Genomic DNA, 61,244 nt, shown 5'->3' on the forward strand with positions numbered 1-61,244 from the left:
TCAAAGTTGTCCAAAACAAAACCAATTTTAATACATGTTTTAAAAACCAGTTTATATCCATCAGCTTTTGTAGGGACTACGAGACATAGGAAATATGAAGGGGTTATGGGAAGTAGCATACAATTCGATAAAAAATAGGGTTCTGTAATAAAAAAATTAATGGGTTTTCCATGGAACTGGATACAGTCACCTTAAATCCTTTTTTGTTTGCTTCCAGTTTGGACCATAATTTTCTTGTACAATCTTCTTTTTTCCTGGAGTTTCTAACTGACTTAGTTTTTGTATCCCTTGCATTACGTGTCTATCATATTCTTACATTAAAAAAAAAGTCTCAACTGAAGTCCTCCATTTTTTCAGATGCCTCTGTTCTGAACTCCTCCATCTTTCTGCTGCGATTTAAATGATTTACTTCTTGGCAATACTGTGTCTTCCTTTCACCGCTCTCCTGAGTTAGAGCTACTGTTTTCCAAGACCCCATTTTCCCCTACTTACTGGTTTACACATCCTCACATAGCTTCCTATGACAGGGACTGTGGGAGTTAAATTTTCTGAGAACTTGCCTGTTTGGAAAAGTTTTTTATTTTGCTCTTACCTGCTAGATATTTGGTTGGGTATAGAATTCCAGGTTTAAAATAATATTTTCTCATAACTGTGAAAGTATTTCTCTATTATGCCCAGAGTTACTACTAAGAAGTCTGAAACCAGACTGATCTCTGTTTCTTTTTTAACTGATTGTTTTGTCTCTTTGGAAACTTTTGGAACTTTCTATTTCCTTGCTATTCTGACATTTCAATAGAATGTCTTTTTCATTCACTGTGGGCCTTTTCAATCTAAAAATCTGGATCCTGATTCAACTTGGAGGAATTCTCTTCTTCCTTCTTTATTATTTCTTCTTAATTTTTTGTCTTTCTTGTTTTCTCCTTTCTCTTGAATTCTTCTTTTCTTGCATAGTTTGACATTCTACCAAACTTTACTTTCCACCCTTTAATAATTTATTTTATTGACTTTGCTTTCCATCCTTTAATAATTTATTTTATTTTGGCAGTAATCTTTTAATCCTTAGAAGTGTCTTCTTCTTCTCCAGCTGGTCCTTCTTCATAGCATCCTCTTCTTGTTTTACTGATGTAATATTGTCTTGAATCTCTCTGAGTATATTCATTAGGTGGTTTTAAAAATAGAATTTCTTTCTAATCCTTGAATTGTCTCTTTTTTTTTTTTTTCTGTTTGGGTTTTTAATTTTTGGTTATTCCCTTACAAGTTGCTGCTTGCCTCAGAAACCTAGTAATCCATGCTCTTCCGTTCATACTTAAGAAAGACAGGGCGGGGCGGGGCGGGTGGGGCGCTGTTGCTTTCTGCTACTGTTGGAAAGGACTGACTGTTTCACTACATCTTCTCCAGAGAGGACCTCTTTGTGAAATGGTCCCTAGGGCTGCCATAACAAAATACCACAAATGGGTGGCTTACACAACAGAAATTTGTTTTCTCACAGTTCTGGAGGCTGGAAGTCTGAGATCAGGGTGTCAGGATTGGTTTCTCCAGAGGCCTCTCTCCTAGGCTTGCAGACAGCTGTCTTCTTGCTGTGTCCTCACACGGTCTTTCCTCTGTGTGTGTGTGTACTCCTGGTGTCTTGTCCTCTTCTTATAAGGACAGCAGTCCTATTGGGGTCCCCTATAAACTCATTTAACCTTAATTACCTCCTTACAGGCCCAATTTCCAAATACTGGCCGCAGACTGTCGGATTTTGCTTCAGGATGAACAGGAAGAAAACCGGCTCTAAGGCAGTTGGACCCCAAATGTTGAATGAGCAGGTCTTTCCTCTGTGACACTGTCAGTTAGGAATGTTTTCAGTCATGCTTTTAAAAACACTCAATTAGCAGAAGTTTGTTTTATTTTTCCACATGAGAAATCTGGAAGTAGATAGTCTACTACTATCTAACAGCTTAGCAAGGTCTTTGAGAAGCCAGACTCTTTCATCTTTTGCTCTTTGCTCTCTTAGCATTTTGACTTTTCATCATCATGATTGCAAGATGAGTCCACAGCTTCAGGCATTGCCCGCATATTCAGGGCAGGTAGAGTGGGGGAAGGGCTGGCACCAGCCAGATCTGTCCAGTTTACCAGGGAAGCAGAGCTTTGCAGAAGCTCCCTTTGCATTGTATCTCTCTGGCCAGATCTGGGTCACAGGGCACAGCTACAAGTGAAGGGGGCCTGGGAAATAGGTTGTCAGACAATAGAAACAGAAGCAATGCTGCATTGGGGCTTACGATGGGCTCACAGGCAACCCCAAATGAAATTGGGGTTCTACGAGGAAGCTAGAAGGTGAGAATAGTTTTAGGGTATGTAACTGTGTCTAGCACAGACACCAACATCTATACCTGAGGAGCATGCCCTCCTCCTCAAAAGTTCATACACCTTCCCTCATAGCCGCTCAAGTAGACTTGAGCAGCTGTCCTCTCTGCTCCCAGGGCCCCATGGACTCCGCAGTGTTGGCATTAATGACCTGGTTTGGAAACTTGGTCTCTGTCTTCCCTTCAGACTGTGAGTTCCACACGGGAGGAATTGGGTCGTGGTCATTTGGGGATCCCCAGAGGCTGGCAAAGGGCCTGACCCAGAAGAGGTCCTTTGCTGCCCATTGATGGAGGAAGGAAGGGAGGAGGAATGGGGAAAAGGGGTGGGGAGGCAAGGCAGCACTTGGTCTCCTTTGGATTATTCTTCTGGCTCCTGATGGCAACATCTGTAGATTTTGGATTCTGGAGTTTCTACGATAGTATGGTCTAAACTGTACTTCATAGAATACTCGTATATGTAAAGAAAACGTGGCTTCCTTAGCTTTCCAGCGTCTGACGCGGTCGTACCCTGCAGAGAGGTGCAAGTGAAAGAGGAGAGCTGTGTCTAGTCTAGTCTGGTCAATAGGAGTCCAGATGAATCACAGCTCTTCTGAGGCACACCCACTTCTCCCCAGGATGGTGCCTTGGTAGAGGGGGTCACTGAGTCCTGGAGATGACAGAAAGATCACCCTGACCCAGGCAGTGCCTCAGGGGTGCTCACTGGTCTCTGGAGTTGAGTACCTCCTCTGCCCTGCCCTCTGGGACTGGTGACTCCTGAAGTGTGACTGTCCCTCTGGTCTCGACTGCTAATGTCCATGGTTCTGACCATGGCGGCCTCTTCATCAGACACAGGCCTCTGATGGGCCACAGGCTCTCCCAGGCTCCCTGCCCCTCCTCCCTGAGACTTGGGTTCCTGGATGCCACATCTTGGAGAGCCAAGGCGTCCTGCCATAGGCTAGCTGTTGTAGCTGCCTTCGGTGCCACCTCCTCGCCATCTCTCCCATGCCATGGTAAAATGGTGCCAAACAAGAGGATAGAGTTCCCCTCAGGGCTAGCGCCTCCTGTACTCTGGCTAGGAGAGCTGATCATGGGCCCCCGAGTTCTGGGGATGCCCCACCCCCAGCTGGATGAGCCTGATGCCCCCACATCCTCACTTGAAGGATAGCCCCAAAGGGCAAGGTTAGGACCCCACCTTCTCACCCTGCCTCAAGGTCCCTTCTTTTCAGAATCCCTGGAGGACGAAAGAACAGGCTTTTCATGTCTTCCCCTCTCTGACTGGGGCTCCCACTAGGTCACACTCTTCTTCCCAACTCCAGTTTCATAGCTTAAATCCAATTGCACAAGGCGTCTTTGCAGGAAGAGAGACCAGCCCACCAGTATGGGGACATAAATATTACTGCAAAATATAATACTGGTACAACATATACCCAAATAAACTTGTAAAGAAGAAGTATCTATTGGAAAGATGCAGGATCTCACATGGACCCAAAGACAGGGAGTGAAGCAGAAATGGCAGGATATGGCTGCCTCATAATCCTTTAGAGTAACACAGCATTTCTCAGTCTCAACTACAGATTCTCAAAAGAGAAGCTGATTACCCAGCTTGGGTCCTGACCAGGGGGATGGAATCACAAGGTACAGACATGGCTTCTAGGAGCCACCTATGTAAGAGAGGACACTGTGGGGGCAGGTTTTAATAGAAGAAGCAATGGTTTATGGGCTAAACAGACACCTGTCCAATTGTCCACTCTAATGGAGACCCAAATAACTGATGAAAATGAACTTAGAGAGGTTCTCAGAGCAATGTAAACATATCTCATTAAATAACAGAATTGTCTAGGAAAAAATAAATACTGTTTTTAGCCAATATTCAGTGTAAATATGTGGTTTTCCAAATGTTTTCTTTATAGAAAAATAATCAGTTGACCTGCCACTTCTGCTATGTTAATTCTTTTGTGGGACATTTTTATGCCCTGCTTCTCTTACATAAGAGTCATGAGGTAGCAATGAATTCTTAGTTATGACACCAAAATCACAAGCAACAAAAGAAAAAATAAATTGGGCTTCATTAAAATTAAAAACCTGTTGTGCATCAATGGACATTACCAAGAAAGTAAAAAGACTACTACAGAATAGGAAAAATATTTGCATATCATGTATCTGATAAGGGTTTAATATCCAGAATATGTAATGAACTCTTAAAACTCACCAGCAAAGAGACAAACAGCACAATTTAAAAAATGAGCAAAGGACTTGAATAGACATTTATCCGAAGATGATATACACATGGCCAATAAGCACATGAAAAGATGCTCAATATCCTTAGCCATTAGGTAACTGCAAATCAAAACCACAATAAGATTGCCCTTCACATCTACTAGGATGGCTATAATTATTTTTAAAAACCTGAAAATAAGTGTTGGTGAGGATATGGAGAAATTGGAACTCTTGTGCATTGCTGGTGGGAATGTAAAATGGTGCAGCTGATATGGAAAACAATTTGGTGTTTCCTACAAAAGCTAAACATAGAGTTACTACATGACTGAGCAATTCTACTCCTAGGTATGTGTTCAAAAAAAAAAAAATGAAAAGGACTCAAACACATACTTATATGCCAATGTTCATGATAGCATTATTCACAATAACCAAAATGTAGAAACAGCCCATGTCCACCAACAGATGAATGGATACACAAAATATGATATATCCATACCATAGAATATTCATTAGCCATAAAAGGAATGTGTCCATAACTCTGATTCGTGCTACAACCTGGATGAACCTTGAAAACATTATGCTAAGTGAAATAAGCCAGACACAAAAGGACAAATGCTTTTTGATTCCACTCATAGGAAATACTTAGAATAGTCAAATCCTAGAGACAGAAAGCAGACCAGAGGTTACCAAGGGCTGAGGGGAGGAAGAGTGGGGGCTTCTCTTAAGGGGTATAGAGTTCCTGTTTGCAGTGATGGAAAAGGTTTTGGAAATAGGTCGTAGTAATGGTTGCACAACGTTGAGAATGTAATTAATGCCACCGAAGTTACTTTAACATGGTTTAAATGACATATTTTACGTTCTATTTTTTTAACTACAAACAAAGGGGTCATGAGGATGTCGGATTAGAGTTCTCAGCTCTGTTGGTGCAGAGGGGCACCGAACCCCCAAACCTGGGAGCCAGGTCTTTTGAAATTTCACTAATTTCACTAGCTCTGTTTGCTTCCTTTGTGAAAAAAACACACAACAGCAGCAACAAGCACGTGACGAGAAGCCAAAAGAGACATTCTGATCCGGACCTTCTCTAGTCTTGTGTGGAACCGCAATCACCATGAAACGTAACTAAAAGGTATGGAAGGTGGACTGAGTGGCAACGTTCTTCTTTAAGACATATTCATACTACTGAGTGTTTACCTCTGGTTAAAAACGCTTGCTGCACCCACGTAACGTGAGTTAAGCAGTCTTTTGCTGTGTGTATATCCATATCAAAGGGTGTGGTTATTAGGGTTGACTGAGCTCCTTGCCTGGAAGGAAGTTCACCATATGACAACTGGGGTCAGTAGACAATGAGGCCTTTTTCTGTTGAATGTCTAAATTAATATCATTACCATTATCTTATAAAATGACTAAGTTTGACCCAGCAATTCCAATCCTACTTATGTGCCCAAGAGAAGTGAAAATGTACATCTGTACAAAAACTTGTACACATTCACAGCAGGTTTATTCATAATAACCAAAAAGTGGAAACAACCAAATATCCATTAACGAATGAATGGATAAATAAAAAGTAGTGTAGCCATACAATGGAATATTATTTGTCAGTAAAAAGGAATAAAGTACTGATACATACTACAAGGTTTTATGAACCTTGAAATTATTATACTAAGTGAAAGAAGCCAGACACAAAAGACCGTATATTATAAGATTCCATGTGTGTGAAATGTCCAGAATAAGCAAATCTATACAGACAGAAAATAGGTTAATCGTTGGCTAGAGCTGGTGGATGGGGTAGGGAAGGGTGTTGGCTAAAGGGTACTAAGTTTCTTTTGGGGATGATGAAAAAGTTTAAGAAATAGATTACGATGATCATTGCACAATTCTGTGAATATGCTAAAAATCATTGACTTGTACAAGCAAAATGGGTGAATTGCACGGTAATGTGAATTATATCTCAATAAAACTGCTATCCAAAAAAAAAGTAAACGGAAGAGATCTTGGCTGACTGGCCGTGAGGACTAAAGGAAAGTATGAGGTCCAAGGGTACATATCTCTGAATCTACTACAATGTATAATTCTCTATGGGTTACAGTATTCTACTTTTTAAAAAGTGGTTATTAGGTTATCAGCCCTAAGATGAAAACGTGTGCAATGAATTAAATAAAACATAAAAACCTAAATTACAAAAACCTGTGTGTATTTTAAAACCAATGATGAGTGGTTTAAATTGCATTTGACAGATAACTTATTTAGAGTGATGCAGAGAGAAAATTACCCTTCTTGAGTTACAGTAGTGTAGTCATCTTTTTAAATAGCTTTATTGAGATATAATTCACATACTACACATTTCACCCTTTTAAAGTGTACATTCAATAGATTTTAGCATATTCACAGTTGTGCAACCATCACCACAGCCAATTTTAGAACACTTTATTCACCCCCAAAAAGAAACTCTGTACCCTTTAGCAATCACCCTTCAACCCCCCTGCCCATCATCCCCTCAGCCTTAGGCAATCACGAATCTCTGTCTGCACAGTTTTGCCTGTTCTGGACATTTCACATAAATGGAATCATATAATATGCGGTCTTTTGTGATTGGCTTCTTTCCTTAGCATGATGTTTTCAAAGTTCGTCATGTTGTGTATCAGTACTTCATTCCTTTTTCTTGATAAATAACATTCCATTGTACGGATATAGCACATCTTACTTATCCATGTATCAGTTGGTGGACATTTGGGTTGTTTCCACTATTGTGAATAATGCTTCTGTGAATGTTAGTGTATACGTTTTTGCGTGGACATATGTTTTAGATTTTCCTGTTACATACTTGAAGTGACATTGCTGGGTCATATGGTACTTCCCTTTTGAGGAACTGTCAGACAGTTTCCCAAAGTGGCTGCACCATTTTGCATCCCCACCAGCAGTGTGTGAGGGTTCCGGTTTCTCCATATCCTGCCAACACTTGTTATTATCTGTCTTTTTTAATAATAGCCATCCCACTGAGTGTGTGATGGTACCTCACTGTGCTTTTGATATACATTTCCCTGATGGCTGATGATATTGAGCATCTTTATATGCATCCAGTTTATCTTTGAATATCTTTTTCCTCTCTAACTCCCCTGCCCCTGCTTGTTTGGGCCCTAGCCATCTCTTCCCTGACTGGTTTGCATGCTGCCAAACTGGTCTTTCTGTCTTCTATTCCACTCCCTAAAATGCAGTCTTAGACCATGTCACTTTCTGCCTAAAACCTTGAGTGATTCCCAGTTGCCCACAGGACAGAGCCATAACTGCTGGGTGTGGTATTTAAGACCCTTCACGGTCTATCTCTGACCTGTCTCTGTGTCCCATCCCTCTGTTCCCTCCTGTGCAGCTGTGCTCTTCCCTCTGCTTGTAATCCCTCCCCTGAAGTGTCCAGCTAGTCAGCACTTACTGTCCTTCAAATAGGATATTCGGAGTGAAGTGGGATGGGACCCTCATGTTGCACAGCCCCAGGGGATGCCATTCGCGTTGCAATCTACATGGGGGGTCAGCAAAGTACAGCCCACAGGCCAAATCCAGCCCACCACCTGTTTTTTGTATAGTGCACAAATGAAGATTTTTTTACATTTTTAATGGTTGAAGATAATTAAAAATTAGAATACTTCACGGCACCATTCAGGGCCTATAAATAAAGTTTAACTGGAATTTAGGCAAGCTGATTTGTGTACATAATGTCTCTTGCTGCATTTGTGCTACAACAACAGAGCTGAGAAATTGCAATGGAGACAGTATGGCCCACAAGACATAAAATATTTACTATCTGGACCTCAATGAAAACATCCGTCAAACCCTGGTCTATGTGAATGGAATCTTAGAGTCGTGCCGTGTACAACCTACGTGGATGGGCCCCAGCAGCCCTGCCTCCAGGCTCCCCTGGAGCTCTCTTCAAACGTTTACTCTCATTTTTTCACACGCTTTGTGTTCTTCCCCAACGGAGACTAGCCGTGACTAGCTCTGTGAGTCTCATTCATCTGTGTATCCTCAGAGTGTAGCCCAGGGTCTGGCACAGAAAAAGACCCTAGTAAATGTCTGCATCACTGCATTGAATTAAATATTTCCTGGATACTGAAGATGAACTAATAAAACACTAAATATTTCAGGATTAATGTAACTCATAAAAATGATGGGAGCACTGCTGGTAAATTTCTAGGTCCATTGTTTAAAAACCTTCCACATTCCGGCATAACTTGTGCAATTTGTTATCTCTCTTCTCCCAGAGAAGTACTAATTGGCATATTTCACTGAATCAAATTAAAATCACTGTGGTTGGTGTGGAATGTTGGTGCTATCACAGCACCCCTCCGGCGGCTGGAGACAGCCCGGGCTGCGCAGAGTTGAGAACCCTTCCCCTAAAGCGTGGTTCCAACTGGGGTAAGTTAATGCAGAGAGGTTCATCGGGCAAAATCAGAGGGCTTGGTGCAGAGGAAGGCCTGGGTAGGTTTGCAGAAGGGGACAGAATAAGAGCACTGAAGATGTTACAGTCAAGAATTATTTGTGGAAGGCAGCGGAAAGGCACCAGTCAACCCTGAACCCACACTTTTGTGCTGGGTACTCAGATGGATGCATCTGGCCTCCCTCATCTTATTTAGTCCCTGAAAAAACCTTTCTCAGTTGAGGGCCCAGACCCAGAGAGGTGATACTGCTGGTTCATACCTGCCCTGTAGAGCTTGAGTTCAAGTCCAGATCTCAGGGTTCCCAGCCTGTCCTTCTTTGTCTATGGCAGGCACTGGATGGTCTTACCAAGACCTGGCTCTTTCAGCAAGTCACTTGCTTTTGTTTTGTTGCCCCGTGGCTTCTCTTTAGCTCCTGAAATTAATGTATTCCCCTGCGGGAGAAAAGACCTAACCTCTTAACCTGAATTCAAAGGACTTCCAAGAACTGTCCCATGTCTTCCTTAATCTCCTCTCCTTCCCCCCATACCCAGTCATCAGGCCGGCCAAACAAAACTTAAATAATAGCTAAGATTTACTCTGCGCTCACCATGTACTGTTCTAAGCCATTTCACCAACACCGTCTCATTTATTGAATGAGAATGAAACAAAACCTTTTTGTTTTTCTTTTTTTGTATTTCTTTTTTCCTTTTCTAAAAAATATACCATCTTATTTATGTCTTATGAAGTAGTGCAATTATCAGTCCTGTTCTATAGATGAGGAAACTAAGTACAGAGAGGTTAAATTACTTGCCTAGGGTCACACAGCCAGTAAAGTGGTAGAGTTGGAATTTGAATGCAGACAGTCTAATTTGAGAAAGCATAAGGGCTTACCCAGTGTATCCTGCATCTCTTGCAAATGCCATTTCTTTCAGTGTTTTCCAATGGGCCATCCTCTATCTGTCTTCTAATCGTTGCACTTACAGTTCTCCTTTCCTAATACACTCTCCACCCCTGACTAACTCTACTCATTCTTCAGATTGCAGCTAAGATATCACCTCCTCTGGGAAGCCTTCCCTGATTCCTTGGTCTGTTTGCTACTCAGCAATCACTCCCTTAGCACCCTCTGTTTCCTCTCCATGACACTAATCACCCTTTACTGACATAGCTGTTTGCAAGCCTGCCCTGCCCTAGACTGTAGGCTCTGTGAAGCCAGGAAGTATGCTTCTCAGACTTGTGTGAATGGGGTTCCCTCTCTGACACTCAGCCTGACACAGACTAGGCTCTTAACACATATTTGTGGAATGAATGAATTTGGCAGTGAACTTCCTGGCAAAACCTCTACTATGGATCAGCCTGAAGGTAAAAAATCAAATCAGGTTTTCGTGCTACTTGTTGTAAGATCTATAGGGAAGTGGGAGGAGAAGGAGGGAAGAGGGAGAGACAGAGACAGAGAGAGCAGGAGTCAGTGTGCTGGTGGCGGCGCTCATAAATCACCAAGAATTCGCTGTATTAAATTTGTGCATGTTTAGCACAGATCTAAACCACTGGCCCCCACGTTCAACAACACAACAGTTCCAAGAGCCATTCCGTCCAGGCTCTCAGTCGACACCACTCTGGGCAGAGGCAGTAAGCAGCCAGGTGCCCACTGACAGTCACGCACTGCGCAGTAGATGGAGCGAGGGCCTTTGACTCACCTGCAGGTGAGGAGGGAGGAGGCAAGGGCAGCGGAGCCATAGGGCTCCACTAGTGAGAAAAGGAGGGGCCAGGTCCCTCCACCCAGCTTGGTTCCTGGAAAGCAACAGGACATCTGGTAACAGGGGCTGCCCTGGGAGACTGCAGGACAGGACTGGGAGGGAGAATTCCTTTTTCTTGTAGACTCTTTGAAATGTTGGAATTTTATGTTATTTTTTACTGTGGACATGTCTATTTAAAAAATACTTGAAATGTTGATTTTTAAAAGTGAAAGTAATTAGTTAGGATATTTGCAGACTTCCTGACTCACTCACTCCCTGAACACATTTCGGGGGTTGGCTAATCAGACAGCACAGGCTTGTGGCCTTCCTCTCCTGACGCTGCAGTTCCTACACCTTCCTGGAATTTCAGGTCATCTCAGCTTTCCCACAAGTGACTTAGGGAGGGTGTTTCCCAGTGCTCAGCCGTCTGCTGGCAAGCCTGGGCACAGTTAGGGAAGGATGTACCACTTTCAGATCCCAATCTGGCCAGTTAGAACCCCCCCGCCACCGGTAAGAATAAATATGGGTATAGGGAGTACAAGAAGGGATGCTCGCTCTCTAAGAATTTTTCCTTTTTCTTTTAAACTTTCTGTAGTATTTGAATTTCTATAATCTGTATACATTACTTTGCAAACAGAAAAATGTGAAAGTATAAACAGTGCCTGATAAACTCCCAGATGCACCCAGCCTGTGGAGGGCCAATTCTGTGTCCTGGGGGAGCGGGGGAGGCCCCCAGCCCTTGAGATAAGTAGGAGGCCACCTGCATCCAGAGGGCTCACATGTGACTCAGAAGCGCAGCCAGGTGAAAACAGGCGCTTTAGGCAAGAGGGTGTGAAGCCGGGGAGTACGGTGTCTGGTCCACCATGAGTACTTGTGTTCTAGAACCGTTCTTTAGGCTTGCCCCAGGTGTAGCTTCTTGTAAACCTCCTATAAATGTTCCAAATTTTTGTTTTTTTCTCACTCCATTGTGAGCATACCACCTCCTACCTTCCCAGTCTTTACCATCTCAATAAATATATAACCCCACCTGATGCTCAACCAAGACAATTATCTTTGTTCTTCCTTTTCTCTCTCTCCCAATAGCTAGTCCTGTGGATTTCCTCTCCAGAATATATCTCCAGTTCACTTCTCTCTACACTCGAGCTATGACCAAACCCTGCACCACCCTTCACCTGAGTCACTGCTACAACCTCTCACTGGTCCCCTGATGTCAGTCTTGCCCCTCCGTCCACAGTCCCTCTTGGACGTGGCAGCCAGAATGCTCTTGCTCAGACACGAATCAGGTCTAGTTCTTCAGTTAAGTGCTCTGATGGCTCTCCAGCACACAGTAGATAAAATAGAAACTCTGTCATATGACCTGCAGGATTGTCCCCAGCATCATCCTTGAACTCACCTGCTAGACTTCCCCCACATGCATCCCACTCATGGATGTTTATTAGGAATTTCATGGTTTTTCAAGCAATTTCATGTCTTTGCCCATGCTTGTTCTCCTGGCATCTGGACTTCTTCACCAGAATCAGCTCCTTTTCTCTCCCCTGACTTCTCCCAAAAACGTATCCTCTTGGCTCTATCTACATTTAGTAGAAAAATCAAAATTTCAGCTCCTCATCAAACACTCCCCTACTCATTGACCAATTGATCAGGTCCATCTCAACCTGATGAGTCATCTGTCTGATTTTCTTATATCCAATCAACAAATTACAGAACTCACCAATTTGGGGAATATCATTTGACAACTCTTAAAGGGATCCAGGAAACAGTACCACTGGAGTGGGGTGCCAGGAGGAAGCGCTGAGGCACAAATCAGGAAGGCAGCTCCAGCCTGACCCACACCATCTGATGTCAGGGCCAAGCAGCCACTATTGCAAGAGCCGTGCTGAGCGGTACGAGAGGTATTTCCCCTGAGTCAGCCACTCACTTGGCCTAGAGCTCTCATGCTTAGAAGTGTGCAGGGCTGGAAAATAGTAATGCTAGTTAACTAACCCTCAGAGCATCACACCTACCACCCACCCCCTCTGACCAGCTAATATCCTTAGCCATACGTATACCTTTGAGCTGTTTATTCCCTAACCCAACTCTTGCATAAACTGTTTTCAACACATACATGCATGGTTCCATTCAAATGAACCCACGTTTGAAGACTGGTGGACAAGACTGGGGTCATAGATGGTTTTTGCGTGCTGTTTGGGGTGGGTGATTTTCTAGCTAGGACAAATTGCTCTGGTCACTAAGTAACACATTGTTCTTAGTGGAAGAATTGTACGAGGTGAGGGTTGTGCAATTGTGTCCTCGCCCTGACTCCCTACCTCTGTAGCAGAGGCGTTTCCATCAGCGGGGCTCCCATGCATCTTGCCGAGGCAGTCTTGTAGAGACACACGTCTGTAAGGAACATTTAGGAGGTGCAGAGGGATGTCACAAAATTCTCATGTGAGTGCCAAGAAGGGGCCAGACCAGACAGAGGAGACTTCTGGCCCACCCTGCGAGCTCAGGGCAGAGCCCACTTCCTGGACATTGCCCATCCTTGATCCCTGTAGGAGCCACCTTGTCAGCCTCCACGACACAGAGACACTGAGATGGGATAAGGCTGAGGGAGGAGAATGCACTCAGCTACTTGGCAGCCCCTTGGTAAGCATTACTCATGCGTGTGCACTGTGACCCCTGGCCTACTCCGGATTTGTTGCTGCATGTTAGGTAATTAGTATGTGGAGCGGCCTGGCTGACTCATGGATGTGACTGATAAGCCCTCTCCCTCTGCACTAAGGGGCAGATTTGAGTTCGCTATGGGAAGGATGGTGTGTGAGCTCCATTTAGAGTATTTTAGGCTACCTGGAATGTCTCTCCTGACAAGAGCTTCACACGTTCCACCTAACACACAGGTTTGTTTATTTGCTTTTGTTTAAAAGAAAGAAAAAAGAAACAAGCCCTTATTTTTACTTTCTAGGATGACAAGAAATGTTGCTCAATCCTTTAAGTTAGAGAACGTTAGATATTAAATAAGGGTTTGTGAACATTGCAGCCAATAACCATAGACGTTTCTCCAGCGCTAACGTTTTAAAATTCCATGACCCAGGCTTCCCTTGGTGGCGCAGTGGTTAAGAATCTGCCTGCCAATGCAGCGGACACGGGTTTGAGCCCTGGTCCAGGAAAATCCCACATGCCGCGGAGCAACTAAGCCCGTGCACCACAACTACTGAGTCTGCGCTCTAGAGTCCACGAGCCACAGCTACTGAAGCTCACGTGCCTCGAGCCTGTGCTCCACAGCAAGAGAAGCCACCACGATGAGAAGCCCGAGTGCCACAACAAAGAGTAGCCTCCGCTTGCTGCAACCAGAGAAAGCCCGCATGCAGCAATGAAGACCTAACGCAGCCAAAAAAATAAATAAATAAAATAATTTAAAAAATAAAATAAAATAAAATTCCATGACCCTCAGAGATTTGTGCCACTCAAAAACATTCAGCAAAGTAGAATGAAGCCTACACACCAAAAGAATGACTTAAGAATTCATTAAAATTAAAAGATTGAAATCTGTAATCGTTGAATTGGTGCTCTGAAAGAGGAACCAGGTAAAGACTTGTGTTAATCCCTCCATCCATAAATACACGCATCTCACAACCCCTCTCTGTGACTAGGAAAGAGTGTAACAGGGACTTCCCTGGCGGTCCAGTGGTTAAGACTCCGTGCTTCCAATGCAGGCGGCTCAGGTTCAATTCCTGGTCAGGGAACCAAGATCCCGCATACCGCGTGTCATGGCCAAAAAAAAAAAAAAAAAAAGTGTAACGGAGCAGGACCCTAGGGGCCTTCCTAGGACAGACCCCCCTGCCCCCATGTCCTCCACCTGCCTTTTACCTGTAGAGACACTTTAGCCAAAGAATAAAATTAATGAGAGAAATGAGAAAATCAGAACCAAAGGAAATTAGTCAAACAGGACAAAATAATAATTAAACAAAGCTAAGGACCTCTAGTTCCTCCTCAAGGGCTGTAGGTAATATTCTTAGCCATGTGCTTTGAGCTGTTTTGCAGATACTGAAACCCCCATCAGATGGAAGAATTTAACCACATGATGACCAGACTGTAGCCATGCCATAAGCTGCTCCATCTTACACAATTAAACAATCTCACGTATCTAAACAATCAAGATGATGTGATCAGACCACCACATGACCAATTTCAAGATGACTGTCAGAGCTGACTATGCTGCTCTGCACATAGCCCCCTCCCTCTGCCTGTACACCCCTGAAACTCCCCTTTAAAAGCTCTTGCCCCTGATGGTCAGTGAGGAGTTGGCCTTTAGACACAAATCTGCCTTCTCCCCCCGGTTGCCGATCTCCTGAATAAAGCAAGCTTTCCTTTCCTACCAACACTTGTCTCTCAAATATTGGCTTTCGGGCTTCCCTGGTGGCGCAGTGGTTGAGAGTCTGCCTGCCGCTGCAGGGGATATGGGTTCGGGCCCCAGTCTGGGAGGATCCCACATGCCGCGGAGCGGCTGGGCCCGTGGGCCATGGCCACTGGGCCTGCACGTCCGGAGCCTGTGCTCTGCAATGGGAGAGGCCACAACAGCGAGAGGCCCACGTTACCGCAAAAGAAAAAAAAAATATTGGCTTTCAAGCAGCCAGCAACCGAACCTGAGTATAGTAACAAGGGGAGCAGGTTTTCCAAGGTGGAGTCACTTCCTACACACTCTGGCCTCCGGTCGGTCCCATTCCTTTTCTTCTACATTTGCCTTTTTCTTCACCATGTGTTTCAGCCCTCCAACATTTCCCTATTCTTCTGTGTGTCACCTTTGTATTGCCTTCCTTCTCCATTCAGAAACTTGGTCCCACACACAAACACACAGTAATAATCAATATAGTCCAAGTTTCTTAAGCATTCAAACCCAATCTGACTCCACCTGTGCATCCAGAGGTAACTCCCCTCCTCCCAGCACAGACTCATTTGCCCAGCACCCATGCCTCTGTGCCCCTCCAACGTGCATGGTCCCTCCACGTCCAGCCTTGGGTCCCAGTTAAATGCTGCCTCCTACTTTGAGGTGTGCTCCCTGCATGAAATTCCTAACTCATGTAAGGCAGAACTCACCTCTGGGGTTATTCAAATGATTTGTGTCCCAGTCACTTCCCTCATGAGATGGTAAACCCCTTAAGGGTAGGGAATGAGAGCTCATACATTTTTCTAGTCCCCACTGAGCTGAGTACAGATAGGAAAACAATATGTTTTTTTGAATGAGTGAGTGAATTTTCAAAGAACTTCTCTGTTTTGTTTTGTTTTGTTTTCAGTCCGGTTACTGACATCCTCCCCCACTGATCCCTGAACACACACAAAACAAAGAAAATAATCTCTTTATAAAACAGGGAAAGGAGAGGGACCAACGTCCAGAGTGTTTACCAGACTCTAAAATTTTCTCTCTCTTTATTTGATGGTGGAACTTATTTTTGACATCATAATGAATTGTATTTTATTTTTTAGTATATAAAATCTTTTTTATTGTAAAGTCATTCAGCTAACAGTAAAAAGTTATAACAATATGCAAGTATGTGATGTGGGAACAGAAGTCTTCCCAGCCCAGGTTGCTCCATCAGGATTATGGGAGTGGAGCCCCATGGTGCTGCCCGGGAACCAGACCAGACAGGGCAGTGATACTGGCCAACACAGACGCACAGAAAGATAGCGCAATGTGCTTGATAAGCCTCACTCTTTTTCTTTTTTTCTGAGGATGATGCAAAATTGGCAACATCTTTGTGCTGCAAAGCTTATAATATACTGCAATGCTAATGGGATTTCCTTATAGCGTTAGTGTTATGACAGCATCTAAATAACTTCCCTGGCAATTTTATACCCCGGGAATAACAGAGACTTCCAGCCACTGTGACTCTGTGCTGGACGCTGGGAGCATGAGTGAATTGAAGCTGCATCACCTGAAGCAAACTTGGTTGTTGGTGTCAAGAACTGTGAAAGAATCAGACCTTTACATTTCTTGCAAGCTATTTATCCTGCCACAGTTCTACGGATGTTGGCAGAAGACATGAGACTCCTGGGACAGAGGCAAAAGATTTGATCACTCACAGCAATAGCAGCAGCTGAGTTTGAGCATTTTCTTATATCTGTTTCCCAAGCCCCGATTCCCACAGGGTGATGTGAAGAGGGCAAGGTGTCACGTGCACTCACAGTGGGTTGCATTCCAGGAGAGGAACCCTGCATGTATTTGGGAATCCAAATCCTTTATAAAGGCCAGTAAACTCATTTGCTCCAGAGCAATCCACTCTCTCTGTCTCGTCAGCAAACTTGCTCTGTGTTCCGGAGGGAGGTGCCATCTCTCGCTTCAAAAGCTGTTCACTTACGCAAACATCCCTAAAACAGCCTGTTTTATTTAAGAGACCCGTGGACAATTGTCTCCCAAAAGCAGGGTTCTACTTTTGCTGATGCCTTGAGTTAATCAACAAGGATCAAAACCAATAAATGGTAGTAAATTCAAATAAATATTTATTGTGTGCTCCTTGGTTGGGGAGAGCAGGGTGGTCAGCAACTAAATGAATAAACTAACTAAGGGGGCTCTTTGAAGAGGTGACCAACAAACTGAGGCCAGATTTGTAGTCATGTGAAGATCAAGGGTAAGAGAGGTAAGCAAGAGCTGGATCATGCAGGGCGGGAGACTGGATTGTATTCTGATGTGGTGAGAAGCCATCGGAAGGTTTAAAGCAGGGTCCTGGGTTACACGACAAACGCGGGAATCCAGCTGCTCAAAGGGCCACCTCCTTGTTCTCATGTCCCAGGCTTCAGATCATCTTTGTGAGTAACGGGAACATTCAGCCTAAGTCAGTTAAAAAACCAAGTTTCCAGTGAGTCCTCATGGAGCGGCAGAAAGCCTGCGAGCAGACGGCGTCCTCTTCCTGGCAGCCTGGGCATTCAGAAAGCAACTGTGGAACAGTGGATTTGACACCAGACCCTCAGCTCCTGGAGTGTGGCCTTCTTAATAGCTGACCCTGTCTGGGTAACGGAGCGCGCACATTGCTAGGAGAGCTGACCCATCCCAGGACAGCACTGCATCCTCACAGATGAAGTGGTCTGGGCTCCTACCCAAAGCCAGCTGTGCAGCCTCTGACGGCTACTTAACCTCTCTAGGCCTGTTCTGTCCTCTGGAAAGCGGGGATGACGATGGTGCCTATCTCACAGGGTTGTAATGAGGGTCACGGGAGCCTGTGAAGAGCTCAGCACGGTGCGGGGCCCAGCGTGGGTCAACCCGAGCTCACAGTCAAGTAAAGAGAGGGAGCTGTCCAGGGAACAAGGGAGCTGGGGACCAAGGACCGTGACACGTGAATACATGGCAGGACTCTGAGGGCCTCAGGGAGGCAGGACGGCTTCACGGGTCCTTCCAGCAGGTTCACCAGGCTCAGTCACCTGTAATGGAAGGTGGTAAAGAAATAGAAGGCGACGGGGAGGTAGAGGGGTGTGAAGAAAGGGACTTTGGACTCAGACCTCTGTGTGAAGGCCAGCTGCACGACTGTCTACTTGTAGGGACCTCAGCTGGGCTGGTTCCATTTCCTGAAACGGGTTTCCTCATTTATAAAGTGGGGAGACCCGCCTGGGGTTGTGAGGATCACGTGAGTTCATGGAAGTGGCTGCCACAGGGTGGGCGTCCAGTAACTATTACGTCTCCTAGAGCTTTTCTTTGGGTAAAGATTTGCCTCTACTTACAGAACTAGAGCTGGAAAAGTGTTTCCGGGCTGACCACCCCCCGCCCCCAACTTCACGAATGGAGAATCTCAGAGAGAAGGCACTGACTGGTGAGCCCTCAGTGGGCGGGGCGTTGGGGTCTTTTCTAGACCCCTGCCCATTGCTTTGCCCCTTCTCCGTGGGCCCCCTGTGACCCAGCTTCGCTGAGATAGAGGACATCTGAGATCCCTTCGGAATGAGCTGGAGAAACCTAACCCTAACTGGGAGTTTTGTCAGCTCCCCAGCAGGGCCTGCGTCAATTAGTTTAATGGACTCCTTTGTGCAGCCCTTGCCAGGGAGCAGGAGGGACTGTATTTATTTGCTTTTTCCTTCACCACCTGGGTCTCACAAACGCGCATCCTTATATTGACTTTGAGGCTCTGGGTGTCAGGAAATCTATGCTTGCCCATCCCTGTTGCCATAACAACAAGGTCCTGAAGGGTTCCAAGTGCATAATGTCCTGCCTTGTTCCTTAATACCCAGAGAGCAAAAAATGCAACCACTCAGATCTTACACTCTTTCCAAGAAATAAAGAAAACACACACTGTAGTTAGCACAGTTTATAGAATCACACAAAAATTATTTGGAAGCTGCTGAATGACTTACTTAACAAGATGCCCACCTGCCCTGAGGTTTTGCTTTATGTCTCAGCTCTGGATGCCCTCTCTCATGACCTTCAGGTCTTGTGATACTGATCAAGCTGGCGAAGGATGTCTAGAAATCTGATCACCCCTGTCCACTCAAGCACCAAGTGCCCAGGTTCAGTTGTAAAAACTCAGTTCTTCACTGCATGAATATCTCACTTTCCTGGGCCAAAATTTAATGACCTCCTGGGGACTGCACACCTCAAATCCATTTTCACATAAATACCCTGTGGTTTTCCACTAACGCATATTCTACCAGGTGGGGTTGGGCAGGAGAAGTTTGCATTATTAATTAGAGAAGGAAAGATTTAAACTGAGTAAAGAAAGCCAGTATTTTTTCTCTTTGTGTTTAGGAAATCATTTTGGTTGGCATGTTCAGCCAGGAAGAAAGAGGGGGATCAAGGAATTACCTACAAATTGGAGCCTTTTAAATTCTATTGATAGAATCGCCTAAGGAGAGCCCTAACAACAGCGATCACTGGTTTTCTAATTCCAGTCTCTTTTCATCCTAAAACTTCCCTTCAAGGAGTCTAGAAAGTGTATACTCAAAGGGAGCAAAAAATGGACACATATGCTAAGGGAGTTGCCCAAGACAAACCTAAGATGAAGGAGGTCTTCTTTAAAGATGGGTGTGAAGGTGCTGAAGAGTTAGTGGTCCCAGCTCAGCGCTGGTCACCTAGACCACCTCCTCTCAGCCACACTGCAGACTAAACAGAGACACCTTGCACATCACCTATCAGTCTGAAATTACCGTTAGGACTCTTCAGTTGGGTCCTATATCCTTCTATTCTCCATCTTACCTACCTTCCTTCTTTCCTTCCTTCACGGAAAACTTTTCAATCATCTTTGCTCTCTGCTGTTGGGAAAACAAACACAGAGAAGTCACAGTCCTTGTGCAATTTAGTTACGAGGACAAGATATATAGACATTTAACAGAGAACAAAAAGGACGGGATGCTGGCCAAATTGTGTCCCGGTGCCTCTTTGTTTCTTTACAACAAAGCTGGGAAGATTTTCTGAAAGGGCGCTCTTTGGATTGGCTCTTGAAAGAAAGGAGGAGGTGTACTGGCAGAGAGGTGGCCTTCCTGGTAGGGAAGGCAGTGAGGTGTCAGGGAAGGGACAATCAACTGAGAGTTAGGAGAACTTGGGGTGCATCCAAGCTATCTTGAAGTGGGACCTGTATTTGGTGGGGGAGGTGGCCCAGGGCCTTCAAAGACATTTTCCAGTGCTAATTGTCTATGATCAGTCTATGATTCTGTGGTGTCAGGAATACAGAGAAGTCAGGCTTCTGTTCCTAGCGTGTATTATATCTGTCTGTAGCCCAATGGGATTGTGTCCTTCCCAGGACCTTTGCATGTGCCTTTTCCTCTGCCTGGAACTCCTCTGGATCAGCTCTGGTCAATAGAACTTTCTGGGATGATGGCAATGTTCTATTACCCTACGTACTCCAATACAGTAGCCACTAGCCAAATATGAATATTGCATACTTGAAATGTGGCTAGTGTGACTGAGGAACACATTTTTTATTTTACTTAATTTTACTTAATTCCAATTTAAATAGCCACTGTGGCTGCCATATTGGACTGCATGGCCCTAGATTTTCTCATGGTTGGCTCCTCTGCGATGTTCAGATCTCACTTCTCAATCATCCTCTCAGAGAAACTATCCCTTAGGTTTGCCACCTGTGGAAGGCAGAAGAATGCCCCCCACACCAAAGATGTCCATGTCTTAATCCCCAGAATCTGTGACTATATTATGTCACATGGCAAAAGGGAATTAAGGTTGCGGAAAGAATTAAGCTGCTAATCAGCTGACCTTGAAATGAGAAGGTTATCCTGCGTTTTCTGGGTGGGCTCAATTTAATCATATGAGCCTTTAAAAGTAGAAGCAAGTACAGAAACAGTATGGGCTGGAGAATGAGATGGATGATAAAGGAGGAAGGATTTGAAGTGGTCAAACACTTGCTCAACAGCCTGAATGAGCAAGGAAATGGGTTCTTCCTTAGAGCCTCCAGAAAGGAGCATAGACTTCTGACACCTTGATGTCAGTCCTGTGAGGTCCCACCAGACTTACAACCTACAGAACTAGAAGATAATAAATTGGCATCATTTTAAACCACTAAGTTTGTGGTAATGTGAGCAGCAATAGGAAACATCTATAACAGACTAGCTTTGGCCCTCCTCTGCCCAGGTCCCTCAGGAGTGAAGAGTCTAAGGTTCCAGGGAGAGGGGCCCACCTGGAGCCCCCTTCTGGACCACACTTCAGCTCCCAGAACCGTGGAATCCCAGTTCAAGGGCCCTGGGACTGCTCCCAAGGCTGTGTGCCCCTCCGCTTTCAGAGGATGGAGAGAACCGCAAGAGAACATTGCTTATGCATATGTTTGGGAGGGGGTGAGGCCAGAGCTGAGACACTGTGCTGCAGTGCCACATGCACCCAGGTGATGTGCGGGACAGAGTGGGGTGAGGGAGCGTGGGAAGAGAAGAAGGTCAGGAGGAGAGCTAAAGGTCAAGCTGGCCTCTGAGCTGCCAGGTTCCAGTGGGAAACTCTAGGAAGCCTGCAGATTTTAAATTCAAACCCGGTTGTGGTTTTGTTTTGTTTTGTTTTGTTTTGTTTTGTTTTTTGGCCGAGCTGTGCAGCTTGTAGGATTTTAGTTCCCTGACCAGGGATCAAACCCAGACCCTGGCAGTGAGAGCCCTGAGTTCTAACCACCAGACCACCGGACCCCAAACCTGGAATTCTTTATGAGGGTGTATCTGTCCTCATAGGAGCATAGAACACATTTTCATTAATAAATAGCCCTTTATCTGGATCATACTTTTTCAGTACTTAGACATGTGTCTGGAGCCTCCATTTGTTCAGTCTGGCCCCTATCCATGATGGTCGGGGCAGGGCTATTGCTTTCTCTCTACCAATAGTCACATTCCCCATCCAGTCAGTCTCCCCATCACCTTGTTTTATTTTCTCCACAACACCTAATTCCATCTGAAATTATTATGTGCTTGCTCATATCATCACTGCCTTTCCCCATTAAAATGTAAACTCCAGAGAACAGGTCTGGCTTGCTCAATGCTGTTTTGCCAGCACCTAGATGGAATAGGTGCTCAATTGATATGTGTTGGATGAGTGGATGGGCAAATGCATTGAGGAGGAAGGGCCTTGCAGCTGGGCAGAGAGGTTTCACTTTGCATGTGGAATTTGGAAATACGGGTCTTTGTATAAGTTCTACCACCATCCCTTCCCCACTCTGGAGAATTGGAATAGGAGTCCTTGAGGTCGCTTTAGGTTTTAAATTTCTAAGTTATTCTAGGAAAGGGGGAAATTCTAGTGGTTTCTGGTCAGGAGACTCCTACTGCTGACTTTATTAGTTACCTACTGATGTATATCAAATCACCCCACATTTAGCAGCTTAAAACAACAAACATAGATTATTAAACAGTTTCTGGGGGTCAGGAATTTGGGAGTGGCTTAGTTGGGTGGTTCTAATTCAGCATCTCATAAGGTTGCAGTCAAGCTGATGGCTGGCTGGGGCTGCCATCATCGGAAGGCTTGACTGGGGTTGGAGGATCATTCCGAGACAGCCCACTCACAAGTCTGTTGGCTGGAGGCCTCGGTTCCTCGCTAGCTGTTGGTGACCAGCCTTGGTTGCTCACCATGTGGACTTCTCCAGAGGGTAACTTAAGTGTTCTCATGACGAAGTGGCTGGGTCTCCTAGAGCAAGTAATGCAAAAGAAAGAGAACAAGAAAGAAGATAAAGTGTCTTTTTTGGACCGCTCTTGAAAGTGACACACCATCACTTTTGTCCTATTTTATTTGTAAGAAATGAGTCACCAAGTCCAACCCACAATGAGGGATTAGTTCCCTGACCAAGGATTGAACCTGGGCCCTCAGCAGTGAAAGCGTGGAGTCCTAACCACTGGACCACCAGGGAATTCCTTAAGCTCTATTTTTAAAAGAAGGTATATTTGTGGATATATTTTTAAACCATCACAATGACCAAGCTAGGTCTTGCTTCCTTGCAAAGGCTAATCTCCCTCCTTGCTTTTTTTTTTTTTTTTTTTAACCATCACTTCTTGCTTCTCTTGGGTCTTTGAATCTTTCACCACTTTCTCTCTACCTTGCCTCTCCTATTTTCTCTGGTCATGGAAGTACACAGACACGCCCCCACCTGGCCCCCAGCATTCTTACAAGTCCCTTTTTCTCCTAGTCGTCATCCCTCTGGTTCTGTGCTCTGGCCCCTCACTAGCGCCCCCTCCTCCCATCTGCTCTCTTTATCTCACTCTTCTGCTGGCTTCTCCTCGCCCTTCCTCTCTCTAAACATGGACATTCTCTAATACCCTTTTGTTTCTCTGTATACTCTTGTCCTTGAAACTCTCATTAACTTCTATGATTTTTTTTTTTTTTTTTTTTTTTTTTTTGTGGTACACGGGCCTCTCACCGCTGTGGCCTCTCCCGTTGCGGAGCACAGGCTCCGGCCGCGCAGGCGCAGCGGCCATGGCTCATGGGCCCAGCTGCTCCGCAGCATGTGGGATCTTCCTGGACCGGGGCACGAACCCATGTCCCCTGCATCGGCAGGCGGACTCTCAACCACTGTGCCACCAGGGAAGCCCAACTTCTATGATTTTAACCAACCCTTCTAGGTAGATGATACCCCAAAGCACACTCTTTTCTCAAATTCCATCCCCAAATATCCTCCTGTCTGCTGTACTTCTCCAGCTGAATACTCCAGAAGCCACTCAGCCTGCCAAGTCTACATTTAGACCCCCTCGTCCAATCTGCTCATCAGCCCATAATCACCAAGATTCATAACCTCAGGGACTCTGACCCTTCCCTCTCCCCCATTTCACCACTAAGCCCTTTGGATTTTACTACCAAGACAGTGTCACTAATCTAGTATGAGAGCCTATGAATTGGTCTCTCTGTCTCCAGGGTACCCGGTCCACTCTTTCCTGCTCAGCATGCCTGAATTGATCCTTATACAGCATGGCTCTGAGTATGTTACTCCTCTGGCTCAAAACCTTTCAAGGGCTCCTCCTGGTTACAGACTTTCAGCTGGGCATCCCAGGTCTCACAGTCTGTGAGATTATGGTGCTTTGATGTTTAACCTCCAATAGGCTTGAACTCCCAAGGCCTGAGATGAAATCTTGGATGTGTCACTTACTACTAATATGACCCTGGGCAAGAAGCCTCACCTCCATGAGCCTGTGTTTTCCTATTTCCAAAAGGGGAATAGCATTACTTCCAATCAGGCGTCTTGAGGATTAAACAAGATAATGTACATAAAATTCTTATTCTTGTTCACATTAAACCAGGAGCTACACTGTACCTGCTATCATTACCATCCCATTTAAAGACACTTAGCAAAAAACACCTGCTGCAAGGTAGGTGCTCAACAAATCACTGCTTTCCCAAGTGTTACTTGAGTGTGTACCTCTGGCGTTACTTTTATTTTTAAATTCTTTGTTCCAGTTGCTTTTCATTATGACAAGTGACAGGATTTCCAAATGCACATGTTAATACATTTATTATAGATCAGAGGTTGGCAGTCTTTTTCTGTAAAGGGCCAGAGAGTGAATATTTTAGGCTAGGAGGGCCATGTACGGTCTATGTCGTAACAGTTCAATTCTGCTGTTATAGCACAAAAGCAACCATGGGCCACATGTAAATGAATGGCAGTAGGTGTGTCAAACAAAGCCTTTTAATGGACACTAAAATTTGGATGTCATATAATTTTTACACGTCATTAAATATTCTTCTTCTTTTCATGTTTTCCAATCATTTAAAAAAGTGAAACTATTCTTAGCCAGTGGGTCATACAAGAACAGATGGTGGGCTAGATTTGGTCTGCGGGGCCAATTGCTGACCCCTGGTACAGAGTGTTTATTACATTTAAACAATAAACAGAAATTGACTTAAGAATAATATGAAGCAAAGAAGAGTACAGATGATATGTGGATCTGGAGAATATTCTGACAATGGTGCAAGAATAATCTAGGTTGGGGCAACACATCAATAAAACTGCACTGGCCACAGAGCTCTACAGTCTGGTTCAACCTAGCTGTCCAGCTGCATCTCTTCCAGGGCCCAGCCAAGCCAGGCTTTTGTTTCCCACATACCCTGCATGTTCCCGAGTCCTTTGGTCTGGAACACCTTCTCTGAGTTATTTTTACTCCCAATACTTCTGACACCAAAGGTGTGGAATTCTTACACACCAGCAACCAGTTCAATTCTCCAGACAACCCTGTCCTGACACTGTCTACGTGGAGCCGGTGTCAGCCCTGCAGGTTGAGGGGCACAGTCCCACAAGAATGCCCTCACTTCAGATGACAGTCCCAAGCACTGGGTCCCCTAAGTGCCCACACTGTTATCAACTTGGCTACAAAGTTGGAGGTTCCTACAACCCCTTACTTTCAGGTTTGACAATTTGCTGAAACAGCTCACAGAACTTAGAAAAGTGCTTTACTTACTGTTACCAGTTTATTATAAAGGACATTATGAAGGATACAAAAGAACAGCTAGATGGAGACGTACACAGGACGAGACACGGAAGGGTCTGGAACACAGGAGCCTCTGTCAGGAGCAAAGACCAAATACATATTTCTTATTTTAACATGATATCACCCCTTCTCATTATGCTCTTAAAATCATGTCCTGTAAGGGCCACATTAAATACCATCTCTGTTAAAAGCCCTCCAGTGATTCCTCCCTCCCCCACAAATGATATTTTCCCTTCTCTGCCCCTTCTCTTCATGCTCTCTTCTCTCAGTAACAGCCTGCTGGCACCTTCATTATTGTACTTGTATTACAGTTATTTTGGCTATTTATCTGACTTAAAACCAAGGTTCTTAAGGGTCTGGGACCTTATCTAGCCAGAACTTGGCAGTACCTGGCACAAAGCAGGCACTCAGAAAGCATTTCTTGAACTTTGTTTCCTTGAATTGAAAATGGGATTTGACATTATTCTGGCCACTGTGTAAACTGACATAATGGAGTGGAAGAGATTAGCTGGTTAAATTGTAGTCAATGGAGCGGGTCTGCTGGGAGGCTGCGGAGGGGAGAAGCCACACCCGTGGGGCACAGCTGGCAGAGAGTAGGGTTCGGTCTGCAAGGCTGTGCTCCTGGCCTGTATCAGTGAAACCTTCAGGAAGCAGGTCTGAATAGAGAGAAAAGTAGGTTTCCTAGAGCTTCCCACGCACCCGAGAGGCTAAGCAAAGAGCACAGAGCAGTTCAACTGCTGATTGTCCCGGGCCCCTGGAGAGCCCAGGTCTGAGAAGGGCGTCCCGATACGCATCGTGCCCCAGTTCTGTGGAGTGAATCAGGCTCTGATGCAACTGGCAATGGGTCTTCATCACGAGCCCAATCTCTCAGGTTCCGTACAGACGAGCTTTGTCATTTCTCTGAGGGAATCACTGCCGTTCCTCTTCCAGGCTCAAAGCAGCCCCCCTGCCCCCTCTAGCCCTCGTGAGATGGCAAGCTAAACTGCTCTGATGACCAGGTTTCATTAGGTAAGGAAGACCGATTAAGCAACGGTGACCCAAATAACCTTAGTGGTACAGATGCTTTTTCGAAGCCAGCAGAAGTCTTGCCAAATTAAAGGATGTCAGGGTGAGATACTATGAATATCAGTTTCCTTCTCTCTGGCAGTGGAGAGGATTAATTAAATGCTTGTGAAGTGCTTTGAAAATTTAAGCTGTTAAGAATTATCGTTCTGTGTAATAGGGAAAAAATAGAATTCTTGGCTCATTAAAGCTGTAATGTTGTAAGCCTGAGTGCTTTTTCCAGGATATCTTTGAAGGCTACATTTTTATTAAAAGAAGGGAAGAACGAGAAAGAAAAGAAATGTGTCTATAATATGCATACACACGTGCTGGAAAGTCAGCTGGGTTAATCAGTGTTTCTGTTGATTAAGAAATGAACTGTGAGAAGCTGTTTCTTACTGTGTACCAAAGAGACAGTTACTAGGAATCAAGTGTTCAAACGTGTAGGGACAGTTTCACTAAAATATTAGCAGACACGCGCTTGCTTTCTCTCAGTAGGCTCAAGGGATTCAAAGGCTGTGAAGCTGAATGCAGGTAAACATGGAGTTCGATGTGCTCTGATAGCCTTTTCCATCTTAACATAACCACGTGAGGTAGACATCCTTCCACCTTCACTCTGTTGGCAGATTTGCCCAGGGATGCTTTTACTTTGTTCCAGATGTCCTGTGATATTCAAAAGCGTGCCATCCTCAGTGGGCCCTTGCGTCTCTTTCTTTTTTTCTTTTAAGACCCCAAATAACCAAAGCAATCTTTTCTTTTTTTAAATATTTATTTATTTATTTATTTCGGCTGTGCCGGGTCTCAGTCGCAACACGTGTGATCTTTTAGTTGCAGCACGTGGACTCTTAGTAGCAGCATGCATGCAGGATCTAGTTCCCTGACGAGGGATTGAACCCAGGCCCCCTGCACTGGGAACATGGAGTCTTACCCACAGGACCACCAGGGAAGTCCCCTCAGTTCTCTTTCAATCCACATTGACTAAGAACTTAGACTTCCTTTTGTGTCTGCACCCGTTTCCTATTGCTGCTGCAACAAATTACCACAAACGTAATGACTTAAAATGACATAAGTGGATTCTCTTATAGGTCTGGATGTCAGCAGTCTAAAATCAGCCTCACTGGGCTAAAGTCAAGGTGTTGGCAGGGCTAGTTCCTTCTGGAGGATCCAGAGGAGAATCCACTTCCTTGCCTTTCCAGTCTCTGGAGGCCGCCTGCATTTCCTGGCTCTTTAGAGTAGGCTCTTTCTACTCTTTCCTGCATCGCCCTGACCTCTGCTTCCCTCCTCACATCTCCTTCTGTCAACTCTCCTGCTTCCCTCTTTCCCTTACAAGACCCTGTGATTACACTGGATGCACCAGGATAGCCCAGGATAATCTCCTCATCTCAAGATCCTTAACTCAATCACACCTGCAAAGTCCCTCTCCCAACATATTCACAGGCTCTTGGGGAGAAGTTGTGGATGTTTGGGGGGGCTATTATTCTATCTACCAGACTCCATCTGCCAGTTCCCTTCTGTTGTTTTTTTGTTTTTTGTTTTCTGTCTACTCAAGCCAGGCCCTGTTCTAAATGTTTTACATGGATTAACTCATTTAATTTTCACAACCATCCTAGAAGAGAGGGTCTGTTACTATAGATGAGGAAACTGTGGCAAAAAGGCTAGATTACTTGCTTGGGGTCACTGATTTAGTACTCAAGCCTAGAACTCACAGACTTTGTGTCCTTAAAGACTTTTTATTACCTTTATTGTTCTTAATTATAAAAGTAATGTCATATATATGATTAAAATTATTCAAATGAAAATTCCTTTCCTTCTCCTCTACCCCATCTTCATCTGGATCACTCCTCCTAATAGCCCTTTGCAGCTTTAGCGCTTCCAGCAGTCACCCTTATACCTTAATATCACACAGACACCTTAACTTTTAAATTAATATAGACAGTTTTAGGTAGTTGTCCAGATAATATAGCATGTACTTTTTACTAATTCTTCTAAAATTATTAAAATGAAAATCCTGAATTTAAAATTCTCATCAAGGACTTGAGAGCTCTGGAGAAGAATTCATGTATAAACTCTTATAGATCCGTGTACCTTAGTTGAAATGCAGGCATAGAACAAAGAGCAAAGGCCTTGGAGCCAGGCAGGCCTGGCTGTTAGCTTTCACTTCACTTCCTATTATTAGGTACCCTTGGAAAAGTTACTTTTCCTCTCTGCGCTTCAGTTTCCTCATCCATAGGATGCTCCCTTCATATGTGTTGTTAATTTTAAAGTAAGTAACCTGTAAATTTAAGCACATGTTAGGAGTTCAATAAATGCTAGTTCTTCCAAGAAAGAAGGAACAAATGTCTTCTAACCAAGAATGAAAACATATAAAACAAAAAACATAAGCAGATTCCATAGACAGCCAGAGGTTTTTAGGACATGGTCCTTGTCTAATATTTCCTCATTTGCTCAACAAAAATTTTGAGGGCTCTCTATGGCATTGTGCTAGGCCTGGATGGGGACACAATGGTGAATGTGCCGTGCCCCTCACTGCTAAGGGCTTAGTGTACTTCTTAGCACAGAACAGGAGCTCAACAAAGAATTTTTTAAAAGGCTAGATTCTGATGACTATAAACAAAAGATCTGGATCTGTGGAAATGAGTATGTCCGTGTTTGGGGGTCGGGAGGAGACAGGGATTGTATCAAAAGCACTGGACAGATGGATACTAATTGCATTTCACTGATTTAAGGTTGACATTTGGAATGTAATTTTATTCTTAATACCACCAATCCCCACAGACCACCAGGTACATAAAAACCTAAATGATTTTCCAGCTTCTTGCAAAATTTAGTGCCTATTACATAACCTGTTTTGTGAAGAAATAGATTCAATTCAAGGAAAAAAACAGTTCTGGGTGAATGCATTTCCTGATCACTGAGGAACTTTTGGCAGTTAGTCCCTATCACGTTTTTGGGTGTTCATGCTGTATCTCCAATTTCTTCTCCACCTTGTTTGGCAGAATTTGTCTTGGACGCTATTTAATACAATCACCAACACCAGACAGTGACTGACTGTCAACAGGTGTGTCTGATAAAGAAAACATTGTTTCTGCTCTGCTTCAGGCATGTCTGACATATTGGGGACCTGCTTTCCTTTGCAAAGCTGATAGGAATCTAGTATTTGGGAGGGAGGAGTGCTTCCCTGTTTCAGGCCAAGAAAAGCTCTCAGTTTGGCTAGCAGCAGAGCTAAGCTTGGAAGGGAATGCTAATATGTCTTCAGAGCTCTCCACCTCAGCTGAATGATAAATGGGTATTAATGGTCTAACTTGAGAGAAGATAGCAGTAGTTTCCTGGGCAAGAGATATGTATGATTGCCTGGAAACAAACACAGCTCATCGATGATCCAGGAGAGGTGGCTTTGGCCTTGTAAACTGGTCTGTTATAAAACAATTGTATTGACATTAGACACTTGGAAATCATCTGTACTGTCTTAAGTGGCTTTGCCAGCTTTGACGGTGTTATCTGGGATTGCATGTAATCCATGCAAAGGACAACTTGCTTTGACTGTATAAAGGACAGCCAGTGTGCCTTGAATGGTACTAGCACATTCATCAAATGAGTCAGTGAACTAATAGAAGCTTGATGGAAGAGAAGTTTGAGAAATGGGCCTTCCAAAAACTCAGGGATTTCAGAGACCCATACAGAAAGCTATCAGAGCAGGAGCAGAAGGACTTAACAAAGGCAGGATTTATGCTTTGGAAAAAGGGCACCGGTGATTGGGAGAAGGGTGGGTGATGCTAAGTGGGGCTAAGGCTTTGAGCTTTGAGGAGCATTTGGAAAGTTAGTGTAGCATTGTATTGTTGTATTGGAGGGACAAAATGGAGTTTAGAATTTTGTATATCTGAGGAATTCCCTGGCGGTCCGGTGGTTAGGACTTTGTGCTTCCATTGCTGAGGCCCCGGGTTCGATCCCTGGTCAGAGAACTGAGATCCCACAAGCCATGCAGTGCAGCCAAAAAATAAAAATAAAAACCAGAACTTTGTATATCTGAGATTTATATATATATATATATATATATACATACGTATATATATATATATATATATATATATATACACACACACACATCTGTATCTATATATACACATTATATAAAATTTGAATTCATGTTTCTTAAATTAAGAACACTGGTGTGTACAAAGATCTACATAGGTGTGTCTGAATGCTCTTAATTTATAGAACAGTTTAAAATGGTCATACAAGAGAATGTGGGAGAGAGGAAGAATGTATGTATATGTGTGTATTTTTAGCAAATTTCCATGTGAAAGAAACGATATCCAATTTTGAACATGATTCAATTAGTAAAAATCATGGACTAATGCAGTACGTCAAAACACTTTCTACTTATTCCACTCACTCCTACTTCATCTCTTGGTACAATCTCTCCAGACATCATGGAAAGTCTAGTTGTTTTTGAGAAGATGTCAATGAGTTGGTCTCTAACCAATATTAAATGTCAAGTTACTATGAATTCGAATAAGATCCTAAAATATAGATACTATTATGAGTTCCTGCTTTACTCGTAAGTAGGAAAAAGGAAAGTCACGCCGCTTACTATCACTGGAGCCTTTATTATGGGTCACCTACAGGATTAGCACTTTACATTCCATTGGAGTAGATGAAATTGCCATTTGATGTGATTTCAGGTGACCAGGAAGGCTCCCTACCCTGAAATATTTTCCCCATATGGCCTGAAAATATTTGGCACTCATCCTGAAATCCCATCAAGTAGAGCACAATTTGGGTTGGCTTTAGAATTTACAAAATGCTTCTTTACAGATTAACTGTCATGGAAGAAGGGTTGCTTCCTTATTCAGAAAAGGATGTCTAATTACTTCACAGTAGGGCTATTTTCCTTCAAATGTTTAAAATTTATAACACTGTGTTTGTGTCCTACCTACACCTATCAGCCATTCATACCTTCAGTAGGAATGAACTAAATCAGATTAAGCCCCTCCCAAATCTAGGTAAGATTAGTGGGGATGAAATTATTCTAATGAGCTAGTTTTGCATAAAAGGGGAGCGGGAGAAGGAAGGAGACGTAGTTTCGACTTTTCTACAGGAGAGCAGGCACAAACCAAGCCAAGAAAAGCAAGTGTGAGAATTCCAGAAACAGAAGTTGCTTCTGAGTGGTGACGTGAAATCTCCAACACTTGGTAACTGACGTGTGGCATCTCCAAGGGACACTTTGTCCTGGGCACCCCTGCAGCTCCAAAGAATCCACCAGTTTATAAGGTACTCTAGCATCAAAGGAGACAGTGTCATTTTCAGATGGACAAAATGCTGTTGATAAACGGGTATTAATGGTCTAACAGGGAGAAGGAACGGGGATATGAGGGGCCCAAATTTGATTTTGGCAAAGCATAGTATTTGTAATTTTGATTGCCGCAAAATAATATGCACTGTAATTTATGGGCAATTCAAAGGATTTTCAAGGGTAATTTTTATTACACTTATTTTTTTTCTTTATGGGCAGAGTTTAGAACCTAACTCTGGTAAGCTGTGTCATCACTATATGTTATGTACTTTTGTATATACCATATGTTTGCTTCGTGTGTACCTTTTTTAAAAAAGGTAGACTGTTCCTTGGACTCTGATGAGACACAGCTCAAATCTCCAAAGGAGAGGGAAGTATAATTTGAAAACTGAGGGAATCTGGGACTTTCTCTGGTCTGGCTCCTAGGAAAAACCAGGTTTTCCTTGAGACCAATGTACTTGGTCCTCTCTTTATAAAGAGGTAGTTTTCTCAAAGGTAGAGAGATCGTGTCCCACTGGCTTACATTATCCCATCAAACTTCCCTAATTAAAAAAATATTTTATTGAAGTATAGGTGATTTATAATGTATTAATTTCTGCTGTACATCAAAGCGATTCAGTTATACATAAAGATATTTTTTTCATGTTCTTTTCCATTATGGCTTATCACAGGATATTGAATATAGTTCCCTGTGCTATACCGTAGGACCTTGTTGTTTAATCCATTCTATATATAATAGTTTGCATCTGCTAGTCCCAAACTCCCAATCCATCCTTCCGCCACCACACCTCCCCCTTGGCAACCACAAGTCTGTTCTCTATGTTTGCGAGTCTGTTTCTGTTTCATAGATAAGTTCATTTGTTTCATATTTTAGATTCCACATATAAGTGATATCATATGGTATTTGTCTTTCTCTTTCTGACTTCCTTCACTTAGTATGACAATCTCTATGTCCATCCATGTTGCTGCAAATGGCATTATTTCACTCTTTTATGGCTGAGTAGTATTCCATTCATGTCTACCTTTTTGATTTAGTTTATTGAGTTCTACCTTATATCTTAACAATATGTACCATATACCATCTTGTAATGTCCAGTTTTGCCTTAATTGAATTGAAATTGACAAACCTCAAAATAACTGCTGAAAAAGAACCTTTTTTGGTTTTCCTCATTAATTCTTGTTCTCTAGAGAATGACTCCAGAGAATCTGCCCCAAGCAGGGGTGGGGCGGCGGGGTGGGGCAGGGACTGTGGGGAGTGACCTACCACCTCCTTCCTAAATCCTGGGTTAAGTCCTGGTTTTTCACTTTCCCAATCTCAAGAAGCACTGTGCTAATGGTCCCAGAGGAAGAGAGCAGCCACAATAAGCAAAGCACTAGGTTGAGAACAGAAGTATCAAGAGACACAGTCTACAAGTTTTTTTGGGGAAAGCTGGAAATTAGCAGCTTGTGTTAGTACCTAAGAGAACTTTGTGTGCCTCTGGCTTTCAAGCAGAAACTTTTGAGTGTGTTTTCAGTGGAGTGCCTGCATAAAAATTTCCCTTTTTACAAAAAATTTATTTATTTATTTATTTATTTCTGTGCTGGGTTTTCGTTGCTGCGCACGGGCCTATTCTAGCTGCGGTAAGCAGGGGCTACTCTTCGTTGCGGTGCGCGGACTTCTCATTGCGGTGGCTTCTCATGTTGCAGAGCACGGGCTCTAGGCGCTCAGGCTTCAGCAGCTGTGGCTCGTGAGCTCTAAAGCGCAGGCTCAGTAGTTGTGGCACGCGGGTTTAGTTGCACCACAGCATGTGGGATCTTCCTGGACCAGGGCTCGAACCTGTGTCCCCTGGGCGGATTCTTAACCACTGCGCCACCAGGGAAGCCCTCCCATATATATATATATATTTTTTTTTAAATTTTATTTATTTATTTACTTTTGGCTGTGTTGGTTCTTCGTTGCTGTGCGCGGGCTTTCTCTAGTTGCGGCGAGCAGGAGCTACTCTTCGTTGCGGTGCGCGGGCTTCTCATTGCAGTGGCTTGTCTTGTTGCAGATTACGGGCTCTAGACACGCGGGCTTCAGTAGTTGTGGCTCCCGGGCTCTAGTGCGCAGGCTCAGTAGTTGTGGCGCATGGGCTTAGTTGTTCCGCAGCATGTGGGATCCCCCTGGACCAGGGCTCGAACCCATGTTCCCTGCATTGGCAGGCGGACTCTCAACCACTGCACTACAAGGGAAGCCCCCTCCCATCTTTTTTAGATGGAAAATCTTTTTGATTTTGTATTGGTAGGGAACTTGGACGTAATGGGAGACTATTCCCTGGCGGTTTCTAAAATCTCATATAAAAAGTACCTTTTTGTTTTCACACAGAATACTACCTTTATGGAGGCTCTTACAAGGAAATCCAGAGTTTGTAAAGGTCTGACACTGGCGTTTGCTCTGATATATACCTTGTACCCGTCAAGAACCGTGAATGACATTTTCCTTTTATTTTTTATGTAAAGACCCAGAATCTCATTTAGTTTCCAGAGGAGGACACGGTGAAGGGCGTGCCACTACCCACTCTTCAACTAAAATAAGCTTTTGTAACTCGTTCCGGTTTTGCTGAAGAGCAGCTCAAACCTAAGGAAGGGTCTTGGACCTCTTCCCCTTTAGGCGTGGGGTCCCACGTCGGTGGCCAAGGCAGCCGGTTTCTTCTTCCTTTGGGAGAGTGGAGTTGGGAAGGGCCACAGGAGGCATTGTGTGAAACCAGCAAACAAAACAGGAGGGGTGGTAGATAGCGGGGCCACGGCGCGGGACGACCCCTTGGGCCGCGGAACAAAGCCCCGCGGGGGTCGCTCAACGGGGGTCCCTGACGCGGCAGGCGAGCGCCCGCTCCTCCCCGGGAGAGGACGGTTGCAGGCAAGAGCGCGATATGCCAGCGTTTGTGGGTCGCGAGGCGTTCAGTCATAGCAACGGGAGCCGAGGAGCCCGGGTTCTAAACGCCACCCTCAGAACCCCGCACCGCAAGGCTTGCAAAAGTCTCAGCCGCCGCGCGAGAGCCTCTGCGCCTGCGCGCCCGCGGGAAGCCCCGCCCTCTCCGGGCCGCCGGCGCGCGGGGCCGCGCCTCCTCATGGCGGCCGCCGCAGTGTGTGGTATTTAGCGGGAGCGCGCGGCGGGCTCGAGGACGCGCGAAACGGCAGCGGCGGCCAGGGGGGAACCGGGGCGGCCGTTGCGGGGCGCGCTCTCGAGCGGCGGCGGCGGCCCAGGGTGTCCCGTCGGTGTCGGCACGGGGAAGAGGCGGTGGCGCTGCCCGCGGTGGCCGGGGTTGGCGGCGGCGACGGAGCGCGTTTGAGCCAGGACCGGGGTCCGAGGCGCGCTCTCCGCCCACAGGTAAGTGGGGCCCGGCCTGGAGGGAGGAGCTGGCCGCGAGGGGCTCTGCGGGACTAGAACTCCCAGGCCCGGTAATGGCGGCGGGCGGGAAGGGCGGCCGGGCCGGGTCGCACCGCCCGGGCGGGGGCGCGGGCAGCCCCCGGCGCCGGACGCCTTTGTCTCGGCCGGAGCCCGGCTGCCCGGCCGCCGGGCCGAGCGCCGCCCCCCGCCCCTCCCCTCCCCTGCCCGGCCCTTCCCCGAGCCGCGAGCCGGCTCGCCCCCGCCCCCGGCGCCCCGGGCCCCGCAGGCCCACGCCGGGGGTCTGCCCCGAGCGGCCGGGCGAGGGCGGGGAAGGGCCTCCTCGCCTCCCGGCCCGGCCCCCGAGCGCCCGGGAGGCGGGCCCGGCCGGGGGAGGCGCCCGGCGCGCCCTGCGCCCGGGTGCCGGTCTTTGTTGTGAAGGGTCCCGGGGTGTGCGGCCAACATGGCGGAGGTCAGCTGAGTGCGGGCAGTGGCCAGCCCTTCCCTCCGGCCCCTCCCCGCACTGGCCCGGGGGCAGGACCGGGCGACTCGGCCGTCCTTGGTCTCCCCTGCCTGCCCCCGACCCCGGGAGCGGCCGTCCCCGATTGTGCTGCGTTCTTCCTCCCGCTCCGGCCTGAGCCTTCATTGTGCGGTGGGAAGAATGCAGCCTCCTCCCTTGTTTAGGTCGTTAGAGAGGAGATCGCGTGAACGGCTTGCCAGGGAAGCTCCAGCTTTTTATTGTAAACCTTGCTTTTCCTAGGTTTCATTTGTCGGGTAGTTTGGGGCCCTTTCTCGACTCTCCCAGATTTATAATTTAGGAATGTGGATAATCTGGGCCACAGCGTTGCGTAGGTTTTTCTTTTCCTGTGCCTGGAAAGATTCAGAATTTGTTTGCTCTGACATCTAGAGACGTCCAGTTTGTGTGTTTGGAAAATCAGATGGTGTGGCTGATTTGTCAAAGTCGTAGAAGCCATGAGCACGGATATAGGACAGTGATCGGACAGACGGTTTCTAGCAGTTGAACATTTACCATTTCTTGATAAGGGGCTGTCAAGGGTAAATTTTTAACTCTTTGCATCAGTTGAACGTTGGGAGCACGACTCTGAAGTCAGACTGCCTGCTTTGGTTCCAGCCCTGCCCCACCGGTTTGTGACCTTGGGCAAGATGCTTAACCTCTGTGCCTCATTTTCCTTATCTGCAAAATAGGGGTAATGACAGTACCTACCTCATAGGACTGTTGGGAGAATTGATGAGATGATAGTAGGCGAAGGGCTTAGAGCAGTGGCAGGCCCATGGTTAAGTGCTCAATAAATGTTTACAGCTAAGGCTGTTGTTTAATCACTAAATTTGTGAGATTATCTTGGCGTGTTGGAACTGCATAGGACAGAATATGTGAAATTACATTATAAACCATTAGTGCTTGGGTTTTTCTTTTAGTGCATTTTGTTACTTCTTAAAAATGAAAACAAGAGGTTTAGGTGGTAAATGTCCAGGCATTTGGAGATGATGGCATTGGGAAATTTCTATAGTAAGACATTTGGGTAGGTCTTGTGTGGTCTGGAATTTAAAAAATGAAATTCATGGGTCAGTTTGCTTTTGAGGACTCAACTAACTTGGAAGAGTGAAACAGTGAGTCTCTTTGAGTGTTAGATGTCTGTGGTGTCACCATCTATTTTGGACATTACTGAAGAGCAGAGTTTAGTATGGTGATAAATGTAATGGTCTGGTAATTTTATCAGGCAGATATTGGCTCAAATTGGGGAGGAGAGGATGTTGGTTAGCTGTTAGGAGAACTTCGTGACAAGTAGATTTTGACCTAAAGAGGAGTATATAAATTATGTAATTTTTTGTTCTGGAAATTAAAGATACAGATTTTTGTGATGTGGAATAATTAGTTGCAACCCTAAAGTTGGCTTTGCCAAAATATTTTCTTTAGATATATTATAGAATTGCTTTACCTGACCCCTCTTGACACCGTTCCAGCGTAATTTAGTAACATTTAATAATATTTTAAGCTGAAGTATAATTGATAGATATGGAACTTTTCAGGATAAGTATTACACAAACTACAAATTCAGAAATTTAATTCAATTCAGTGTAATGTGTTCTCCCTCTAAGCTTTGGGAAATTCTTACAAAATTGTTGTAGAGCAATATTCTTTAATATCTTTAATTAAAAAGAATATTAGGCTACAATTAATTGGAGTTACAAAGGAAATATCTAGCTATGGCAACAATGACATAATATGAAGAACAGGATTTTATTTTCAGCTTATACAGTGTTTTGAAAACAGGTCTTACATAAGGACGGTAACAAAGTAAGTTTAGTAACTTTGCAAAGCAACCACTTAAAATTGTATTTTAAAGCAGTTGATTTACTTGATTTCTAGAGGTTGAAGGTTTTTCTTAAGAGATCTGTTACACAGTTTCAGTTATAATTACGGAATGTCCATACACACCTTATAAAAATGTTTAAATTTTGGTTATTTTTGGTCTAGACCTCATTACAAACAAAATCAATATGGGAAAACCGCAGACTTCCTACCCTTCCTTCCCCCCCACCCCAAAAAACCCTCAGCAACTGGGTATAAATTTTTCCTCTCTAAAGGTCATCCTTAATAGTTTATTTTATTTTATTTTAATTTTTTTTTTTTTGCGGTACGCGGGGCTCTCACTGTCGTGGCCTCTCCCGGCCTCTCCCGTTGCGGAGCACAGGCTCAACGGCCATGGCTCACGGGCCCAGCTGCTCCGCGGCACGTGGGATCTTCCCGGACCGGGGCACGAACCCGTGTCCCCTGCATCGGCAGGCGGCCTCTCAACCACTGAGCCACCAGGGAAGCCCCAGTTTCTTTTATTTTTTAATTTATTTTTTAAAGGTCAAGTCTTTTATTTATTTATGGCTGCTTTGGGTCTTCATTGCTGTGCGCGGGCTTTCTCTAGTTGCGGCGAGTGGGGGGGGGCTCTAGGTGCGTGGGCTTCATAGTTGTGGCTCGCGGGCTCTAGAGCACAGGCTCAGTAGTTGTGACCCACGGGCTTAGTTGATCCGCAGCATGTGGGATCCTCGTGGACCAGGGCTTGAACCTTTGTCCACTGCATTAGCATGCAGAGTCTTAACCACTGCGCCACCAGGGAAGTCCAGTGGTTTCTTTTAAATAGAGATTTTTCTAATGCATTTTGAATCATCTGGCTTTCCATGGCTGTAGTTACTAGAGGTTCTGCTGCAAAAGTGCAGGGATTGTGGTTTTTTATTCCTGTGTCCTCAGTGCCTAACACTCAGTACAGACTTGTTTCCTGACCTACTACTGTATTCTTATGACACTCAGATTTCTTTGCTGTGAAACTTAGACCCATGTATTCTCTTGCTCGCAGGTCATTTTTTTTTTAATGACTATTTTTTAGAGGAGTTTTAGATTCACAGCAAAATTGAACAGAAGGTTCAGAGATTTCCCATGTACTCTGCCCCACTCCTGCATAACCTCCTCCATTATCAACATCTTCCATCAGAGTGATACATTTGTTACAATTGATGTACCTACACTGACACATTCTCACCCATAGGTTATGGTTTACATTATGGTTCACTCTTGGTGTTGTGTATTATGAATTTTAACAAATGTATGATATGTACCCACCATTATAGTATCACACAGAAGAGTTTTCACTGCCCTAAAAATCCTCTGTGGTCTACCTGTTCATCCCTTCCTCTTTCCTAACTTCTGGCAAGCACTAATCTTTTCACTGTCTCCATAGTTTTGTCCTTTCCAGAGTGTTATGTAATTGGAATCATACAGTATGTACCCTTTTCACACTGGCTGCTTTCAGCTAGTCATATGCATTTAAGTTTCCTCCATGTCTTTTCATAGCTTGATAGCTCAGTTCTTTTTAGCGCTGAGTATTATTCCCTTGTTGGGCGTGTACCAGTTTGTTTATCTGCTCATCTACCAGAGGACATCTTAGTTGCTGCCACGTTTTGGCAGTTATGAATAAAGCTGCTATAAACATCTGTGTGCAGGTTTTTGTGTGGACATAAGTTTTCAGAAGTTTTCAGCTGCTTTGAGTAAATACCGAGGAGTATGATTGCTGGATCATATGGAAAGAATATATTTAATTTTGTAGCAAACTGCCAAACTGCCTTTCAAGTGGCTGTACCATTTTGCATTCCCACCAGCAATGAATGAGAGTTCCCGTTGCTCCACATGCCCACCAGCGTTTGGTGTTGTCAGTGTTCTGGATTTTGCCATTCTGAAAGGTGTGTGGTGATACCTTATTTTTGTTTAAATTTGTGTTTCCCTGATGACAAATGATGTGAAGCACCTTTTCATATGCTCTTTTGCCATCTGTGTATCTGATGAGGCGAGGTGTCTGTTAAGGTCTTTTGCTCGTTTTTTAATTGGCATGTTCGCTTTCTTGTTGAGTTTTAAGAGTTCTGTGCTGCATTTTGGATAATAGTCCTTTATCAGAATTGTCTTTTGCAGACATTTTCTCCCAGTCTGTGGTCTGTCTTCTCATTCTTTTGACTGTGTCTTTCCCTGCACATCATTTTCCACTTTCACGTACCAAGGTGCTTCAGATTTATGTGTCTAAAACTAAAGCCTTTGTTTCCAACCATCCAAGGCTGTCATCCTCTGTATCCTGTGAGTCATAGAGCCCCGATTTTTCTACTGTCTGGTTATCTCAAATCGTGTTGCTTCTGTCTCTCACTCATTTTCACATGTACATTCAGTCCTTCTCTTTTACTTTCTAAGTGTCTGTCTGCTTTTGGTGTCTGCCTCCTCCCTTCAGTTTTTCCCACTGCCGTTTAAGGGAGCTTTCTAACATAGGTGACTTAAGGCCTTCAGTTGAAAGTCCCAAGTTCCTTGACATAGAGATAGTAAGTACACAGACCCTTCTGGAGCTGGCTTTTGTTACTTTCCTGTCATTTTCAACTGTGTACTTGCAGGTGCTTGTGTGCACCATATTTTGTCTTCCAACTAAGCTCTGTAATCTCAGCCTAGACATCACTTAGCTGAGGCACTCTTCCTGGATCCCCCACCTTGAATTGGATGTCATATTTCTGTGTTCCCATAGCACTTTCTGCTTGGCCCTACTACAACGATAGCCCCCTGAACTATAATTTTTCTCTACTACTTGCTTCCCCAGATACAGACTGCAGTCTCTATGAGGACTTTGCCTTGATCACCCTTGTTGGTCTAGAGTTTAGCACTGTTGCTGGCGTGTAGTTGGTGCTCAGTAAATATTTATTGAATGACTGATACCTTCACAATGTTCAGTTATGCTCTTCTAGCCTTATCCTCCAGCATTTCTTCTTTGCCATATCTGGTTAAACTGGATTCTTTTTGTTTCTTGAACATTCACCACACTTAAACACCTCTGTGCCTTTGCTCATGATTGTACTTAATCTCTCAAATGTCTGTGCTACTTTGGGCACATGACTTAACCTCTCCAAGCCTTAGTTTCCACTAGCATGTGAACAGCTAGGAAGCATATTGCTGCTCCTTGCTCTGTGTCCTAAAGCTAGAGTAGCAGTGTAGCTGAGTGGTTAAGAGCCAGATCTGGATGTGTCTCTTGCCTCTGTCACTTACTAGTGTGTTTATGACTTTAAGCTCAATGAGAGCAGGGACACTGCCTAAAAGCAGGGACACTTGCATTTAAAAGCACATTACTTAACACAGAGAAAGTGCTTAAATAATTTAAAAATTAGTTATTTAATTTCTCTATTACCACTTACATTCTAGTAAGGGAGAAAAGAATTACAAATTGTGATATGTATTATAAAGGAGCAAAGAGTAATGGTGGGAGGGAGACTTGCTGTGAGAAGTGGTGATATTCAAGCTACCTTAAAAGGATAAGGAGCTAGTCCTCTGAAGGAGAGAAGGGAGAACATCTCAGGTTGAAGGAGCAGCAGCAGAGGTAAAGGCCCTGAGGCAGGAATGAACATGGACTGTTCCAGGAACTGAGAGAAGAGAGTGTTTCTGGAGCAGATGGATGAGGGGAAGAGATAGGCAAGGATCCGATCCTGCAGAGTCAGAGTACGGAATGTGAATTTAAGTGTACTGAGAAGCCATCAAAAGGTTTTAATTAAAGTAGTAACATAATCTACTTTTAACTTTTAAGATTGCTTTAGCTGTTTGGAGAATAATTGGTTAGAAGGCCATTTCTTTGATCAGGAAGTACCGTAGTTGATTATAACCTGGATTAAGGTTGTGGCTGTGAAGATGAAGAGAAGTGGATGGATTTGAGATGTATTTTGGGGACAGAATTAACAGGGCTTGCTGATGGATTAGATATGAGAGGTGAGGGAAGGAAGGAATTAGGTTGTTTCTGGCATGAGCAATTGTGTGGATCATGGTGCTATTTACCAAGAATGGAAAAACTAGAGGGGGCGGGGGTGGTGGTGGTGGTACAGATAGCAATAAAAACTCAGAAAATGGAAGGATAGCAAATAAACTCAAAGTTCTGATATGTTGGATTTAAGATATCTATGAGACATCCAGAATGATCCAGTTAGGTAGAAGGAATATCACAGAAGCCAGATGGGAGATAGTAGAGCATGTTCGGGTGTTAGAAGATGGTCCAGTAGAAAAAGAAGGAGAGATTGATGTGAGAAAGGGATAATAGAAGGAGTATGAAGTCTGAGAAGGTGACAGGACACTACCCAAGGGCCTGGGTCACTTCTTCCATTCTAAGGGGAGGAAAGGAAGTGGTAAGTCAGCATTTGATGGCTTCTGTTGTATTTTCTAAACGAAGTATGGGTGAAGCCATCGGTTGAGTATTTATAGTTAGTGATTACTGTACTATGGCGTGGTTAAACACATAGTAGAGAGAGAGAGATTGAGAAACTGAGCAGAGGGGAGGAGAGAAGAGATTCTGTGATGTGTTACCAGCTATGACTCCTGATACTTATTGTTCTCAGGAGATTCTAGAATACCTAGAGCAATAGTGTTACTTTCCCCCCCCCCCCAATGTAAGCCTTTTTGATGAAGTGTAGGATAACTACATACAGAAAAGTGCTCAAATATTAAGGATACAGCTTGATGCATTTTCACACACTATCATGACCAGCTCCCATGTGTCCTGTTACTTTTATTTTGATTTTTGGGTGTGTGTGTGTGTGTGTGTGTAAATCTTCAGGAACTCTAGGCTGAATGATACATCACTAGATAATACAGTCCATTTGGGGGTCAATTTATTCTCTAGGTTTGAGCCACAGTGTCCAAAATGATATTGGCAAAGACCTTTTATTAGGTTTGAGGTTGCCCAGTCATGTTGAACTTACTTGTGGCTTTTGTTTTTGTTTATTTTGAATAGTAGGGGGTTGGGAGCACATGGAACTAGAAAGAGAAGTGGAGGAAAAATCTTTGGAGAACTAATTTATATTTATAAAGCAGATATTGCCAGTGAGAAATAGTCTCTTAGAAAATTAGAAAAATTTAATGCCAGTCTTGAATTTTATAGGAAGTATTATCCTGCACTTGTTATAGTTATTATTGTCATGTTGACAGGCTTAGGTAGTAATGGTTGATACAGTGAAATTAAGTGTACTGTACACTACATTTTTTACTTCAATCTTTGGTTTAAATGAAGTAATCTAATTGTTAAAAACTTGCCTTTTTCCCCCTTTGTGTTTTACCTTTTAGCTCCTTTGAACTCAGCTAAAGTTGGGTTGTGGTTTTTTTGTTTGTTTTTGTTTTTGTTTTGTCAGGGTCCCTGATTTAGTTTTGTTAGGGACAGCTTCGGATATCTTGTTAATACAGATAGTTCTGAGTTAATTTCTGTAGACAGTGTTCTTTTGATTTTGCTTGGAGAGGTGAGCAGATAAATTTTGTCTTAGCATTAACTTTTAAAATGCTAAATTTAGGTATTTTTATAAGTATAAACTAAAATATATACATATTTGAAATACGTGGGTTTTAAAAAATGTGAATAAGCTGTTTTTTAAATAATTTTTTCCCTATAAGTAAGTATTCATCTATTTGAGGCATTTTAAGAGAAAAACTAAGAAAAAAAGTGCAGTAGGCAAAATCAACTCTTGATCTCTCAGTGTTTAAATGTGTGTATGAAGTCACTAGCAATTTGTTAGCAGGAAAGTGTGGGGACACAAAATATGCACTAAAATTTAATTATTAATCACCAAAGTAATTTAAATGTTTTATGGAACATTTGAGAAATGCATACAGAAATGCAGCCCCCACCTTCCTCATGATCGTTCATAATGTGATAATTGAAAAGTAACCATTGTAGACATTTTGGTGTAGTTTCTAGTCTATGTGTGTTCCACATTTTTTTGAGACAGCCATAGACATTTTAAAGTCCGTTCCTTTGATCTGACTTAAATCCTTGTAGATATTTTCCCGTTAATGATTACCACTTGTCAGTAACTATACATGTTTGAACTGCATAATTCCAAATAATGAAGTTTGTGCTTATGGTCTGTATCCTTCTGTTCTTGATATTTTGTGTACTTGTAGTTAAGTGGCCCCATCTCTGTTCTCTGTGATTTCTGGTTCTAAACTTGACCTCCTTTTCCCCTTCTCTAAACCCTTACCTTAAGTCCTTAAACCACATTCTGCAATTCTTAAGTCTTTAAACCACATTCTGCAATTCGGATGCCCTTCTGGTTTCTTTTCTGTCCCATTACATGGTATGTACACACATGAGTACATATATAAAAATAGACAGCTATGTCAATGTCCATATTTACTTAATTCTTTTTTTCTCTTTTAACATAAATGGGATTGTAATATATCCTGTGGGCTTGTTTTTTTCCTCCACCTGTTTAAACAGTTTGATTCTTATATGTTAGTAGATATGAGTCTACCTTTTTTAAAAGAAAAAAAGGCAGCATCGTGTTCTGTTGTATGGACCATAATTTAATCACTTTCTTAAGCTAGGGCTGTTTTCAGTTTATTTGCTCTTACAAACAGGACTGCTGTAGGCATCCATATGTATACAGCTTTGCCAATGTGTAAATCATTGGATAGACTCTTGGAAGAGAAACTACTGGGTCAAAGAGTATTCAAACTTTATATTTTGAAACAAACTGCCAAATCTTATTAGAAGCCTTCACAGTGGACATTTCCAACAGTGTAGGAAAGTCTGTTTCTGCACATCTTATGTAATACTTGGAATCAAATCTTTGAAAACAAATTTATAATTTTTTAAGTAATGCATGTGCAGTTTGTGACAGTTCTCATATCAAGGTTTTGAATTTCTTTTTCCTTTAGTCTAAAGAGTTTTACATGAACAATAATTAAAAATCAAATATTTCACTAGGCTTATTTTTTAAAGAAAAACTCCCTGCCCCTACTCCTCTCCAGGATCTAGGGGATGTAAGTAATGTTTTGAAACCTTGCGTCGTTATTCTGCCCTTGACACTTTTAGGATGATTTGGTTGGGCACAGAATTTCTAGAATGTTAATTAATCATTTTCTTTGTGGATTTTAAAAAGTATTGCTCTGTTGCATCTAGCTTTGGATATTACTGCTCAAAAGTCCAAAGTTCTTTTGCCTTCTAATTTATTTATTCATCTAACAAATATTTATTGAACCTGTACTGTGTGTCAGGCACCGTTTTAAATGTTTGGGACACATCATTGAACCAGACCGATTCCCATTTTCCAGGTGGTGAGGGGGGCTACAGCAACAAACATAATAAATAAGTAAATTGTATAGCCTGATAGAAGGTCATACATTTTATTGACAACAGATTAGAAATGGAGGAGGGGAAGGGAAGAGGAAGAGAGGTAGAATGGGCAAGGATTAGGAGGAGGGGTCAGTGGGCACAGTGCTGGGCACTGTTTTAAATAGAGGGAACAGGGTAGGCCTCATTGAGAAGGTAATATGCAAGCAAAGATTAGAAGAAGGTGAAAGGGTTAGTCATGTGGGTATCCAGGAGAAAAGTATTTTAAGGCAGAGGCCCAAAGGAGCAACCTAGCCTTATGGAACAAGGAGGCTAGTACAGTGAGTGAGGGAGAAAGAGGTAGGAGATAAAGTCAAAAGAGTAATGGGACACATCATCATATTGTGTAGGGCCTTATAGACTGTTGTAGGATTTATGTATTACCTGCACATGGGAGATTTCAATGGATTTTTTTGATTGCTGTGCTTGGAATCTGGCGGGTGGGGTGGGAAACAAGGATGGAAGCAGGGAGACTGGTTAGAAGGATATTGCAGTAATCCAGTTGAGAGATAATGAGGCTTAGACTATATAATAGTAGTAGAGGTAGTGAGGAGTGGTTGGATTCTGGATATATTTTTCAAGGAGGTACAGTAAGATTTCCTGGTGGTTTTAGATACAGGATGTGTAGAGAAGAATCAAGGATGACATGAAGGCTTGAAGGCTTTTGGACTGAGTATCTGGAAGCCTGGAGTTTCCATCAAGTGAGGGGAAGGCTATTGGTTGAGTAGTCTGGGAGAAGGTAAGGAGTTCAGTTTTGGCCACCCCCCTGTAGGAATGTCTAGGAGGGTGTACACATCTGGGGTTTAAGACACATCTGGAGGGTTTTTGTTTTTTAATCTGGGCTGGATATAAAAATGTTCAAGTCCGTGGCAGTATCAGTGGAATTTAAAAAATACAAGAGTGAATGAGATCACCAAAGTGAAGAAAAGTGGGCCATGGACAACTCCCAAATTCAAGACTTTGGGGAGAAGAGCAGGAATCAATACCAGGCAGGAGCCAGTGATCTGATCAACTCTGTCAGATGTTGGTGACAGCTCAAAACTTACAAATTAAGTACAAACAAAACTACAAAGCCAGTAAAATTCAAATTATACTAATTTATGGAAGTATTGAATACTGCCTGCTAAACTGAAGTCTTGAAACAACGTGAGTTATGGAATTGACTATTATGCTGTGAGTTCTTTCTGAGTTAAGCACACCAAACTTATCCCATATGCTGTGGTCACCACATGATGCATTTTCTTACCAATGTGTAAGTGCTTCAGTGAAAACCATGATGTCATTTGGGCTTCACTTCACACAAATGCATTAGGTCCCCCTCTGTACTTCTTTTTAGCCTCCCATAATTAGAGTACTGTAGTACCAACTTGGAGCTAGTGTGACCATAAATGTAAATAGGAACATTCATTTACATGGCTAACAGGTGGATTCAGATGATTCAGAATGTGCTAATGCTGTTTTTTAGATTATTAAACACAGGAAAATAAAACAAATTTTTTTTTTTTTTCCTGCGGTACACTGGCCCCTCACTGCCATGGCCTCTCCCGTTGTGGAGCATAGGCTCCGGACGCGCAGGCTCAGCGGCCATGGCTCAAGGGTCTAGCCGCTCCGTGGCATGTGGGATCTTCCCGGACCGGGGCACGAACCCATGTCCCCTGCATTGGCAGGCGAACTCTCAACCACTGCGCCACCAGGGAAGCCCAAACAAAAATTTTTGTAGAGAAATGTGGCACCCACCCTGAGAACAGAATCTTAGTTTGAGGAAAATTAGAGTCTAAGTTAATTCGTGTGTTATATCCTTATTTGAAATAACTAAAATGATTTGGTTAGAACTTCAGATGTGATGCTTATGAAGACACAGATTATAACTTTTTCAAAGGAATATAATTTCGTTTTTGAATAAGGTTCCATGAATTTTTTAATATGGCATTTCCCCCTATAAATTCCATTATTTTTCTGCAATAGTAGTAAAGAGCTATCAATATCAGTGTATTGATATTAAGACTCTGGTGTGACTTTTTACCTCATTTCTTTAATTTCTTCGTCTCAAGCAATGTGTTCTTTTCTGTTTAGCTTAGTATCACCAACGCTTCATAGGTTACAACCAATTTAGATATGCCTTAAATTTTTGTTCTCTGTACGTATGTGTGTATTTACTTACCGTTATTTGTCAGGAAGAATGGGAAGATGAATGTTACAGTGCAGAACCGGGTACAAGATATTTTATGAGGAAGATTTAAAAAGTGTAGCTTAACATCAAGATGGAACAAAAGAGCAAAGATCTACTGGAATGTGTGACAATTTTACATCCTAAGAGAATATAAAACATAATCAGGGTAGTGAACAGTTGTATTCAAACTTGGACATGTAACTAAGTGAATAGTATTTGGCTGCTTTTATCTAGACACTGTGAGCTTTGGTTATATCGCAGTAGTGACTGTGTTGTAATCATGACTGACATGGTTTCAGTAATTTCAAGTGAATTCCCAGAAATTCTATTTAGTGATATGTGGTAGGACATAAAAAAGTTGAGAGCCTATTTTTGACCCTCTTCCTGCTTCTTTTACTCTTTTACTCTTTTTTTTTTTTTTTTTTTTGGCCACACCATGTGGCATGTGGGATCTTAGTTCCCCAACCAGGGATTGAACCAGCACCCCGTGCAGTGGAAGCGTGGAGTCTTAACCACTGGACCGCCAGGGAAGTCCCCTGCTTCTTTTATTTCTCTGCTCTTACCTCTCTTCTCGACTCTTTGCTTTGATTTAATGTCTAATGGTTTAATGACTGTTAAATTATACCACTTTGATACAAAAAATTTCAAAAAGCAACTACTTGCTATGACTACAGTTTTAATTTAACGACTTTAAGGAACTTTTTTTGGGGTCAATTTTTATAAACATTGAAGATTAGTTGTATGCTAAGTTGAATATTCTGTGCCAGAGTGAGAAGATTATACATACTTTTTTTTAGAGTTATTTGAAAGAAAATAAGATTCAGGAATGAAGCAGTCTGGCTCTGTTCTTATTACTTCTTAATTTTTCTGATCTTCAATTTCCTCATCTGCAAAATGGAGATACACCCTTCTTTATGAGTCTTTAATAAAGACTGTATATAAAGCTGCTGACATGAAGCCTTACAGGTTGGTAGATGCTCAGTTTGAAGCTTCTTTCATAGCAAACTCTGTTATCTTTATCATGTTTCCGACAGTCCCAAGTTGAGGTTATGAAAATGAACACAGTACGTTGAAACAACAGTTTTCGGTAAAATCCCATATAATCGGGGTCTTTTTAATTTAGTGATTCCTTGCAGGGTTCCTAGTATGGCTCTGTAAACATCACTGAGTGTGTTGTTAATAATATACCAAACGTTCCCACATACTTGATCTCAGTTAAAGTCCAAAAATCTTGTTGTTAGTTTTATTGTTTCACAAATGAGCAACTTGAGACCCAGGATATTGTAGTTTTGCCCAATATCAAAGTAACTGATATAGGTATATGCATAGGTATATTCTTAAGGTAGGTTACCAGTGGTGCATTACTAAAAAATGAAACTACTACCTAGGAATGAATGGGTTTATGGAACTGTGATGTCACAAACAAATGTTTTGAAAACTTAGAGAATTGGTATGAAAATATATTCAATTTTTTAGACTGTGTTTATGGTGATAAAATGATTTACTTCACCACATAGTGTTGCTATTGTTTTTTAAAACAGACTTTATTTTTTAGAGCAGTTTTAGATTCACAGCAGAAGTGAACCGAAGATACAGAGATTTCTTGTATTCACCCTGCCCCATCATGATCACCCAAAGTCCATGGTTTACATTAATGGTTCTCTCTTAGTGCTGTATATTATATGAGTTCTGACAAATGTATAATGATATGTACTCACAACTGCAGCATACAGGATAGTTTCACTGCCCTAAAAATCCTTTGTGATCCACCTGTTCATCCCCTCCCTGCCCAGTCTCTGGCGGCAAATACTGATCTTTTTACTGCCTCCATAGCTTTGCCTTTTCCAGCATGATGTCATATAGTTGGAATCATACAGTATGTAGCCTTTTCAGACTGGCTTCTTTCACTTAGCAGTATGTATTTAAGTTTCCTTCATATGTTTTTGTGGCTTCATAGCTCATTTTTTAAAATTTCTGAATTATATTCCTTTGTATGAATGTATCACAGTTTACCTCTTCACTATAGGAAGACATCTTAGTTGCTGCCACGTCTTGGGAATTATGAATAAAGCTGCTATAAACATCTGTGTGCAGGTTTTTGTGTGGACATAAGTTTCCAACTCCTTTGGGTAAATACCAGGGAGCATGATTGCTGGATCTTATGGTAAGAATACGTTTAGTTTTGAATAAACTGCCAAACTCCCTTCCAAGTGGCTGTACCATTTTGCATTTCCACCAGCAATGAATGAGAGTTCCCGTTGCTCCGCATGTCCACAAGCATTTGCTGTTGTCGGTGTTCTGGATTTTGCCATTCTAAAAGGTGTGTGATGGTACCTTATTTTTATTTTAATTTGCATTCCACTGACGACAAATGATGTGGAGCACCTTTTTATATGCTCCTTTGCCATCTGTATATCTGATGAGGTGAGGTGTCTGTTAAGGTCTTTTGCCCGTTTTTTAATTGGCATGTTCGCTTTCTTGTTGAGTTCTAAGAGTTCTGTGCTGTATTTTGGATAATATAGTCCTTTATCAGATATGTCTTTTGCAAACATTTTCTCCCAATCAGTGGTTTGTCTTCACATTCTCCTGACTGTTGCAGAGCAGACATTTTTACTTTTAAGCAAGTCCAGCTTATCAATTGATTCTTTCCTGGTTCAATGCCTTTGGTGTTTCTGAAAAGTCATTGCCAAACCCAAGGTCATCTAGATCTTCTCCTGTGTTGTCATCTTCTAGGAGTTTTATAGTTTTGTGTTTTACGTTTAGATCTGTGATCCATTTGAGTTAATTTTTGTGAAAGGTGTAAGATTTGTGTCTAGATTCCTTTTTTTTTGCATGTGGATACTCAGCTGTTGCAGCACCAACATTTGTGTTGCCTTTTGCTCCTTTGTCAAAGATAAGCATAGTGTGTTGTAAAATAGTGTTATTTAAAGTGAATTTTAAATCTTAGTTGTGAATTCACTCTCTTTAATGTTATATCAAGTAACAGATATATTCTACCTTAGGGGTCATCAGGGATGAGTGAGTTCTGGTTGTATACATGCTATTTCTTTTATTTGGAATCTTTCATACTGTTGTACTTGATTTATTCATTCCTTCCAGAAATATTTGAGTACCTGGTCTGGGCTGGGTACTGTCCTAGGTGCTGGAGATAGAAGCGTGAGCAAAATAAACAAGGTCTGTGCTGATGAAGTTTATATTGTAGTACAGAGCTCTTGAGCCAAAAGTTAGTGGTTCAGGGATCCTGGGAGTTCTCAAGGCCCTTTGAGGGTCAAAACTTTTTTTCACAATAATGAGACATGAGAGTAAAGTGAGGTTCCCAGAGGCTACATGACATGTGGTATCTTCACAGATTAATTGCAGAAGCAGATATTAAATATCCAACAGTATTTTTTATTGCATCAGATATTAAAAAGATTTGCAAAAAATGTAAAACATAAACACTCTTCCCCCTATTATGGAAGATAGTTATTTTTCATAAACATTTAACATGTAATAGATTTTTACTTGTTATGTAAAAAATGTGATGGTAATTTTAACATAAATATTTTTAAAGTTCTTGGCTTGAATTTCTAATATTGTAAATATTAATACATATAAACCACATTGACAAAATGCTCTTTTGGGGTCCTCAATAATTTTTTAAAACTTTGAAGCAGTAAAGACAAATTTTTTTCTTAAATGGCCAGATAGGTTTAGCTTTAGGAGTCATAGGGTCAACTTTTCAACTCCACCCTTGAAAGCAGTCACAGATAATATGTAAATGAATGGGCTTAACTATGTTCCAATAAAACTACTTACAAAAACAGGCAAGTGGTCTGTAGCTGTAGTTTGCCAGTTATTGGTGTAAAGGGTTCCTGGTACCAAAAAAGTTTGAGAATTGCTGTTATCAGTGAAAAGCTGGTATTGTGGAGAGAGAGACGGGCAGAAGATAGACAATAAGTAAGTTATTTAGTAAGAGAATTTCATATGGCGAGAGATAATATGAAGACAGTAAGAAGGGTGATCTGGCCTTTAGAAATAAAGTGATCAGGAAAGGCCCCTCTAAGGAGCTGACTTAAGGTAACTCTTACTTGTTCAGGTTTTCAGGTTTTATCTCCCATCTTTTTTTTTTTTTTTTTTAATTTCCCCTGGCTACATTGGGATCTCTCCTGTGTTGGGAGGGAAAGCAAGACAGTTGAATCTTATTAAACTTAAATTCAGAAAAGGTTAATGTTTCAAGTTGAATTAGAAAATATCCAAAGCATATCTGCTTTGAAAGGATCTAGGAAATTATAACATTGCCCAGATTAGAACATTGACCTACTTTATACGACATCTAGCAAGTTAACTTCTGTATCATTTTTCTCTTCTGAAAATGAGAGAGTTGGCTAAGATCTTTTCCAAGTCTAAAATTTTTCATAATGTCTGTTTGCCTAGGATGCCATTTGTCACCCCTTCTAAGTCCTCCTCAATCAGATAGCTCCAACTTCCTTTTTTTTTTTTTTTCTTAAAGTAGTTCTGTGATCTGAAATATTTACTTTACTTTGAAATCTATTTTCCTGTCTGTAATGCAGGGGGTAAATGCTTAACCTGGAAGCTCATTGAGGACAATACCTGGTACATAAGTATGCTTATTAATAAATATTTGGGGCAGCTGTTTTAGTGAGAATGGAGGAAAGTCCCTCCTCTGCCTCAGTATTTAACTTGCTGACCCTGGAACCATTTAGGTTATAGCAGTAAGAATGAAACCAACCAACAATGAAGCTCCAATGAGGGACATGAAAAGTTTAATAGAGGGGTTAAGGAAGTAAAAGAGCAATGCAGTATGAATTTATGTGGCCATTCCAACTTCAGGGAAAGGAAGGGGAAGTAGCCGTTCCTGCCATCAAACTCTCTGTTCCCTTGTTGGAAATTGAGGGTGTCTACATAATTAAATGCTTTAGCATATCAAGAGATAGGTAACTTTAGCAAAATCAAATTTATGAATTAGAATTTAATGAGTTCTCTTGGAATGCAGTGCAAAACAAAGATTGGAATTATGAGAAAAAAATATGTAAGTGACCTGAAGATAGATCCAGGAGAGTCAGTATCAGAATTATGTGAAGAAAAGAACTGAATAATAATGGTAAGAGTCGAAGAACAATTAGAAGAAAGGTCCACAAAGGTAAAAGACTTAAGGCTTGGGATTGGAAATACTCACCTGGTGTTTGGCAAGTGCTGATGGCATATATCTAGATGTTTTGATGAAAATTTCTTCCAAAGATAAGAGTCTTAGAAGCCACCTGTCAGGGTAGAAAAGGTTACCTGCAAATGAATACGAATAAAAATGACATTAGATTTTTCATCTACATAGTTACATGTCAGAAGACAGCAGAATTTATGTAGTTCTAGGGGTAAAGGGTGTGAACTAGAATTCTAAGCTTGTGCAAGAGCTTCAGATTGTTAAGACTGAGACTTAATTGCTTCCATGCCCTTTCTGAAAACTTTTTTGAGGTACTATGGCCATACCAAAAAATGAATCATAATTAAGGATTCAAGGGGAAGAAAAAGATGGGTATTTGTCTTACGATATAGTTGTGAGAAATGAAATCAGAATGGTTGCAGTTAGGTTTAAATGATTGTTTTGACAAAAGTTTTGAAGTTCAGTACAGTCTTTATCCTGGCAGGTGGGAAAGGGAAAGTTTCACTATTAGCACATTAAATGACCTGCCTCGTTTTGGGAGCTGTTAATACTTTCATTCTTGATGTTAATGTAGATTCAATGTGAAATAAAAATAATAAGGATAATAGCTAGTAAAATAAAATTAGGATGTAGAATCATGCTTTCCAATAGGACTTTCTGCAGTGACAGGATATGGTGACACTATTTTGCATTCCCACCAGCAGAGTATGAGAGTTCCATCTCTTAGATGTGTCACAGGGATCTCACTTCTACTTTGCATTTCATCCATTATTACAGTTTGGTATCTAGCATAGTGCCTAATGGGTTCTGGTTAAGTATATGTTTTTGGTTTTTTTTTTAACCAGGTGTAGAAGCCTCAAAATACAGTGTTAGGCATTAAAAAGCAAATGTACTTTGCTTTACACATTTAAGTTATGGTTTGCATGTTCCTCTCCGTTTGCTGTCATCACCTTTGTTCAGACTTCTGGTTTTACAGGTCTTCTATCAGGTCTTTTGTCCTGGGTTTTCCCCACTTCAGATCATCTCTCTTACTGGACACATAACTCTGATTCTGTGGCTACAACGTCTTCTGAATTATCTTCAGGAAAATAGAGCTTTTAGGAAAATACTTTGTATAATTTTTTAAAATTCCCATTACTTTGGTGCAGTTCTGGAAACTAAAAATAGATTGCTTAATTTTTTTTCTTGGCATTATGGTTTTATAACAAAGTTTGATTTTTAACTTTTGGCATTTTAAGCTGTTGAATTTTTAAGGAGACTTGCTTTAGTTTTAATTTCGTCTGAGGTAGACAAACCATTAGGATGTGGACATCTTTGAGGGGGGCCATTATTTGCAGGCTGCAGTAACTTTAGTAAACTGCAAGAAAATGAAAAGCACAACATTGTTGTGTATTCATTTTAATCAGAGAAATTCTTCATCAGTTATTTATAATTTATAATAGGAAACAAAGGTTTCCCCATGAAATTGAGAATAAAAGTTTAAGACTATTTACTTCTATCATAAGTTTGTGAATGTGGCAAAGCAATGGTTAAATGCTCTGAAATTACTAAGGCAACAGTAAAGGCTGATTCTAAACTGTTTTTATCTAAATTAAAATCTGTTTAAACTTTATACCAAACAGGGCTTGAGATGCAGGCTTTATTTTAGAAAGGGTAGGTAACAGTGCACTCTTGGTAAATTTTGGATTTTTGCTAACTTTGGATTCTATGGGCTTGTCTTAGTGTAATGTAGTTTGTGAAATTTTCCCTCGTAAAACCAGTTTAAATAAATGTTTTACCTAGTGGAGAAATTCTATATTGGGCTAAAAATTAGTTAAATGGCAGTTGATCTTTGGTATACATTTTTGATAACCTTACAAGCTAAAGGCATCTTTTAGAGTACATATCTGGAACCCACAAGTTATATGTCTCTAACTAATTGATGACCTCAGGCAAAACAAGTTAACTTTTGGAATTGTGTGAGTACTTACATATTTTGGAATATGTACCACCTATGATATATATAACTTACCCATCTCCCTTAATCCAGACAAAAGCCATGCAAGGCTGGAAATACTGTCCCAGTTTTACAGCTGAGTGGGTGGTGAAGACTGGGTTTGAATCCAAGTGTAGATGGCTCCAGCACACTCACATTTTTACTGTCCTGACTCACTTATTGCGAGGTTTGTCCGTAGATTAATGGTTGTCAGATAGTGTTGTAAGGATCTGTATAGGTCCTTTGGAAGTTTGGGAAAAAATTTTTCTTTGGCTTGAGAAATCTGTCATCCTTTTTATTTGTTTTACACATTTAGAATCTCTTAATTCTGTTTGGAAAGAGTTTTTCCTGCCTAAAACATTTGAAGTCTCCTGCTCTAGAAACCTGAGACTTAACTGTTGAATAGAATGAATATGTATTAGAAAATAAAAACCTAGGTAATAGTAATTTATATTTGTCAGTGAACAGACTATTTTCGATTATATTTCTATTCCTAATGATTTCCTAATATCAAAATGAGGTTGAGGTGACTGAACACACTACATAGGGTGGGGGTAAGTGATTCGAGTTAAAATGTTATGCTGAAAATGGGCAATCTACAATTTGCAGCATAGGGTTCACTCCCCACTACCAGCTCTTGCTGCCTTTAAAGGCTGCCCTAAGCATGATGTAATGACAGGTTAAACCTCTGAATGCCTGAGCTGACGCAATGCAAATCTGAGGCCCTGGACTTTACTGGGGCAAGGGTAATGCTTGTTTAAAAACAAAACAAGCTACTCTGTTTAATAAGGCCGTTTAAGACGGCCTTCCTAGAGTGGGAAGAGAATAAAATCTCAATTTGAAGGTTGAAGCAGGAGTTTAATATGGTTATGTGTGTTTACTACTCTCACTGCGAAGTCTTCTCGAAGGGAGAAGGGGGAGTTTAAAACAAGGTGCGGTAAAAATGGGGAAGTGAGTTACAGTTGAGGAAATAAGGTAGGTGACGCCCGAGAAATAGTTATTGAAGGAAGTAGGGAGAATGTTTTTACTGTATAAAAATCTAGCGTTCTCACGGTTAACCGGGAGAGTGTAGTGCAGAGAAGAGTGCTTGTCTGGCCACGGATTTCCCATATATTCTGTGCAGATCTTGGGTTGAAACCAGCCGAAACCAGCCGAAATTGCCGATATCTGACTGTTTGGGCCTACAGAAGCGGAGTGTTTCGACCTACTTGTAAGCTAGTGGAAATGCTGTGGCGTGCGCAGTGTCTGCCAGGTTCGCGGGGATCTCGGGTTTAGCCCAGCTGGGTGGCTGGTGGGAGTCGCGCGCTGCCCGCTTTAGAACCGCCCTAGGCTGAGTGGGGTGGAGCCTTAATCCCCGCCCCCGTGCGCCGCCCCGCCCTTCGCCCTCAGAGGCAGCCGCCGCCCTGAGCACTGCGTTCCTGCGGCCGTCTGACGCTCTGCGTGGAGCGGGCTCTCCCAGCTGCGGGCCGGACCCTGCAATAGTAGCTCGAGCTGGCACCGAGAGCGCAACTCCTCGTCCGGTCGCCTCCACGCACCCTACAGTCCTGTCCTTCACCGAGCTGGCTGGAGCCTAGCCGATGAATTTGGGGAAGATAGACTTCCGAGACAGACAGACGAAGGTTTAGGGCCCAGCAGAGGACAGCTCAGCAATGGCTCCCATTTTTGGAGAGGCAGGCGAATTTGAGCTCATGGGGAGGTGTGGTCGGCTCCTCTTGAGACAGGATGGGGGCTTCAGTTCTCTGCCTCTGTAGCCAGTGCTTCTGAGGAGTATTGAATGCAGTGTATGGAACAGGGCACGTGCCTTCCCTTCTTGAAAACTTGACCCGGGACATGTTTAGGAACAAAAGGTGTTCAGGACGGCCCTCTGTTGCAAGTCGTCTTTACTTCTGGGGGAAAGGCTATGAGCTGCCTGGCTTCTCATGACGGGGAAGCCTCCCTTACCTCTTCTGTACTCCTGGAGGGGCGTCTTGCTCACTTGTTTACCAGCATCTGGGACAAAGAAGAGAAAAGGTACTGCCATTGAGAGACTGGGTTGCTTAAACTGTGAAATGGGAAAGTTGTGTGAGCCAGTGGAATCTAAATGGGTCAGGGAATGGCTGCACCATAATTGAGCTGGCAGTGATGTTTCCTTTGATCAGCTGTGTACTTTTCTCAATTTAAATCAAACTTGAGGTTATGTCATGACTCATGCAGAGTTGTCCAGACACTTGAGTCCTTGGTTCCTACTGCAGGGCTGTGTGTGGGTTGGGGCTCTTTCTCTGTTTGAAGATGGAGCTGGGTTCCACCTTCCGAGCTTTGGGAGGCTTTAGTAGCTGCTATCCTGTAATAATTCCATTCACAAGAAATAGAAGCCACATTTTGCTTGTTTTCACACTTTGAATAGGAATTTAAGTTGTGCTTTCTACAATGTTGGAAAAATAATAATGTACATTGTAACAAGAGCCTGAACTGTTGATGATAAATGTATAACTATTTTGCTCGGTAAAGAAATTAAAACAGTAATACTTTTCTTGCTTAATAGTTACATTATGTTGAATACAAACTGAGTTTACTGCCTCTTGGTGTGTGACTAGCTGTTTTGGTTTAGTGATTTGAAAGGCATTGGTGGCTTAGATTATTTTGTGCCCAAGGAACCACTTCCCAGTTATTATGTTGCTCTTTTTTTTTTTTTTTTTTTTGCGGTACGCGGGCCTCTCACTGTTGTGGCCTCTCCCGCCGCGGAGCACAGGCTCCAGACGCGCAGGCTCGGCGGCCATGGCTCACGGGCCCAGCCGCTCTGCGGCACGTGGGATCTTCCTGGACCGGGGCACGAACCCGTGTCCCCTGCATCGGCAGGCGGAGTCTCAACCACTGCGCCACCAGGGAAGCCCTATGTTGCTCTCTTAAATGAGCAGCATAAAATGGACCATGAAATAAACATACAGCACACATACAGGATATTTTGGCAATGCTAATAAGCCCATTGTTTTACTAGTGGCCTAAAACAAAATGCATGGATCATCATATGCACAAAGAATCTCCTCAGGGGAAACTGGATTACAGCAGAGTTCCTTTATAGTGCTTTTGTTGGGCTGGAATACCGGGGTTATAGAAGGCTTCAGTGATGAGAGTTGATTCCTGTTGTCCTAAATCCATGTGATGAGCCACATTATGATAGAATTCTGTGGTACTTTTGTTTCCCCTTGTACTTTAGAATATACCTTTAGTGACAGTGGAATTGATCTGTTTTGGGTTTTTTTTTGTTGTTCTTTCACTCTCAGTCCCCATTTAAGGTGTCTATCCTTGAGCAGTCTGAGTAATAGAAGCCAAATTGCATTTATGTGGTCACATTGATAACAGCATTATTTTTTCAAAGTTAAATTCTTTCCAACAATAACATTTATAATTGAGAAAATATTAAATTTGAGGAGTTAAATTTTAATTTTGTAGAAATATGGCTTACGGTTATTGGGAGTATACTCTTAGGACATCAGTAGACTGATTTTTTTGTCACCCCCAAGAAAGTGGCCCACTATATTCTAGCAAAGGTAGATTCCTGGGAAAAGGTGGCTTGTTTTATCTTTCATTTAGCTTAACAAGTTAGTTAATATTGTTGATCATTTCTTCCAGATGGCATTTATTTCTTAAATAATCTTTATCACTGTACTGATGAGTGCTTCCGCAACACTGGTGAACTCTAGGGTACAAGGAGTTCTTTACCTGTTGGCTCTATCCCTCACCCCCAATGTTGTGTGAGTCTCTCTGATGCTTTTTATCTTTATCTTTTCCTGACTCTCCTTCTGCTTTGCAAATTATACCTGATTTATATTGTAGAATGGAAGTAGAGTAGAATGGTTTACTTTCTTTGAATACCAGCATCAAATCTTTTATTTGAGGATGGCCCTCCATTTCTCCTCCATACTTCCTCACTTTTGAAGGGGGCACAGATCAGTAGGAAACAAGGTTAATACCTAGCTGGTGTTAACATTCCATGGAGACGGATGATGGAATGGCAGTAGACCCTTCCCCTTGTAACCCCTTCCCTTTCCCAAATACACCTCTAGAGCAGATAACTGTTCACCATTAGGAGGAGTTAATCAAAGTGCCCTGGTGGTCCTTTGGATCACGTATAACTCACTGGAGCTATCAACAGCTGACTTAAGAATCAGGAAGAAATAGAATGAGTAAGGCAGGTGAACAGAGAGGGAGGAGGAATTCCAGTCAAAACTGATTGTGTTGAACTTAAACTGCTTGTACAGTGTTCCTTAGTTGTTTATGGTCCAGTTTCTATTTTAGCATTTATTCCATACAGTCCATCCAAGGATGATTTTTTTTTTACATTTTTTAGAGAAAAGGAATTCTAAATGTGCTCTGGAACATTTTGAAAAGAGATTTTATCCAGTGTACAATGCACATATTTCGTGTAATTTATGTTTTTTTAAACTCTATTTTCCTTTTTGCTTACAGTAAATTTTGCACGAAACTTAAGTATTTCTGGCATGTAAACATTATTTATATAAAACAAGTTATAGTTGTAATTATTTTTCTCCTGCCTCCTTTTATTTTTATTTGTGTTTTTTATTACAGAAATGAGCCGTCAGACTGCAACAGCATTACCTACTGGAACCTCAAAGTGTACACCATCCCAGAGGGTACCTGCCCTGACTGGCACAACTGCATCCAACAATGACTTGGCGAGTCTTTTTGAGTGTCCGGTCTGCTTTGACTATGTGTTACCACCCATTCTTCAGTGTCAGAGTGGCCATCTTGTTTGTAGCAACTGTCGCCCAAAGCTCACATGTTGTCCAACTTGCCGGGGCCCGTTGGGATCCATTCGCAACTTGGCTATGGAGAAGGTGGCCAATTCAGTACTTTTCCCTTGTAAATATGCCTCTTCTGGATGTGAAATAACTCTGCCACACACAGAAAAAGCAGACCACGAAGAGCTCTGTGAGTTTAGGCCTTATTCCTGTCCGTGCCCTGGTGCTTCCTGTAAATGGCAAGGCTCTTTGGATGCTGTAATGCCGCATCTGATGCATCAGCATAAGTCTATTACAACCCTACAGGGAGAGGATATAGTTTTCCTTGCTACAGACATTAATCTTCCTGGTGCTGTTGACTGGGTGATGATGCAGTCCTGTTTTGGCTTTCACTTCATGTTAGTCTTGGAGAAACAGGAAAAATACGATGGTCACCAGCAATTCTTTGCAATCGTACAGCTGATAGGAACACGCAAGCAAGCTGAAAATTTTGCTTATCGACTTGAGCTAAATGGTCATAGGCGGCGATTGACTTGGGAAGCCACTCCTCGATCTATTCATGAGGGAATTGCAACAGCCATTATGAATAGTGACTGCCTAGTCTTTGACACCAGCATTGCACAGCTTTTTGCAGAAAATGGCAATTTAGGCATCAATGTAACTATTTCCATGTGTTGAAATGGCAATCAAACATTTTCTGGCCAGTGTTTAAAACCGTTGCATTCAATTTCACAGAGAATAAGGCACCTGTCTGCCTACCAACCAGAAGCTTTTGGTAGGTGGAAGCTAGACACATGAAGGTAAATGAAAGGAAAGGCTGTTAAATACAGGAAACAGTTGCATGTAGTAACACTAATATATTTAAAAATAAGTCAACAGTAAACCACTGAAAAAATATATATATATATACACCCAAGATGGGCATCTTTTGTATTAAGAAAGGAAGCATTGTAAAATAATTCTGAATTTGTGTTTGTTGTAGATTGAGTGTACTGTTAAAAAATATTGGGTTCTTGTTTTTTGTTTTGTTTTTTGTGTGCGTGTGCGTGCGTGTGTGTGCGTGTGCGTGCATGAGTGTGTGTGTGTGTGTGTGTGTGGGTTTTTTTTCCTTTCACTGACAAGCCATGTTGAGCGGTCTTGGACCGCTGCTTTTCCCCATGTGAGTCAATACAGAGTGCTGCTGTGTATGTATATTGTTTTGTGTGTATTTGCTAATTTTTATTAATTCTAGTTTTTCATTAAATAAATTTGACTTTCTTTTCTGTAATTCAGGTTTTTCCTCACTTTTGTTTGTACCTTTTTAAAGTTAGTGTCTTTTTGATATGCATAATTGTTTATGGTAAAATTTATACATGTGTTCAATACATATTTTCTTTTTCCCCCATTAATCAGTTCATTAGAAATATTTTAAATTCAACTATTTTGTGAAGATATGAGTTTCAGAAAGGAAAGGTAACATCGGAAGAATTATCAGAAGCTATTTAAAGCAACTATAAAGTGATCTCTCTCTCTTTCTCTCTCTTCTCCAGTTGAGTCATACCTTCAAACTTATTCTTTGTAAGGTTAGGGAGTACTGATTTTTTTTTTTTTTTAAATACTGGAAAAAAAAAATCAGGCTCTCCCCCTCCCCCCAGATATCTTGGACAAATCACGTATGTTTAAAATTTGTTCTTGTATTTATTGGTTTTGCAAAAGAAGGCATCGTCTCACACAGTATTTGTAATTAAAAACAAGTCATTTGTTTAAAAAAAAAGAGGCAGTTTGCAAAAAAAATGTTTTTGGTCTTTTATAATTCTCATTAAAAGAATATCTGGCAAATTAAAAACTCTTACGTGTCTGCTTTAGCTCCAAGTTTGATTAAAATCCGAAGTTATTTTCCTGTTAAATTCTGTATTTTATAGCCAAAAGCAATGTACTATGTACTGTGAATTTTGGTAGATAGAGATCTGTTCTCAAGTACAGTAAAAGAATGGGTATATGGTCTCTGTTTGGCCTACACAGAATCTTCTTTTTTCCTTCCTCTTGCTTAGATTTTGATTCTCACAACTCTGTTAGGAGGCCAATTAGTTAAAATGCTGATCACTTTCCCCCCCTTTTTAACAACAAAAAAATGAATTAGTATTTTATAGCCTCGTGGTTAAGAGCCTGGCTTCTGCAGCCAGACTTCAGGGACTACATGCCTATGCTCGCTGTAACTCACTAATCAGCTATGTGATCTTGGGTTCCAGTTTACTAGTGTAAACTGAAATGAGGTTAATTATGGTAGCTACATCCAAGGGTTAAGTGGGATGGATACAAGTTACCTAGGGCCGTGCTCTGTACAT

General features: G+C 42.5%; 1 protein-coding gene across 3 annotated transcripts; it reads left to right on the forward strand.

Moving 5' to 3' along the window:
* Window positions 1-34,923: 34,923 nt before the first annotated feature.
* Window positions 34,924-60,510, forward strand: SIAH1 (siah E3 ubiquitin protein ligase 1). Of its 3 annotated transcripts, XM_082607025.1 has the most exons (3): window positions 56,167-56,191; window positions 57,791-57,912; window positions 58,748-60,510. In XM_082607025.1, exon 3 carries the CDS (start codon window positions 58,750-58,752, stop codon window positions 59,596-59,598), a length of 849 nt encoding a protein of 282 aa, XP_082463151.1. In that variant the 5' UTR covers window positions 56,167-56,191; window positions 57,791-57,912; window positions 58,748-58,749; the 3' UTR covers window positions 59,599-60,510. The 3 variants fall into 3 exon arrangements, with proteins under 3 accessions (XP_082463152.1, XP_082463150.1, XP_082463151.1); XM_082607026.1 differs by lacking the exons at window positions 56,167-56,191; window positions 57,791-57,912 and adding an exon at window positions 34,924-35,201; XM_082607024.1 differs by lacking the exon at window positions 57,791-57,912 and having other exon boundaries at window positions 55,598-56,191.
* The last annotated feature ends 734 nt before the right edge of the window (window positions 60,511-61,244 follow it).

Source organism: Mesoplodon mirus (genome assembly GCF_964341445.2).
Source record: "Mesoplodon mirus genome assembly, chromosome: 19".
NCBI lineage: Eukaryota > Metazoa > Chordata > Mammalia > Artiodactyla > Ziphiidae > Mesoplodon > Mesoplodon mirus.

Bases quoted from the DNA above. Each gene is read 5' to 3' on its own strand.
- SIAH1 (XM_082607024.1), top strand. From the start codon at position 56,101: ATGACGGGGAAGCCTCCCTTACCTCTTCTGTACTCCTGGAGGGGCGTC. The intron at 56,192-58,747 runs GTACTGCCATTG...TTTTTATTACAG, and splicing joins TGGGACAAAGAAGAGAAAAG to AAATGAGCCGTCAGACTGCA.